This window comes from Hakea prostrata, chromosome 7 (genome assembly GCF_041222555.1).
Source record: "Hakea prostrata isolate BN-2017 chromosome 7, UWA_Hpros_2, whole genome shotgun sequence".
In the NCBI taxonomy this organism is placed as follows: domain Eukaryota; kingdom Viridiplantae; phylum Streptophyta; class Magnoliopsida; order Proteales; family Proteaceae; genus Hakea; species Hakea prostrata.
Genome location: NC_142606.1, coordinates 34,002,509 through 34,064,500, shown reverse-complemented (window position 1 = coordinate 34,064,500; position 61,992 = coordinate 34,002,509). Strand labels below are relative to the sequence as shown.

The 61,992-nt window shown below is 37.7% G+C and overlaps 2 protein-coding genes across 2 annotated transcripts; both read right to left on the bottom strand.

Moving 5' to 3' along the window:
- Nucleotides 1-2,486: 2,486 nt before the first annotated feature.
- On the bottom strand, nucleotides 2,487-29,852 carry LOC149010940 (cytochrome b5 domain-containing protein RLF-like). The gene is made up of 7 exons (XM_089161589.1): nucleotides 29,547-29,852; nucleotides 29,419-29,455; nucleotides 27,410-27,484; nucleotides 26,922-27,315; nucleotides 7,235-7,369; nucleotides 3,615-3,665; nucleotides 2,487-3,051 (listed from the first exon to the last, which is right to left on the bottom strand). Exons 3-7 carry the CDS (start codon nucleotides 27,440-27,442, stop codon nucleotides 2,975-2,977), a joined length of 690 nt encoding a protein of 229 aa, XP_089017715.1. The 5' UTR covers nucleotides 27,443-27,484; nucleotides 29,419-29,455; nucleotides 29,547-29,852; the 3' UTR covers nucleotides 2,487-2,974.
- Nucleotides 21,724-26,914, bottom strand: LOC149010941 (uncharacterized). Its single transcript, XM_089161588.1, has 2 exons — nucleotides 23,393-26,914; nucleotides 21,724-23,313 (listed from the first exon to the last, which is right to left on the bottom strand). Exons 1-2 carry the CDS (start codon nucleotides 23,860-23,862, stop codon nucleotides 22,548-22,550), a joined length of 1,236 nt encoding a protein of 411 aa, XP_089017714.1. The 5' UTR covers nucleotides 23,863-26,914; the 3' UTR covers nucleotides 21,724-22,547.
- Nucleotides 29,853-61,992: the final 32,140 nt, after the last annotated feature.

Sequence of the window (61,992 nt, the reverse complement as noted above, 5' to 3'; positions counted from 1 at the left end):
CTTTACGAACCAAGGTCGACAAGTTTGTCATGCTGCATGGTAATGGTTGTAGTTGTCTTAGAAGTGATTTTACACACAAGATCGAGTAGGTGTATCATCACTTCAGAATTTTTTATTTCTTTTTGGGTAACTGGTCACTTTAGAATGTTAAATTATTGTTTTTGTATTGAGAACAATATTACGAAAACAAGTCTTGTCCCAATTAAATACAATCGGTTACATGGACTCTTCCCTTCCAATCAGTTTTGTTTGAGGTCATCTTAGCTGCAAGACATAAACTAATAATAATATTTTTCAAATAATATACTGCAAGTCCAACGACATAAGAGATTATTATTACTGTGTTCAAAATATTACAGGTTTTATTCTATAGGAGGGGAAAAAAAAAACATTATGACCAATGCAGGGTTGGTGGACTGGTAAGATTCATATCTCTTAGTGAAGAGGTCATGAATTTGATCCCTACAAATAGCATAAGTAATATCCCCAGTTATATATGAAAATCTCCTTTTTCAAAAAAAAAAAAAAAAAAAAAAAAACGTTATGGGTTTCGGTGTGATGTCTCCCTTGTTGTCTATCAATGCATTTTACAGATACATTAGACTCTTGGAATTTTTTATTTACATATAAGGAGAACATAAAAACAATTGTCAATGCAGGATTAGTAGAGTGGTAGAGATCCACACTTCTCGGTGGAGAGTCATGTGTTTGATCCTTGCAGACAGTGTCTCCCCCCTGAGGATGTAATCAAGGTGTCGGGCGCAAGCTGGCTCGGATGAACCAGCTTCCCCAAAAAAGAAAAGGAATAGAACATAGAAGTAAAATCAATTAGCAATTATGCTTTTGTTTACAGTGTTAAAAAAATGTTGGATAGGCAAAAACAATTAATTTCATACCCATAAGTTTTGTATGTTTTGGACAAAAAAGGTTGTGTGTCCAAAACAAGGTTTTCTATGTTATTTTAGGGTGAATACCAAAAAAAAAAGAGTATGTTATTTTAGGGTGGAGATATTAAATGATAATAAATATATTATATTTGAAGGGATTAGTTGTTATAACCACTTTTAATTGTTTTTGTTTTTTTTTTGGTTTTTTTTTTTTGTTTTTTTTTGTCTTGAAAACACCAAGTTCGATCCAAACCTAGGAATGGAAATTGACCAAATGTCATACATGCAATAGACAAGGTCATCCAGGCTAAGAACTGGGTCGAGCCCAAGCATTTAGAATAATGGTTGTAACAACCACAACAACAATTAAGCACAAGGAATACGACATACGTATCCTCCATTACAATTGCCCAAAGAGGCGACACGTCACAAAAGTGGACATAAACACACCACAAGGACAGAAATACACGCCACAAGGGCTGAAACAACAGCCATGACGAAGACTCACCGACGGCAACCAACAACACAAGACTCTTGCAACAGCAAAGCTTCCAGATCAACGGGAGACGCTTCCAGCTCCAGCGTAAAACCTTCAGACCTACGGAATGCACTACTGGATCTTGCATCTATTGGATTTTTTTTCTCCTTTCTCTAATAACCTGAACCTTCCACTGATTGGGGACAAAAAGAAAACAAAGACATAAACGGAGAGAATGAAAAACTGAGACTTCTTTTTTTTTTTTTTTTTATAACCAGAAACTCATGGGAGAGAGGGAGGCGAGGGAGCAAAAAGGGGTGAAGCAAGCAGAGGGGCAGAGATAGGGAATAGGAGGTGAGGGAGCAGAACAAGGGTGGAAAAATAAAACCAGAGAAAGCTTACAAAGAGGCAGAGAGAGGGAGAGAGGAGGTGAGGGAGTAGAACAGGGGGAGATGGAGGTGGAGAGCCAGACTTGCGCCGTTCGGTTTCATAAGACCACCTATGATATATGATGCAAAGGGTACATCATAGTATGATGATCATACAGATAAATTTCATATAACATAAGTGAAGATACTGAAATAAAAAAAATGAAATACTAAGATAATTGAATAATAACACTAGAAAGGATAAGATAAAGAATGATTATATTAGAGATGCTTTAGACTCTGACAGATTAGAAGTTACAAGAAAATTGGTTTTTTTTTTTTTTTTTTTTTTTTGTAGAACAAGAAAGTCGATTGAGGCCTTTAAACGCCCACATACAAAAACACAACTTAATCCTAATCGAAGGAATTAGAAGAACTAGGAATAGATCTAAGACAACCTTCAGAGTTGTAAGGAATGTTATACTTAGCTTAGACCTTGCAACTAGCATAACCTCAAGTTAAGTTGATTGGTTTGATCATCCGTTCAAGCCGATTTTTGATTTAGTTGACCTATAAACATGATTACCTCTCCACGCTCCCAGCACAAGAGATTGGCAGGTTATAAAACTCCCTAACTTGTATAACAGAGTGGAAACACTTACATGCTATTATATTTTTTTGGATTTTGATGATGCAGAGTCAAACCTTGACCTTTTCAATAAGAGGTGTTGAGCATTGCCAATTGAGCCAACCCTTTGGTAGCATGAAACATGCCATTATATTTAATATCATGTACAAAAGGATTCAAAAGGCATGGGAAAAATGAGACAATCTGACCCAAAAAAAGGGCAAGGATTCAGAACACATATAGAAGAATCGAATTTGATCAATCAGCATACATCCAGAGTTACATAAACTACAGTGAACCAACCAACAGATACTGCTCATGTTTAGAGCTCTATGTGATCTCGCAGGATCCAATACAACTATACCATTGAAATACATATATAACTCTGTTCTCAATAAAGAGTTCATCTGCATCCGTGTATGTTTGAAGCATTTGAGAAGCAGATGATACTTCATCGGGCAAATAAGAGATAATGTAATGTTAGACAATAAGTTCTACTGAAAGAATGTAAATGTAATATCACTTATAGTTAGCTATTTGCTCAAGCTAATTTTCAGCTTTGCTTGTCATGTAGCAAAGAACCACTTCTAAACGATTTAACATCCATGGCACATCATCTGCTATCATCTAAAGTTCCCACCAGGCACTTCTCCAATAAGAAATCGGCATTCACCCAAGCATGGTATTTATCTGGAATCAAGTGTTAAGGACAGCAATTTGGGTGTGCATAAATCTTGGTGCTGTTAAAGGCTACGTTTGGTTGCAGGGGAGAAAAAGTAAAATGTTTTAAACTTATCAAAAAAAAAAAAAAAAAAAAACATTTGTAACCATTACCCCTACATAAATTTCCCATATTTAGCAATTATACATTTTTACATGTATTTTCTATCTTACTTTACAAACAGAAGGGACAGGATGCATAAAAGCAAAGTTCAATAACCATATATGTGATCATTTTTTAGTTAGTGATATAACCACATTGAGGTAATAATTACAGAAGTTCCCCTTTTGAGTATGAAAGTTTCACTTCCCTTCCCCCTCAATTTTTTTACAACCAAATAAAACCAAAGGAGAAAGGAGATATGATAAAACTCTGCTTCTTTTCATGAATTTTAGGGAACAAAGTGTCCACAAAAAGAATGAAGAAAGAGAAACATAAACACAAATTGTGTCCAAGAAAATAAAAGCAACAGATGGCTCAAGAAGCTGCAGATAATCACCAATATTAAGTTATAAAAGCCATAAAAGGATACTGAACAGAGATGTGCAATCTTTCCCAGCCGCCTTCATTAGCATATCAGCTCCTATAAGACACCCAAATGAAACATTAAAATTTTAGACAAAATGAAAAACAATAAGCTAGAGAGTTTCTCTAGTCCAGCACCAAGTTTTGCCTTGTGGAAGGGTGATGTAGCAATTCTGACCGTAAGGATATCTAGCAAAAGTTTAGACTCAACACACGCCAAATTAAATATTTATTCATAAAAGCTCCCTATATTGGTGAACCGTGTATTCCTTAGTAATGTACTAATGTGCTTTTGGGTAGCAAGCCTAGGGGTTTAACTTGAGCTTCTAACTGCTGGCCACCAAATTTGAAAGCACCCTAATTGGGGGGCTGGGCCTGCATCAATTGTCCTATAAAGTTTTTCTTTAAGCTTTTAAGGAAACACACATCACCACAGATTATAGTATGAGAACTAGCTATTTTTCATTCCAAGAAAGAAAAGATATGCTGCAAGTTAATATCTCGACGAGAACTCAATCTCAAAATTTTACCATAATCTTATCTTCCCAACCAAATCTAGCTTTGTTTTGAAAACAAAGTGCACCAACTTAGAGAGATCTGAGTTCAACTCAGTTTTTCAGCCCACGAGTTATCGAACCCTGCCCTGTTGCAACTCTCCGCTTCAGCTATCCTCCTTATATTCTTTGAAAAATCACCTTCTTCACTTGTGGTTGACCTAGGCACCTAAAATAATCACTCAGTGGAATCTCACTCATCAATTTTCAACAACTTATTTTCCATCCCACAGTTACCAAAGTCATAAACCATGTACTCCATCTTCTTTCTACTTATATCAGAACATCTAGAACTCAAGGTTGACCTCTGTAACTCTAGTTTGTGTTAATTCCTACTTTGGTCTCATCCATTGGAAAAATATCACTATGGAAAGAAGAAAAAAAAAAAACACCAAAGAAACTCATCTTGAATGTCCTTAGTCAAATCATCCATAATTACAAAGAAATAGAGGCTTAAATTTGATCCTAGATGTAACACACTCGTAATTTGGAATTCAATCTCTTAAATCCCATGGTTCTTACACTAGTAACAACACCATCATATATAATCTTTAATTATGTCTGCATAATATACTTTAAAGACTTCTCTTCCAAAACCATATTATCTTATTGTTCTCTCTAAATCTTTGAATGAGTCTGTTGTGGATCTTCTTGCACAAAACCAAACTAGTTCTCTGAGAAATTAGCGCCCCCCGCTCCCCCAACCAAAAAAAGAAAAAAAGGTGTGTTTCAATAACCCTCCTATAATTTCATAGTATACTGCATTGCCTGTTAGTATTATGCTTCTGAAGTGATTGCAATTCTGGGTATCACCTTTATTTCCTAGCACAAAAATCAGAAACATTATTGCAATTTATAACAAATCAGAACCTCTGCTGAGGTGCAGCCGCAGGGTCAGAAACTGAAGGTAAAGAGCTGAAGAAGAAGAAAAGAGGAAAGAATGAGGAGAAGAAGAAAAGGATTAGAGAGGATCTGCAGTTACCTGCATCTCTAACCTATAATGCTTTATTTCTATCAGAACAGTCCAGTGCCAGTACATTCCAAAAATAAACACTTAACTTTCTAGGACTCTAAGAACAGTCCCCAAAAAGGAAGACAATATCAAAGTAAATCTACTAGGAAATTAGTAACTTTCTAATTTTGTAGAGCACCCAAAACTTTTCAATTCTGTAACAACTTTTTCTTCAAGCCAGAACTCTATTTTGAGACAGCTTGCACTCCAAGACTCCACAATTTGGTTTCTAGGATTCAAAGTCACCACGACTTGCTCCCCAAGTTTCTACTTGGCTATCGCAACACAATTCTTTAGTATGCTTGTTTAAGAATGATAGAACAACCATGTGGGTTTTGTTTGGCAAGGTAAAAAATTTACTCAAAAGCACATATTTGTATTGAGTTTTTAAAAGCATTTTTTTTTTAAGTTGATAACCTGTTGGGTAAATTGCACAAAAATATACATATATCTTTCTTCTTCTACTCTTCTCCTACCAATCCACTGTCCTGGCTGATGGTCAAATTTGGTACGGCAGGGCTCCAGTTCCTTTTTGGAAGGATTATTAGGTTCCTGAAGACGGGAAGATAGTAAAGAGGCTCCCACACTGATACTCCAACCTACTAGGTTTCCTTTCAAGAGTACTCAGCGGCCAAAGTTTGGGAGCTTGTAGGAAATGCTCCATGTGATAATAGGAAGACCTGTAACATCCCTGACCATATTCTTTAGGCTAGACCTGTAGCATCCCTGGCCATATTCTTTTGGCTATGGAAAATGATAAACTTGGAAATTTGTTGTCTGGTGTGACCACTACTGTTGGTGGTGTCTTGCCTAATATCTCCTAAGTCCACTGATGATTGACCAGAGCCAGCTTCTCTAGTGCTCTTGCTCTGCACGTCGCTGAGCATAACCTAAACCCGGCCCCCAAAAAACGATGGAATCCTTGAACCCAGTGCACATCTGATCATTAATCAACCAAAACACTGCTGCCCCTGCACCTCCATCCCCAACCAACAGTCCTCCAGAACCTCCTCACACTCCCCCTGCAAAACTTCGATCCACTAAACACTTCCAATCCCTAGGTTGACCCACCCCACACTCCCTACAGAACACACAGCCTCCATGTTACCATTTGTGCTTGGCTTCTTGACCTTAGGCTTCTTCTCGCCTTCTCTTTTACTTCCCCTTTACGTCTAAGGTCAGGAAAAGGATGAGAATAACTGGCAAGTGAAGCGGTCAGTCAGGTTTAGGCAGGTTGGTACTGAATCAACTAATGAGCAGGGAGGGGCCCAATAGTAGCAATCAAATCTTTCAGAATATTAATTATAGCGTGGTAGTGTAGGTTTGTTTCAATTCCGAAGAGAATAGTTCAGGAATTTGCAAAAGCAAATAAGATGTGAGCTGCAAAATCTTCGTAGTTTATTTTAACTCTGACCAAGTTCACCGAGTTCTCCATGTTTCCCGTGGCATGAGATCACACCCACTACTCACTACCCCAGTCCCTGCCTCCAATCGCTAGGTTTTTACTTTCTGGTTGTAATATTGTAATTCACAGAATTTGGGATGGAGCTGGAGAGAAGGAGATGGTGCGAGGGATGAAGAGAAAGATGAGAGAGTTGAATCCTGGGGCTTAAAGACAAACCTCCTTTTCTTTTTTAGTTTTCAAACAAAATAGACTTAAATCTGTTTCGCATTTTTTTTCAACATAACTACTTTTTTTTACCTGGTTCATTTAGAAAAGAAAATGAACCAGCTTACAAGAAACAAATCTGTCCAAAAAAACACAAAGACAACATAAACACTGTTTGAAAAAAGCATTGCCAAGTAGACCTGTAATGCTTATAATACAACAACAAAAACTCACCCTTATTCCAACTTAACAGGGTCAGCTACATGGATCCAATTAAAGAAAGTAGATCACTAAAAAGTTGCTGGAGAATGGAAATTGAGATGACAAATGAAAAATAAAATATTTCAAACGAACAATAGAAAAAAATAAGGCACCATCAAGCAAGTTGGGACTATCTCAACCAAATAAAGCCTGCTACAAAAAACATGTAATGCTTAAAAAAAAGCACATACCTCCTGGGTGAAACTTCAAATAGGGTGATATATTGTACACACGACCTTTTAAGACTGTCCAAATGGAACCTTCTTGTCGGTGTTGTTTAACTTCATCCATGGAAATAAGCCTTTTATTTGACTGTCCTTTTATTCCTGCAAAAAACGTTCAATAAATTATGTGGCAAGTTTCTTGTAACTAAAAAGGAAGAAAAGATTCAGCAGTCACCTCAACAAGTCAAAAAAGAATGTAAAAGTTGTAGTAGCAGAAAATGGGCAAATGCAAACAGAATCAACTGTTACAACAGCTACTCCAAAAGCCTTTGCTGTTAAGGGCTATGACAATGTACATCAACACAAACCAACACCCAAAGTCTTTGCAGCATTTCACAAACACATGGCTCTGCACATAACACCATCATGTGGCACCAAGTGGGCACAACAAATTACAAGACCTGGATAAACTAGCCAATTTCCTTGCTCCAACACCACGCTATAACCACATCTTAGAAGCTCAAGTTGTTTGATTGCTATATTAGCAAAGCTCCACATGGACACTTGTTTTCCATCCTCATCTCTACATAGCAGTCACCTAATTCTCTCCTCACTTCTCAATTACTCTCCCTATCTTCAAACTCGCCAATTTTTTGAAAAAAATAATCCAATTTGGATTTCCTATATATATGCAGTTTCCATTATCACACAAAAGCACATTATTTCCATTGAAGTCCACATTTTATCCCTTAAACCACTTTTTTATTTTCGTTAATTGCCTCCACAACTCTCTACCTCTTCATGGTAACTCACTCCCCACCCTTTTAAGAAAGGTGCCTTAAAATCTTACCTGTTATACCGTCTCAATCGATCTCCCAACTCTGAAGTCTAAACCAATCCCTCCTATCTATCATACCTGAATTCTCTCCCACCAACACCCTTCTATTGTTATCTTTTCTGTCTCTTTCATATGCTAATTCTCTTGAATCAGTTATTTAATAACATGCTCTTACATGAAAGATCCTTCTTTGTTTTAGAAATTTCTTATTGTTGAAATATACGTAAATTTGGGAGTTTTACTGTTCACGTGAACAGTGTTTTGATATTGTTTTGATTATATTTCTATTTCTAATGTGGGAATCTTGCTACATAAGTTTTAGGAGTTTTTAGAAAGCATAGTTTCTATTTTGGTGGTAGTTTCTATTTTCAGAACCTTCTATTTTAGGAGTTAGGAAGTTACTAAAGCTGTAATATTTTGTTTCCTTTTTCTAGAGGACAATTACTTGTCTCTCAAGTTGTATTAGATTCATTAGAAGCTATAAATAAAAGTGCTTTGTGATTCTAGACTTTCAAGCAAGAATCATGAGCCTCTTCTACTAGTTCTTCATCTCTCTTTTCTTTGTTCAAGTTCAGCTGTTGTTTTGATTATTTAATGCTTGTTTTCTAACATGGCATCAAAGCAAGTTTAATCATAGGGACTGTTTTCTCTCTCTTGGCTGCCTAGTTTTTTTCCTTTTTCTTATCTAGGGTAGCCCCAACCTTCGCTGCAGTAATTGTGCATGGCTGTCCTTCTTCTTTAACTTTTGAAGCACCAAGTATCTATGTATTAATACTATAAAAAAAAAAGCCCTACGCTTTCTAAGGATATGTCTATCTATTTGATTCAACTGAGGCTGCTACTACCTTTTTTTGTGTGCAAATCTGAAGTTCAATCTGCACTATACTGATGTCTTGGGATTCCTCTTGATTCTTGCAAAAATATGCTCATAATTCGGATTGCAAGACCTAAGTATTGTCTTCCATTGTTTGTGCTATAAGTTTAGTTGCAAGTCGTATACTACTACCCCTGTTTCATTGAATTTCTCTCTTCTGAAAAATTCTGCTCCTACCTTCTTGCTTTACTACTTCTTCCGTTGTTTATTTCAGAATCAAGTTTAGCCTTCTTTTTATCTAATACTTCTACAAAGACCTAGAGGACTATTTTTCCTTCATATCGAGATCTGTTAGAGTTTCAAATCTAGCAAAAGTTTACTGCTATGGTCTGAGATCTGATATTATCTGCTACTGTAGCAACTGTTATTGCACTTCTTCCGAGTGGATTGCTGCAACGACTACTGCAATTTTGAGATTCCAAGCTGGTTCAATATATTTTTTTTTTCTGATCTAATTTGCTCCTGCCTTAAGGGTTAGCGATGGTCCAGAATTTTTTTTCCCCCTTGGTGCACAAGAAGATCTTTGTCCTGTGAGAAGATTTTCTGCTGCTTAATCAACTTTATTGGTGAATAATACACTGTTCATCATTAATTGTCCACGTGTAATGCTACACGTGAGGGGGAGAATGGTACCTTATTATATATCTACTCAAGATGTGCTGATGGATATTATTTGTGAAGATCTTTGTCCTCAACTTATGGCATTCTACAACAATATCATTACCTATATTTACCTATATTGTCTTTTGCCTTGCCTACTTGGTCCATGATAACCCATATTGTCTTTTACCTTACCTACTTGATCCGCAGTAACCATACAATATTTTACCTACCTACTTGGTCCGTAGTAACCCATACTACCTTACCTACTAGGTCCCATGATAACCCATCTTGTCTTTTACCTTACCTACTTGGTCCATGATAACCCATCTTGTCTTTTACCTTACCTACTTGGTTCGCGATAACCTATCTTGTCTTTTACTTTACCTTACTTGGTTCCATGATAACTCATACTGTCCTTTACCTACCTACTTGGTCAATAGTATCCCATACTACCTTACCAACTTGGTCCATAATAATCAATATTGTCTTTTACCTACCCATACTTTACATGTTACTTGCCTTCTTGTGAAGCATTTATATGGACATTGGAGTTGCAATTTTGAAGATTTAGCGTGGATATTTCTCCCTACTACCAGCATTATGTGGATAATGCTTTTTGCCTACCTACTACTTGCATTCTTGTGAAGCATTTATATGGACTTTGGAGTTACAATTTTGAAGATCTAGTGTGGATATTTCTCCGTACTACCGGCATTATATGGATAGTGTCTTTGATCCTGCTATACTTATGGACTTTGTTCATCTTCAACATCGTCAATTGTTCTCAATATTGACATAAAGAATTAAAGTTTTTTTTTTTTTAAATTGGTGTTAATTATCTCCTGGGTGAAGTTTTCTCAGTGTTTATCAACATCTACCATTGCTACACGATTCAAGATTGGTGCTACTTTTCAAGTTTATTCTTATTGTGCAAGCTGAAGTTTTCTTTGTGTACACTCTAGCTTGAGGGGGAGTGTTGAAGTATACGTAAATTTGAGAGTTTTACTGTTCACGTGAACAGTATTTTGCTATTGTTTTGATTATATTTCTATTTCTAATGTGGGAATCTTGCTACATAAGTTTTAGGAGTTTTTAGAAAGCATAGTTTCTATTTTGGTGGTAGTTTCTATTTTCAGAACCTTCTATTTTAGGAGTTAGGAAGTTACTAAAGCTGTAATATTTTGTTTCCTTTTTCTAGAGGACAATTACTTGTCTCTCAAGTTGTATTAGATTCATTAGAAGCTATAAATAAAAGTGCTCTGTGATTCTAGACTTTCAAGCAAGAATCATGAACCTCTTCTATTAGTTCTTCATCTCTCTTTTCTTTGTTCAAGTTCAGCTGTTGTTTTGATTATTTAATGCTTGTTTTCTAACACTTATATTTAGTTATAGTTATTTTTCTTTAAACCTTATCATCTTAAAAGATCCATAGTATGAGGGACCTCATCTTAGGTGGATTTTTTAACATAAAAGTGTATAAGTGCATAAGGAAACTATAAGCTCCAATGCAATCTCTCTCCACTCAACCTTTGACCAATCCTTTTCTACACACCTTGATGTAGGACAAAACATGAAGAGAACGAGGATTGTTCACGTGAACATTGTAACAGGCTCACAGCCCTTTATTTTTCCAAATATCCTAAGGTGGGGATCACATGAGAATCCAAGCTTTGACATGAAAGAAGATCAGCTGCTAGAAGACTTGAAGATCTGATTTTATTTTGTTACTGTTTCTTAGTAGTGCTTAGTTACTAAGTCCATCGTGTTTAAGTTATTCTTGCAAATGGATAGATTGTAGAGCCTAGTAGTATATTCTAGTTAGTTCCTATTCTTCACTAATTTTGATTGTCACTCATAGCACTTAGAGGCATCCTTGCATTCATTTATGAAAATAAATCCTTGTTTTATCATCCGAGATAGCTTGGGGGGGGGGGGGGTTCTCTTTATCTTTTCTTCTACACCCAACCTTACCTGACACGATTTGTAACTACAGCTCCACAAACAACTGCTGCTGAAGTCTCCAAGACATTATCCATTCAAACACTTAACTTCTATCACTGATCATCACCAGAAGAAGAATCAAACCAGCCTGTTCCTGTCATGCTTGCAATAATTAAACCAGCCTTGCTTTGAAGACTGAGCTTTGTTCCAACCAGGCTTTTGAAGATTGAATCACACCATTAGAAACCCAGCATAGAACCAAGATGGATTGGAACCAGCCAAGGAATGAACCAGCTAGGACTATTTTGAACCAGCAATGGGGGCCACCTCAAACCAGATGGCTAGTCCAACTAGAAGGCCCCTTTACTCCACAATTTTGACCAGTCAACTTGGACGGCTGCAATAGGACAAAACATGAAGAAAGGAAGCCAAAGCACTATTCATATTGTCATTCACATGAACAGTGTCTCAGCCCATTATTTCATAGTGTTGAAATATTCATAGAGGATTTGTTGGGCCTAAGATCAGACTTCAGACTACATGAAGAGTTATTCTTGGGAGATTTAGAAGTTTAGTTTAGATTTTATTTTGGTTATAAAGCCTAGTAGCTTCTAATTGCAATCAGTTTCAATTTTCAGTCTACTAAGTTTCCATCCATATTCACCCAAAAAAGGAAGCTTTTATTCATTGTAAAGTTTTAGGCCCTTTCATTACAATATCAGACTTCAGAGAAATCAAATTTGGAAGCCACATTTCCATTACTTATGGAGGAATCCATGTTCAACAGCTGAGATAGCTTGGGGTGAGAGATCCATGGCTGAGACAGCCCATCCCCCTATTTCTATCATTTTATTCCCTTTTCCCTATCTTTTCCTTGCTGCTGTTATCGTTTGTCTCTAACAATTCATTAAGGTCTCAAACTGAATACCAGCATCCCTCTTCAGTTGATTCTGGCAGTTGCTACTGCTGTTACCTGTCAATTGAATGTTGTTGTTCCTGTGATTGTCTTGTTGCTGCAGCTGGTGAAAATCATAACTCAGCAACCCTTGGATCAGAATCGATTGAGATTTGGAGTGTATCTACTGCTGTTTGCACCTACACCCAATCCCAGTCCAGGCCCATTCCATTGCCTGGATTGCTTCACACCCATTATCTTCCATGTCTGGACTTTAGTAGACCTGAACCTGAGTTTCCCCACTGGTGTTATTTGGAGCTTGAAAAACTTATTGGAACTGTTACCATCGGGTTTAAAGTCTTAAACTCGAACCCACTTTATCCCAGTTGGGCCCTTGCAGCTGGCTGGCTAGTCATGCAGCCCTAACCTTTTGATTTATCACCAAAGTAGATCCCCTCTATGTGTGTGTGTGTGGTGGGAACTCAGATCTTCTCTGCTGTTCATCGAAGTTGAACCAAACTTGCAGCAACGATCCATCATATCAAAGCCTATACTCTCCTTGAAGCCCAAACACAGGCTAGTTTGCAATTTATCCAAAATTTTACTATTTTGGTGCCACCTTCATATCTCAACTTCTAACCATCGAGAGTGGTTGAAATTTGGAGAGGTTCTCCTTGCTTTCACTAAAACTCAAGCTGAATTTCAAACAATTCTACAGGCTGATTTAATTTAAATTCTAATTCCAGGATTTATTGTTACTCTGATTTGTAGTAAATTTAGGAGTAGGTTAACCCAAATCTAGTTTATATTTCATTTACATTGATGTGCCAAAAAACCTTAATTGATTTCGGTTGATTTACCTAATTTCATAATCATTTATATATTGTGGACACTGGACACAGTATGCAAGGACTGAATTTAATTTAGAGACCCCATGTGCACTAATCATATTCCAATTGTTTCTACAATCTTCCAATAATTTCCCAAATTTTATTGATTTAGAATATCGCAAGGAGCTGATAATGCTATTGGGCCACTAGCATTCTCTAAGTTGGAATGAATGTACTATTTGGTACAACTAGTCTCTAAAACAAAATTGTGAGACAATTTTGCATTTTCAGCCATTAAAAATTAAGCATTTGTTATTATCTCATGTTTTGGGCAAAACCTTATCAGCATGTATTATAGTCAGAAAACAATAAGACAGAATTTTGCGATGTATATTCCATAGCTAATGTAACCAGGGTGGGGGCCCCCTATAATTGGCCCAGAAATCCAGACCCAAAAGGCGCACTCCAAAACTGGCCAAATACCGCAGGGGGTGTTTTGGTCATTTTTCCAGCCCTTTTGGGACTCAAAGGGGTCTGGTTGGAATCCCATCAATCCAAGGGTCAGGGAACTATCTTTATTTTTTTTATTTGGATTGATACTTTGTGAGTTATGACAGATTCCCAGTCTATGTAAGACTCTGAGTTAAGAGTCCAATTTTCAAGTAGGACTCTTCTCAAAGTTTGTAATTTGATTCCTTCAATATGTCCCATGTTAGAGTCCAATTAGGGTTTCCTTTAAGAGTCCTTTTATTGTTAATTAGTTAAGTCCTTTGTCAAGGGAATCCTTTATGGAGTCTTAGTCAAGTCACTTTGGTTGTAAGCCCATAAATAGTCCATTGAGAAAGTAATGAAATCAGCTCAGAGTTTAAGAAAATCAGAGGGTTGGATTGTGTGGAAGAAACCCTGCGGCCTGGGCTGAAGAGTGTTTAAGTCCTGGAATCTTAACTCCATCATCATATTCTTCATCTTCATCCCTGAGGCAGCCACCTTCCGAATTTCCACAACTTCTTCAAGGAATACCCTCTACAAGTAAGTTCAGACATTCCCGAACCCCTACTGCCCTACCCATCCTTCCCTTCCCTAGCTCATCCACGGGCTTCCACTCTCATTCTGCGATAGCAGACCACCCCCTCCCCTTGAAACTTTCACCAAATCTAACCCTTAGCCCCTCCACTCGCACTAATAGGATTACACCCATCCCTAGACCCTAGTCCTCTTAGAATCCCCATTAGACTCTTCCCCATTAGGTTGCAGAATTTTCTGCAATTAATCTTATTCCCTAAGAAAACCTAAACCCTAATTGACTTAGAATTCCCATACCTCTCCAACCCCAACTCCAATCCAAAACCCTAGCCCAATCCAAGAAACCCAAACCCCTTAGGACTCTTTAAACCTATCCTTGACCAACTAGAAGTGACCTCAACCTATCCTACCTGACCTGAAATTACAAAACACTAACATCAGCCCCTTCCCAAGCCCAACTGAACCCTAAAACAGCATCCCTTAAGCCCTAACCTGGAATTTCAATTCTGGAATTACATTAGAGCAACCAATGAAACCCTAAGACCCTTCTATTCAGCCTTGAAATGCAGAAATCTAATCCTTTATTAATTCCCAGGTCTGAAACCCAATTACAGCATAGTATTAACCCCTAAAACCCAAATTCCTTCTGTTGTGGAGAACATATAGCCCGAGGGTCCCCCCACGGGAAAGTCAGAAAGCCCCTCGGGAGGGACACACACCGGCCCATTCTTGTTTTCTTTGTGAGTGCAAGCATCTTAGCATTCTGATATTCGGTTGGAGAAGCCTCCAAGAGGTTATCCAAGTATCCGGCTCTCGAAGAGGTTCTAGACGCAACAAGTTGGCGCCGTCTGGGGGAAACTCTACAAAAAGTCATGGTGAGACACACCAACCAAGTGTCGAATTCCAATCAAGTTATTACTCGTGGAAGAGAAAGAGAGATGGAGAATGGGCGAGAAGAACGTGTTGAAGAGCAGGTTCTCCCTTCTCCTAATCAACAAGTTCCCATTTTAAGAGGAGGGTCGGGAAGGAATTCCAGAGATTCCTCTGAGAATCATACCAACTCCATTTGGAGAAGGAGGTTCAAATCAACCCCCAATTCCAGCAACAGTAGCCGATCTACAAAATATGCAAAGAGAAGTGCAACAACAAATGTTGGAACTCCAAGGAGTCGTCCAAGGTTTAGTTCATCAAGTCGGGGTACCGCCAGGACCCTCTCGAAATATGCAAGAAGGAAGGAGGCGCAAAGTTATTCGACGTACTCGGGTTAGGCAACGCCCAACGTGCGAAGTTCGAGAGGGGCAAAACCCTAGGGGACCTAGGCAAACACTTGAACGTGTTGGAGAAAGATCTCAAGGAATCCATATTGAAGAACCACCTCCCCAAGGAAATCAAACTCGAGGAAGTGTGTTCAACCGTTTGGCCGGGCTCAAGCAGACTCAGGATTTACCAAGAAGAGGACGTCGAGATGAAAGAGTTCATGAACAAGAGGGCGAAAGCCAAGAAAGAAGGGATACAAGGTCTAATAACCCGAGAGGGTCAGTCAGCCAATCTAGATCTTCTCGTGGACCTACTTCCCAATATTCAAATCTTGGAAGTGTTCGGTCACCATGAGTGCGTCAAGAGGCGCATGGTCTCGGGAGACGATTAGAAGACTTGGAAAGAAGGCTTGATGATCGGGACCTAGATGACGACTATGATGTGGTCAATAGAGAGCCCTTCTCTGAGGAAGTCATGAGAGCACCTCTTCCACCCAATTTCATCATGCCGACGTTCACTCCTTATGAAGGTAAGTATAATCCCCGTGAACATATTAGTTATTTCAAATCTGTCATGGCTGTGATTGGCCGAGAGGATGAGTTATTATGCCGAACCTGCCGGGCTTCTCTCAAGGGCCCAGCAATAAAGTGGTTCTCTAGCCTAAGGCCAAGATCTATCCGAAAATTTTCGAGAACTAGGGAGAAAATTCATTGCCCGATTCCAAAGTTGTATTGGGAGTAAGAAGACGGCAGATAACCTTTTCGCCATTAGACAAAAGCCGAATGAGTCTGTTCGAGACTATCTCTTAAGATTTGATAAAGTGGCTATTGAAGTGGAAGAGTTGGATGACACGGTGGCATACAATGCATTATGGAGTGGAATAACCCATTGACGCTTGCTAGAGGTGTTGCTTCAAGATAAGCCAAAGACTTATGGAGCCCTTCTCAAGAAATGCCAAAAGCAAGCGACGGTAGCAAAAGTTATTGAAGCCCGTGAAGAATCCACAAAGGGAGTTAAGGAGAAGAAAAATTATGGAGAGCGAGGTCAGAACTCAAGCGCTCGGGAGAAGGATGACAAAAAAGGAAGTTGGAAAAATAGACTTGCCAACGAGGACTTTACACCTCTCAATACAAAGAGATCAGAAATCCTATTGCAAATTCGAGATAAAGATCTCTTGAAGTGGCCGGGCAAGCTTCATGCTCGACCCGAAGATAGGAATATGACTAAGTATTGTCGTTTTCACAAGGACTATGGCTATCACACGGATGAATGTAGAAATCTCAAGATTGAGATTGAGAAACTCATCCAAGCCGGGTCATCTTGAAAAATATCTTCAAAAGGAAGTGACAAGATCGAGAGAAGACTCCACCAAGAGCAGCCAAAAGACCCCGATCCAAGAGTCCCGAGCGTGCAGATAAGCATCCCAAGAAGAAGCCAAACCACCGAGAAGACTCTCCTATTTATATTATATTGGGAAATCCGACCGAGGAATCCATTAAGAAGGCTAAACAAAAAGCGCGATTCGAGGGATCGATGCAGTTGCCGAGAAAACGAAGAAATGACTTATGCCCAGATCCAATAACCTTCACGGATGAAGATCTTAAGGGCATAACTACTCCTCACAATGATGCTATAGTCATCAAAGTGAAGTTAGCGAATCGTGAAGTTCACCGAGTCCTTGTGGACACGGGATCTTCAGTCGACTTATTATCCTACGAAGCATTCAAGAAGTTAAAACTTGAAGACGACATGATGACTCCATGTGGGACTCATCTATATGGATTCGCCGGATCCTCGGCCATATCCGAAGGTACAATCCAGTTGGATTTAAGAATTGGGGAATCCCCTCGGGATGCCGTTATCCAGTCAACCTTCATGGTGGTTCGGGATCTCTCGGTGTACAACGTCTTGCTCGGAAGGCCAACTCTTAAAGCCTTGGGGGCTGTGGTCTCTCCAAGGCATATGAAGTTGAAGTTTCCAACAACAGCAAGGGTCGGCGAATGCACTTCTGATCAGCGACTCTCAAGACAATATTATGTGAGTTATCTCAAGAAAGTAAGAAGATCCGAAAGGTCAGGCAATACGATGAGTATAGAAGTTCGAGATGCTCAGGATGAAGAAGCTATGCAGAGAGCTGAACCATTTGAGAAGCTTGAGCGAATTCAACTTCATCCGGATTTTCCCGAGAGAGGAACCATGATCGGTTCAAAACGGCTTACAGACTTCAAGAAGGAGCTGACCGAGTTTCTCCAGAACAATCTTGATGTATTCGCGTGGTTGGCCGAGGACATGCCCGGAATTGATCGAAGAGTTGCAGAGCATAATCTATGGATTAGAGAAGATGCAATTCTAATGATCCAAAGAAGGCGAAATTTTTCGCTCGAGAAACATGTGGCCATCAGGATGGAAGTGGAGAAGTTAGAGCAATCGGGTTTCATCAAGCCAATAGAATGCCTAACTTGGTTGGCAAATGTAGTAATGGTGAAAAAGGCCAATGGGAAATGGAGAATGTGTACGGATTACACAGACTTGAATAAAGTATGCCCAAAGGATTGCTATCCACTTCCCCGGATCGACTTGTTGATCGACGCTACAGCGGGACATGAAGTATTGAGCTTTATGGACGCTTACTTGAGATATAATCAGATTATGATGACTCCCGAGGACGAGAGACACACGGCCTTCATGACGGATCAAGAAAGCTACTTCTACAAAGTAATGCCCTTCAGGTTGAAGAACGCCGGGGCAACATATCAAAGAATGGTAAATAAGGTCTTCAAAGACCAGATTGGAAGAAATATGGAAGTATACGTTGATGATATGCTCATCAAGAGTATAGTCCAAAGAAATCATTTGGAAGATCTTAAAGAAGTCTTTGACACGTTGAGAACATATCAAATGAGATTGAATCCGGAGAAATGCGCGTTTGGTGTTTCTTCTGGGAAATTCCTTGGATTCATGGTATCTCAAAGGGGAATTGAGGCAAACCCGGAAAAAATCAAAGCCCTTATTAAGATGGAATCACCAAAGACGGTTCGTGATATTCAATGTCTAACAGGAAGAGTAGCAGCATTAAATAGATTCATTTCAAGATCGGGTGAAAAATGTTTGCTCTTCTTCAAGGCTCTTAAGGACCTTGGGAAGGCAAAGGACACGTTATGGACCGACGAGTGTCAGCAAGCATTCGAGAAGTTGAAGGAGAAGCTCGGGTCACCGCCCCTCTTAGCCCGACCTTCACCTGGAGAACAACTATTCACGTACTTAGCCATTTCTTCGGCAGCAATAAGCGTTGTATTAGTAAGGGAAGAAGGTACTTCACACAACCCCATCTATTTTATAAGTCATGTTCTTGTGGATGCCGAGACGCGATATCCGGATGTGGACAAACAAGCCTTAGCTTTTGTAATTGCATCTCGTAAACTCAGGCCATATTTCCAAGCACATCCGATCGTAGTCTTGACAAACTTCCCGTTGAAGAAGATCCTACAAAAACCAGACTTAGCGGGAAGGATGGTAACATGGGCTATCGAGTTAAGTGAGTACCAAATTGAGTTCAGGACTCGTCCAGCTAACAAAGGGCAAGTATTAGCTGATTTTGTTCTCGAAAGTAACATATCCACGTCGGGAGAAGAAGACCAACTCGGTCAGGAAATTTGGATTTTGTATGTGGACGGCTCGAGCAACTCTTCGAGGAGTGGAGCGGGGCTAATGTTAATTAGCCCGGATGGGTTCTCAATCCATTACGCTCTAAGATTTAACTTCAGAGCTTCCAACAATGAGGCTGAGTACGAAGCCCTTCTAGCAGGTCTAAGACTTGGCCTTAAGAGTCCGGGAATTGGAAGTCCGAAGTGACTCTCAATTGATCGTGAACCAAGTTCATGGTGTGTACGAGGCAAAAGAGACAAGAATGGCTAAGTACTTAGCCAAAATTGATGAATGTCGCCATTATTTCGATCAACTCGAGATGAAGCAAATCCCAAGAAGGGAAAGTGGCAGATGAGTTATCCAAACTAGCCTTATCCAAATATTCAACCTTAGGCTCGGCAGTTTATATTGAGCAATTGGAGATTCCTAGTATTCAGGAGGTCGAGGCAATGGATATTGAGGAAGAGCCTAGTTGGATGGATCCAATTATAGCATATTTGAATAATGATATTCTTCCAGAAGACATCAAGGAAGCTAAGGCAATTAAGAATCAAGCAATGAAGTTCACCATACAAGATGAGCAACTCTGTAAAAGGTCAGTCACACAACCTCTTCTAAAATGTGTTGGCCCTTCCAGAGCTCAATACGCATTAGCTGAAGTGCATGAAGGAATATGCGGAGCGCATATGGGGGGTGGAGCATTAGCCCATAAAATAATACATCAAGGGCTTTATTGGCCGACTATTCAGAAAGACGCCGTGGATTATGTCAAAAAATGTAAGCAATGCCAACTTCATGCATCTGTTCCAAGAACTCCGGTTGTCCCACTTACACCAGTCTCCAATCCCATCCCTTTCGCCATGTGGGGGATGGATCTAGTTGGAAAGCTTCCAAGGGCCACCAATAGTAGGGAATATTTGGTTGTCACGATCGATTATTTCACTAAGTGGATGGAAGCCGAACCTCTCTCAACCATCACTGAGAAGCAAATGCAAAAATTCTTTGAAGAGAGGATCATCTACAGATTTGGAATTCCAAAGATCCTTGTGACCGATAACGGAAAACAATTTGTCGAAGCGGGTTTCAAGCGTTTTTGTGAAAGATACCATATTGAGCATAGAACCTCATCTGTGGCATATCCGCAAAGCAATGGGCAGGTTGAAATAACCAACCGAACGTTGTTGGATGGGATAAAAAAGCGTCTGGAATCAAGCCGAGCAAGATGGGTAGAAGAGCTACCCAGCGTCCTTTGGTCATATCGTACCACAGCCCGAACTCCTATGGGAGAAACTCCATTTCGACTGACTTCGACACCAAGGCACTTGTCCTAGTCGAAGTATTAGCAAGATCGAAGAGGTACAAAGACTCCAATAAAGAAGCAAACGAAGAAGGCAAAGAGTAACTTAGATCTTATTGATGAAGTACGGAGCATGTCTGAATATCGAAATCAAAGATATCAGAATCGAGTAGCAGGATACTTCAATACTCGAGTGAAGAATAGAAGACATCGTCCGGGTGACTTAGTGCTTCGCAAGGTTGCGGCATCCGACCCAAAAAACCAAGGGAAGCTCTCACCTACGTGGGAAGGGTCGTATGTCGTCGAAAAGGAGACAAAGCCGGGGACCTATAAGCTAAAGAATTTAGCCACAGGCGAGATGATAGACCGAACTTGGAATTCCATGAATCTTCGAAAATTCTATTAGTAGAATTAGTCAAGATATGTAACACTTGCCAGCAAGTCGAACAACCATTTGATTTTTAATAAAATCTACGTCTCCATTTTTTATATCCTTTTTCCCATGAAGAAAGTTATAGCGAAGAATACACAAGTGCTTCCCCAAAGAAAGAAGAACCCAGGAGAGTTCTTAAGTTAAGAAAAGCTCAAGAACCCGAGAGCGTTCTTCAAATTAAGAAGAGCCCAAAAGAGTTATTGACTTAAGAAAAGTTCAAGAACCCGAGAGTGCCCTTCAAAGTCAGAAGAGCCCAAGAGAGTTCTTAACTTAAGATAAGTTCAAGAACCCAAGAGCGCTCATCAAAGTAAGAAGAGCCCAAGAGAGTTTTTAACTTAAGAAAAGTTCAAGAACCCGAGAGCTTTCTTCAAATTGAGAAGAGCCCAAGAGAGTTCTTGACTTAAGAAAAGTTCAAGAACCCGAGAGTGCCCTTCAAAGTAAGAAGAGCCCAAGAGAGTTCTTGACTTATGACAAGTTCAAGAACCCGAGAGTGCTCATCAAAGTCAGAAGAGCCCAAAACAGTTCTTGACTTATAACAAGTTCAAAATCCTGAGAGCGCTCATCAAAGTAAGAAGAGCCCAAGAGAGTTATTAACTTAAGATAAGTTCAAGAACCCGAGAGTGCCCTTCAAAGTAAGAAGAGCCCAAGAGAGTTCTTGACTTATGACAAGTTTAAGAACCCGAGAGCGCTCATCAAAGTCAGAAGAGCCCAAGAGAGTTCTTAACTTATAACAAGTTCAAAAACCCGAGAGCGCTCATCAAAGTAAGAAGAGCCCAAGAGAGTTCTTAACTTAAGATAAGTTCAAGAACCCAAGAGCGCTCATCAAAGTAAGAAGAGCCCAAGAGAGTTCTTGACTTATGATAAGTTCAAGAACCCGAGACGCTCATCAATGTCAGAAGAGCCCAAGAGAGTTCTTGACTTATAACAAGTTCAAAAACTCGAGAGCGCTCTTCACATCAAGAAGATTTTTCTAAGGCACCACGCTCGGGTAGCCACTCGGGAGAAATCTCAAAGTTTTCTTCAGAAAAGAAAACCCAAGAAGATTTTTCTAAGGCACCACGCTCGGGGAATCACTCGGGTAGACACTCGGGAAAAATCTCAGAGTTTTCTTCAAAAAAGAAAACCCAAGAAGATTTTTCTAAGGCATAACGCTCGAGGACACACTCGGGAAGCCACTCGGGAGAAATCTCAGAGTTATCTTCAGAAAAGAAAACCCAAGAAGATTTTTCTAAGGCACCACGCTCGGGGAGTCACTCGGGAGAAATCTCAGAGTTTTCTTCGGAAAAGAAAACCCAAGAAGATTTTTCTAAGGCACCACGCTCGGGGAGTCACTCGGGTAGCCACTCGGGAGAAATCTCAGAACATTCTTCAGAAAAGAAAACCCAAGATTTTTCTAAGGCATCACGCTCGGGTAGCCACTTGGGAGAAATCTCAGAGCTTTCTTCAGAAAATAAGACCCAAGAATATAAAACTAAGGCATTATGCTAGGGGCGTCACTCGGGGTAAAATTCAAAAGACACTCGGGGTCAAGCTCGGGAGACATTCGGGAGAAAGAAAAGCATAACGCCTTAGTAGTTATCAAGCAATCACAAAGTTGAAAGGTAACGCCATCAATTCAAACTTCAAAATATTTGGCCATGATGACCAATATTACAAAAACAAGTTGCAGAAAAATAAAAACAAGTTTTCTTGCATATAAGAAAGCTAATTCTCGGGAGGGTCTTGCTCTTCAGGAAGGCGGAAGGTTGGTTCAACAATATCATTCTGAAGGTCATCTTCAGGAGTCTCCCTAACCACAGAAGTCTCCCTTTCAAAGTTATCTCCAGTTCCCTCTTCTTCAATTTCATCAACGTAGAGGAGGGGATCGGGAGGACTAAATGGTTCCTTGTACTGAACCCCCTTGGGCAAAGCTTTCTTGAGCTTTTCATATATCCTCCCATCCAACATCTCAGATAGCTTCTCGGGGTGAGGAAGATCAACCTGTTGAAGAACCCCAGTAAAGGCATCTTCAAGACCCAGACGATAGGAAGCAACGGAGAGAGCAGTCTGAAGCTTCCCAAACTGAGGAGTACCAAAGTAGGAAGAAATAATCTCCTTAATAACAGTATCGGGAACCTCTTCAGCTTGAACGGGAAGTTTCTCGGCATCCACCTTGCGACGAAGCTGATGAACGAGGGACTCCATTTCTTCTTTCCTTCTCGCAAATTCCTCCTTATCCTCAAGGGCCTTCTCAAGGTCTTTCTTGGTTCGGGAAAGCCCTTCTTCAAGAATTGAGTTTCTTTCTGATATCTCTCTCAGTCTCAGGCTCTTCTCTTCATCCTGCTTCTTCAAAGAATCAACATTCTTCCTCGTGTTGGAGAGCTCTACATTGGCTCTTCCATGGGCTTTCTCAGCTTCTCGAAGTTGATCAGTCAGATGCTCAAAGCGAATCATACACTCTCCCATGTAATGCGCTCCCCCCGAGAAGTACCTGAAGGAAGTTTGGAATATCAAGTTACAAAATTTACCGCAAGAGCTACACAACCGGATAATTGAAGAAGGGAAATTACCTATAGGCGTTGGCATAAAATTTGTCGTCAGAAAGAGTTCTCAGATGTTGACGATCTGACGGGACCATCCCTTCAAGAAGCCAAGATCGGGCAGCATTGGAGTCCCCGAGAACAGTGTCGTCAGAAGTTAAGCTCCATCCGGGAATGAAGACTGGAGAAGCCCGGGTAGACTCCTCAGCAGGGTCCTCGGGAGCCCGAGGCCTCTTTGAAGGCTTGCCCGAACAGCTGGAAGGGGATACTTGAGGAACGCCAATGACAGGAGGACCCCCTACAGGACCTGCAGGAGCGCTTCTCTTGGAGCCTTTCCTCAAATATCCAGAGGATTTTGTTGAGCTGAGAGAGCTTAATGCCTGAATAACGGGACTAGCTTCTTCGGTGGTGGTCTTTTTAGCTGGCTTGCGGGCGAAGGCTTCTTTTATGGAACCACTAGCAGTGGCCCGAAGAGCGTTGATATCTAGTTTGCTGGCCATTACAAGAACAAACAAAGAAGATTAGAAGAAACAAAGCAAAAGAATCAAAGAACTTAAGAACAACGAAAGAATAAGGGGCTCACCCAGAGAGAGACCCCACAACTATAAGATAGGCGGATACTCAGAAGAGTACCCATGAACTGCGGCCGAATCCCCTTTAACCCGAGTTATCCTCTCTACGGCCGCTCCTTCAGCAGCGGACAACTCAACAGGCTTATTAGGTTCTTCAAGTTCCAGATTTGTTTTCTTCACAAAGGTAGTCGAGAAGGACGGCGAGAATGGGGGCTTGTAGAAAAAGAAGTGATGTCTCCACCCCTTGGTGGATGTCGGCATAGTGCCCGGGAGGATTATGTTGCCCGACTAGTCAACCACGTCAGTTGCCCAACGATTAAGAGAAAGCCAACCCCACTGGGATTGACTCTTAACTTCAAAGAATTGGTGAAGAAGAAGAAAAGTTGGCTTAACTCCAACATTGTAGCAAAAACCAACGAAGCCAATTACGTTTCTCTAACTATTCGGGATTAAGTTAAAAGGAGATATCTCATAATGCTTGAGTAAGTCTTCAATAATCCGCTGTACCGGAAGACGAAGACCTCCCAAGAAGGCATCAAAGTAAAGAGAGAATGACCCCTCAAGGGGCTCTCCAACCCGACTAGACTTGGACGGGAGAAGGAAGGAATAATCACTAGGAATTTCACAAAAGTCCTTCAAGCATTTAAGATGAATCTGTTTGAGGTCACAAGGGTAAAACTCCAGACCCGAAAGCTTCCGATCATAATCAATGTGAGAAGGGGTTTTCGGCTTATTCTTTTCTTCGAGAACTCCCTCCTCCGAAAGAAATTCAGCATGAAGTAGGGGAGGCCAACGGTTCCTAGAGTCCGAAGGATGAGAGAGAGGAGGACGAGGTGAAGAATGCTTTCGGCAAATAACTCGAGAATGAGCAGGAAAAGGTTGACCAGTCTCTTCAACTTCTTGACGACCAGAAGAAGGCACAAAAGAAGGCTCAAGGTTAATCAAGTCAAGTCCTAAGTCAGAACACAAGCGTTCTTGACTAATCGGGTCATCCATAACTAAGTCAGCCGCTGCTCTCACAACTTCTTGAGAACCAGCATAGTCGGGAAGGTCTTCTTCACTAGAATAATTCACAGGATAGGTGCGAGAAGAGGCTTCGGGACCTGAAGCCTCACTAACTGGAACCTCCCGAGGGGAGGACGGTCGGGCTAATTCTTTGCCTTTTCTCAACTTATCCATAATTGCAGAAATGGTAAAGAAAAAGAAATCAAGAAGGGATAGAAGAGACTTACTGATTGGAGAGTTGAAGAGCAAGACGAAGAAAGCAAAGGCTAGCGACGCAGTGGAGGAGACTTGAGAGACAAAACTTTGTCAAACAAAAAAATGAGAATGAGGTTACTCCTCTATTTATAGTGAGAGTGAGGAAATGAAAGGGCACGATTCAACGGTCAAAAATCAATCGAGGCAACGATTGAGATCAAGAATGCCAAAGGTCGCGATCCAACGGTTGGCGATGAAATGACGCAACGGTTGAGGTTGAGAATACTAAAGGTCATGATCTGATGGCCGAGAATCAATGATTTCAACGGTTGGGATTCTATCACAGTGGGCATATCAAGAGTTGCAATGAAGAAACGGATACGACAAATCAATGCGATAGTTGGAAGTTAACAATTAAGAAGACTCATGAAAAAACCTTCCAAAAACCCTCAAAGCCTGGCAGAAACCTCCAAACCTAACCTAACCTTTGCCAACCTCAATTCCTCCAAGAGATCTTCAATTACAAGCTTCCACAGTCCTAGAAGACTGCTGGTTCACTGAGAGAGGATCCTGGAGTAACTCTAATTCTAGGGAAAATTAATCAAGTGCCTTAACCCTAGAATTCGGGTTACATCAATAGTACTAGAACTCACAGAGATATTGGTAATATGTCATTTTTCTGTTGACTGAAATGACAATTTATACCTCAGTCATATCTGTCATATCTCAGTGATGTCTTTAGATCTTACCGCACCTTCAAGCTTCCCACCCAACTTGGCTTTGATTTGAACCCAAAAAGAATGTGAACTTTACCCCAATTTGGCAAGATCTTGGTTTTCTTTTCTGTTTGATGTATTTATTTTGGCTAATGATTTTATTTCTATCCAATTTTGAAAGAAGAAATTGGGTGGGATCAAAGGTTTCCTCTTATATCATCAAATAGTAGAAGTAATTCTAGGAAGATGCAAATTTGCAACTTTGATAATACAATTACCAAATCAGTTTTTTAGACCACCAAATTGGCCTGCAAGATCCAAATCTCAAGCTTCGGTATGTTCGAAAAATAATTCAGTTTTGCTTAGTTACTTGAACCAATGTAAAAAAAAAATTACTTTCTTAAGAAAAAGATGCTTAAATTTTATTAAATGTTTTTTGTACCTATCATCAATAAATTAAACCCTGCACTAGTCACAGGCTCATTAGCTGGTATTACTCAACATTCATGAGCTAACCAATAATTTTAAGGAGCCAGTTTTTGTAAACTAATTGGCTGCTGCCCCAACATCTCCATTGCATGGTTAAGAGAAAAGAGATAAAGATGTTTGATCGCTACTATCAAACTGTACTTCCAAAAGGAGTTGTGAAGGGTTCTTTCTAGGTTAAAAGAAACACTAAAACATCTACAGTAATTAAATATTGCATAAAGAAACACAATAGAGAGATGAGTGCATCAAACGCAAGAAATGGGATCAGATATTTAAAGAGAGTCAAGTGTGAAGAAGAGGATTTTTTCTCACAGTATCAACAATTGGGATACTAAATAGATAAAGGAATGTGGGATTCCTAGAGAGGAGGCATTAATGATTGAACTTTTTTGCCTTTATGGTAAAGCTATTCCCAACTAGGTAGGCCAATGGGACCATTTGAACTCTCTCCGCTACCATTATTAACAAACTAAATGAAGAAAGACATGAAGAAACCACTCATTTGGGGGCATATAGAAAGCAACTCCCTAACAATAACACTATTGGCAGACATCGTTGGGCAAAGTGAAATTTCATAAAAACCTGCAAGATCAGGATGTGTCCGTGTGAGCTTTAACCAGTCCATTTGGCTATACCCTTTCTCAAAAGGAACCTTGGCACGAGCTGAAGGCTTTTTGATAGCGCTTTTCTGCCCCTGTGAACCTTTACTCAAGTCTCCAGCATGCTCTGATGCCTTCTCTTTTGATGATTCACTCATCTGGTTTGGAGGAGACATATCAACTACATTAAAAGACAAAGAGCCAACTGTTTTCTGCTTGTCAGAGGTGACAATATCTAATGGCTTATCTTCCCTCGGAAACCCATCTTTGGGATCAATAGTTGCTTCATTCAGAAAATCCTCCTTGATAGTGATACCAGCAATGTTTGGCACAGTTTCCTGAGGTCCCGAACTGTCTGTGATGACATTTGAACCAACCTAAAGGAAAATCAGAAATAGAAAACTGTAATCATATCAAATTTGTTCATTTATATATGACACTAAAGACATTGTGAAAAATTAATACACTTACCTGACAAAAGGTAAAGTCATCATCATTGCTCATCTCACTTTAATTGCAGCCTCTTGCTATGAAAAAAAAATATATCTGCAACAGGTTTGGTTATTCATCAACTGCCCTAGCTTTCAATCTTAAACCAAGAAAATTCTATTTTGTTTTTAAGGCCATGAGAGAGGGGGTGAATGGATGAGCTAAAATAGCATTAATGTACTACTTTAACAAACAAACAAACAAATAAAGTTATCAGTGATGCGTACAAAACAAACAAACAAAAGACACAAGTCAATCAACTCATGCACAATTTCAGTATAAAATTGCACAATAGTCATTAAATTATTGAACTGCTTTCTAACTCATTAATCATTTCTCATATGTGATATCATCTGAAACATGGGGAAAATTTCAGTCGAAACCTAAGTTTCGACCAGCAAAAAACCGAAATTTTCAGGTTTCAACCGAAATTTCAGTGAAACTTGGTTTGTTTTTTTTTTTTTTTCTTTCTTTTTTTTTAAATTCCAACCTAGGTTTTGGGCCTTATATGACCTCCCTTTCATCTGATTTCTTGCTTTCTACCTATTTGAAGCATAATAAACACAATAGAACTAGTATTTTGCCAAAAAAAAAAAAACCACTCAAAAGTTATCATTCAAGTATATTATCAAATGATTGGTTTCGACAAATACAAATTGTATTGCATACATGCATAGAATTATCAGCATATATGAATTGTTTGATAGAATGACCAACTAGATCAAGTGATGGTGTCTCACATGTATTAAGTTCAAGCCCATATATCATGTATCCTTATGTATTTTGATTTTAAAAAATAGTTTTAAAAATCAGAAAATATTAAAAATAGTTGCAATAATCAAAATATAAGTTTAACAATACACAATCATAGAACAATAGTCCTAGACTAAACATAAATTAATTTCAAAGCAATACAAGATCATTTAAGACTTGAAGAAAGCAAAAGGTGAAAAATTGGGAAGTTTGGAGTTGTTAGGTGTGGCTCATACTTCACATTCTGTTGTCAACGAGTTTCCTTTGTAGTTTGGGCTTAAGCCTATGAATAGTTGTGTGGCTTAAAAAGTGTTTGAAGGCAAAAGAGGTGTTTGAAGGCAAAGTAGTTGTGGAAATTAGGTAAAAATGGGATAGAAATCAACAAAAATCAAGGAAAAACAAGTTTTAGCGTCGAAACCTACGAAATTTTGGTCAAAACTTGAGAAATGGTCAAAAAATTTGAAATTTTGGTCGAAACTTGGGACTTTAGGGAAATTCTTGGAGTTTCATTTCATTTTCATTTTTTGCGGATATTTCGGTTGAAATTTCGGTAATTTCGACCGAAATTTATACCATGATCTGAAACATGATTGAGCCAAATTTCAATTTGTACGCTCAAATTTCTGTTTCCTGTTATCTGCTCCAACTTAACTAGTATGCAGATCACATACCCAGAGTAATTATAAGCACACCGTCTTTCTTTGGGACACCACCAATACCTCTTGTGGCAGAAACCCAAGATAGAAAATTGAGGATGCGACTAATTTTTGTTTGAATGCTTTTAAGTCCAAAAGATTCAAGAGTCCACAACTTGGATACAACAAATTGGATTCTTACAAGTCAGATTATTTATTTAGCTAAACAATTGGAATCTCTAAAAGATGACCATCAAGAAAGAAGTAGTTTTCTTCTTTTTGGTTCCCAAATCTTAGAAAATGTAAACACTTTGTAACTGAAATAATTTGTTCCCATACTTCTTACCAAAGTGGTGCAATTTCGAATGAAATTTGGCTGCATTTTTCATATTAGCAAACCAAAGTTTTTATATTTCTATCCATTCCTGATTCTATATTTATAAAGAACACATGGTAACCAGCTCACGGGTTTATACTCATTAAACAGTAAACAATAAAATTAGTATCCAACAGATTGCCTTACAGCCCTCTGCTGAACATGGTCTATCTAAACCTAAAGAGGGTTGAAGGGGATTACTCAAAGTGAAAGAGAAGAAGACTTACTTGACTGTAGATGTCCTCCTCCAACAAAATACGAATCCTGCAAATACAAAGTACCAAAATATTATACCGAAGGAGAAAAAAATACCCAGCAGAACAAGCATATCGACACAAGGAAGTCAAAATCTTACTTTGAAGAGAACTCGTACGCTTTAGAATGCCAAAAAAAATCGGTAGAGGCGGAAGGGCAAGGGGGAAAAATTGTTGAATCGAAAATTAACAAATGAATTTGATGGATAGAAATAGAGAAAACACTGAAACCAACTAGAATGAAGAACAAACCCAAAGGTTGTTAATTGCAGAATTCTCCAAGTAAGAGGAAACGGAAATTCTAAACGACATTCACAATCTGTCGTCGTCAACTAAATGGACCTGGACCGTGCTGACAGAAACAAAGAAATGTGGAAGAATACGCATCAAAAGTTGTAAATCACTGCGACAACTTAGGCGGTGTTTGGAAGCAAGAAAACAAAACAAAATATAAATAAATTCTCATTATTATTATTATTATTATTAATTTTTATTTTTTTTTTGTATACAAAGGAGCTTTTGGTTTGTTAAATTAGGGGTATGAATCCCAATCCGTTAATATCTGAGTCTGAATTTTAATTTATCCGCTTTTTTTTTTATCGAATCGATAAATTAATTGATCCAATTAGTCTAAATAATTCCTCATCCAAATAATTTGCGAATTTAAAATAAAAAGCATAATTGGACTACGTAGAGGTTGGTGATTGAAGGGTCAATCGGTCTTCAGTTGCTTTGGTCCAATCCATTCAAAATAACCTAACCTGTTATAATTCTTCTTTTTTTAATGTTTTTAATTTATTTATATTAATACGTTATTGTCCAATTTAAAGTGGTTGAAAAAGTAGACCCAAGTATAATCATTAATTTGAAATAACTTAAAACATTTTGATAATGGGTTGGTGAGGCTTTTAGGTGGCAGCATCTGGTTAGAGGCATAAAGTCTAAGAAGATCAGTGTTTAATCATCGATTATCTTCACAACTTTTCCCAACTTTTCCTTCCCCTATGCCCTATCCCTTCTTCCTTGGGCCTGGGAGCCCCAAGTCACTATGATTAGTAGAAAAAATCGCAAACCATTAGGTCAAACTAAATCAATCTGAACCTAAAATATGCCAACTCAAAATTAATGGTTCATGGTAAGGTTTGGTGCTTTCAATCTAAAATTAACAAGCCCAAGCCCAAGCCAGAGTCGACCTCGACCAAATTGTTTGTCAGCCCCGGTAAAAATGTCTTGTTATTTGTTTACAATTTTAACATGAATGAAATGGATAAATATGCTATGATTATTTTTTTCCCCTCCTAAATAATGAGTATATATAGTGGGAAGGTGGGGGGGGGGGGGGCAAGGCTATATATTCTAACAAGGTATAGAAAGAAGATGGGTGAGGAAAAATCCCTTCATCCACTTAAAGGTTGGGTATAGGATTGGATACAAAGTTGATTTGGTGATTTAAAATTTTAAAAATATTGATCATTGTTATAAATAATATTTATTATGGATGTCCATTACCCCAAAGAGATTGTACTTCCAATTGAAGATCTCAATTACCTCAGGATGCAATATTGGTGAAGATCACAACCATCTCATTACACAATATTGGCAGTCAATATTTCCATTCTATGCACCTTCTATCTTGGGCGACAATCTATGTTTCCATATCAAGAATATCTTATTGTGTGCAAGAATCATATATTGTATTTCCATATCAGAGTAGATGCTCATTCTACTATAAATATGTAATGCACTCAACTGAATGCAGTTCTGATTGAACTCATCTTGTCTTTCTTCTTTGTATCTAATATATTTTCTCTTTATTTTATAACACGTTATCAGCACGATTCCGCTCGAAGAACGAATCCGCTCGAAGTATTGCGTTTTGAGAAGAAAGACAGCAGACTATGTATCATTATGTTTTCTATTCCAAAGTAAAAGAATGATCGACCTTCTCGTACGTTTTTGTAAACAATGGAGTTTACCTTGTCCATCTTGAAATGTAAGTGCATCATGATAAAAAGGTATGTGTTTTATTGAATATAAGAATCAATCAAATAATAAGATATTATGTTGCTTTAACGATTGTGGTTTTATTTATTGTATATAATGGTTGCTAGTTTTGCACCACAAATATTGTTAAATGCACGAAGTTGCAAGATTTGAAATTGTAAATGAATACGATTTCTGAGATGCACATGAAGTTGCAAGATTTGAAACCGTAAATGAATACGATTCTGAGATGCATATGAAGTTGCAAGAATTGAAAGCGTAAATGAATACGATTGCAGATGCACATGAAGTTGCAAGATTTGAAGCGTAAATAAATACGATTCTGAGATGCACATGAAGTTGCAAGATTTGAAAGCGTAAATAAATACGTCACATGTAGTTTTTTAAATTAATTCTCTTTTTGAAATTATAAGGAGAAAATATTATTCATGAAAATATCCGACAAATTTTCAAGTTTCAGATTTGTTGTTACAATAGTAATATTGTAAAAGGAGTTTTAAGAAATACTCGAATGATATCATGCCTATTTGTGGTTGAGTAAAATAATGGATTATTAATGAAAAGTCATGAAGCTCGTTTTATTGGTCTGTTCCATTCCCTGAAGTGAATGCAACAATTCATGGTATGCCTGAAAGAAGGCAAAATTAAAATTATGGTCATGACTGTAAAAGAGGATGAGACAAAAGACGGAATAATTACCGTCATTATTATGGAAATAAATAAGAGAATAATAATGATTCTCAATATAACAATTCAATGAGTGAAGATAATATTTGTTACCAATGTGGTATGAAAGCCATTAGACATGTATCTGTCATACTCCACAATATTTAATTAAGCTTTGTCAAGCCTTAATTAAAGAAATAAAAATAATGTGGAGATAAATTAGATTTTCCAAAATCATGATACTTGCAATTTTTGCCTATAAAAGGAATGATTTTGATGGCCTCACAGATACCACATATCTAGATGCTGTAAACTTCTTTGAAGATAATAGTTGAAGATTTGATTATGTAATTATTTTCTCTTCAAATCTCATCTCATATGTTAGTTTATCTTAAATTTAATCTTTTTCTTCTATAATTTTTTTATTGACTTTCTATATATCTTTTAATATATTTTGTTTCATTTTGATGAAGAATGTGAATATTCTCTTATATCTTTGACGCATATTACCTGAGAGAAAAATATACATATTTCTCTTATTTGATGATGCGGAAGCCAATGTTCATATAAAATCGGTAGTACAACATTGATTGGAAGCTCCGAAAGAGCTAATCTATTATTATCTGGGAGATAAAATTGGTTATAAATAATTCATTATTTTGTAGTAAGTCTCAAAGAAACTTACTAAGTTTCAAAGCTATTTGCCAAAATTATTATTAGATTGAGACTACAAATAATGGTATAAGTAATATCTATACAAAGTTATTAGATATTTCTCCCAATTTGTACTACACGAATATCGCATGGTTGAAACACATGCTTGGGTAAATCAAATGAACATTGATTCCAATAATTTTATTATTTGGCATGACCGGTTGGACCATACCGGATCAAGTATGATGCGAAAAATTATTGAAAATTCAATTGTCATCCATTGAAGAACCAGAAGATTCTTCAATTAAGTGAATTTTCTTGTATTGTTTGTTCTCAAGAAATATTTATTATTAATATTCACCAGCTAAAGTTGAGATTGAACATTTTACGTTTTTGAAACGTATAGAGGGTGAAATGTATGGGCCCATTCACCCATCATGTGGACCATTCAGATAATATATGATTTTAATAGATGCATCTATAAAGTGGTCACATGTATGTTCATTATGAACTCGCAATTTGGTGTTTGCGAGATTGTTTGCTCAAATAATGAGATTGAGAGCATAATTTATGAATTATAAGATAAAGACAATTTGTCTTGATAATGCTGGTGAATTTACATCTCAGGCTTTATGATTATTGTATAACAACTGAGATTACAGTTGAATAGCCTGTTACTAATGTTTATATCCAAAATGGTTTGGTAAAATTATATATTAATTGTCTCCAATTAATTGCTAAACCATTGTTTATGAGAACAAAGCATCATTTGTACGCATCAGGCCAAAAGGTTGTCATAAATTCTCCCTATTACAATTGGCTTATGGTCAGAAGCCAAATATTTCTCATCTTAAAATTTTTGGATGTGCGGCTTATGTTCTAATTACTCCACCATAGCGCACAAAGATGAGTTCCCAAATAAAGTTGGGAATATATGTTGGATATAAATCTCCTTATATAATGCAATATATTGCCAATGATAGGAGATTTATTTAATGAATTAGTTTTTCCAACATGAGGGGGAGAGAATAAACAGTTGGAAAAAGAGATTGATTGTATGCATTATCATTATCTCATTAGATCCTCGCTGAGCATTGTGAACTTGAAGTTCAAAGGATAATGCAATAAATATTATAAATCAACTGCGATTTTTGACACTTCGCTAAGAGTTACTAAATCTCATATTCCAGCTGTAAATGCTCCAATTAGAATTGATGTCCCAGCAGGACAATCTATCAGTGCAAATGAAATTAAACCACGTTTAAAATGTGGAAGATCAATCGGTTCCAAGGATAAAATCCTAGAAAAGGAAAGGATCAAATGATCAAGATGGTCATAATATGGAGACAATTGATTATGAAGATCCTGAAGATATAACTTTCTATAAAACCCCAGAAGAGGTTCAGGTACCTGAAAATAATGAAGAGATCTCGATTAGTTATGTCATTGCAGGAAAAAGATGGAACCGAAAAGATAAAGTTGTCGACAACATTTTTGCATATTATGTTATTGTTGAAATAATACAACAAGACGAGGATCTTGAACATAAATTTGTTGATAAATAAAAATCAAGAAATGATTGGCCAAAATGTAGAGACGCAATTCAAGCAGAATTGAATTCGCATGAAAATTAAAGTTTTTGGACCTGTAGTCCAACATCTGAAGGTATAAAGCCAGTGGGGTACAATTGAGTTTTCTGCGAAAAATAAAATGAGAAAAAGAATGAAATCGTGATATATAAATCATGAATTATGACACAAGAATTTTCGCAGATGCCTGGCATTGATTACATGGAAACATGTTCTCTTGTGGTGGATGCAATCACCTTCAGATATCTTATTAATCTGGCAGTATATGAAAATTTTGACATGCGTCTAATGGATATTATTAAAGCCTATTTATATGGCTCACTCGAGTGTAAAATATATATATGAAAATCCTTGAAGGATTCAAAATGACTGAAGCATATAAAAATTCCTAGGAAGTTTGCTCAATAAGGCTTCAAAGATTATCAAGGCATATATGGTAATCTCCTTAGTGTATATTTACTAAATGAAAAGCATAAAAATGATCCAATTTATTATTGTGCCTTTATTAAAGGATATGGATCTAATTTTAGTAAGTATATATGATGATGATTTAAATATCATCGAAACTCCTGAAGAGTTTTCAAAAGCAATAGATTATTTTAAGAAAGTTGAAATGAAAATCTTGGAAAGACAATGATTTGTCTTGATTTGTAAATTGAGCATTTGACGAATGAAATATTTGTTCATCAATCAACTTATATAGAGAATATTTTGAAGAGATTTTATCTAGATAAAATACATCCATTGAGTACCCCAATGGTTGTGAGATCGCTCAATATATAGAAAGATTCATTTCGACCCCAAGAAAACAGTAAAGAATTTCTTGGTCCTGAAGTACCATATCTTAGTGCTATTGGGGCATTAATGTATCTTGCTGATAATACATAATCGGATGTAGCATTTTCTATAAGTGTATTAACAAGATTTATTTATTCTCCAATACGAAGACACTGAAATGTTATAAAACATATATTTCAGTATATTCGAGAAATTATTGACATGATATTAATTTTATGAATGTGGATATCAACTTACTAATTTTGCAAATGCAGGATATTTATCTGATCTACATAAAACTAGATCTCAAACATGCTATTTATTTTCAAGTGAATGTTAGCTATTTTATATTTGGTTAAGATCAATGATACAACACATTCATGAAGCATGCAATCTTCTACTAGAAGAAGGGAATTTCAACAATATTATATGAAGATTATGCTGCATGCAAAGCTCAATTGAAGGGATGATACATCAAAGAAGATAGAACGAAGCATATTTTACCGAAATTCTTCTTCACTCTTGATCTTCAATGAAATGGTGAAATATATGTTCATTGAATTCGTTCAAGTGATAACTTGACAGGTTTATTTATTGAGGCGTTGCCTACTTCAAATGTTGAGAAGTTGGTATATGATAATGGAATGTACGTATTCAAAGATACTCAATGATGTTATCATCAGGGGGAGTAAAATACGTGCTGCACTCTTTTTCCCTTAACCAAGGTTTTGTCCCACTGGGTTTTCCTGGTAAGGTTTTTAATGAGGCAGCTACCAATACGTATTATTTAGATATTTATACTCTTTTTCCTTCACTAAGATTTTTTTCCCATAGGGTTTTTCTTAGTAAGGTTTTAACGAGGTACATTATCTATTGATGGACATCCAAGGGGGAGTGTTATAAATAATATTTATTATGGATGTCCATTACCCCAAAGAGATTGTACTTCCAATTGAAGATCTCAATTACCTCAGGATGCAATATTGGTGAAGATCACAACCATCTCATTACACAATATTGGCAGTCAATATTTCCATTCTATGCACCTTCTATCTTGGGCGACAATCTATGTTTCCATATCAAGAATATCTTATTGTGTGCAAGAATCATATATTGTATTTCCATATCAGAGTAGATGCTCATTCTACTATAAATATGTAATGCACTCAACTGAATGCAGGTCTGATTGAACTCATCTTGTCTTTCTTCTTTGTATCTAATATATTTTCTCTTTATTTTATAACAATCATTTCATATTAGAATTAATTCGCATTAACTAAGACTATTAAGTTTTAGGATAGACGTAATTTAGTTGTGGAAAAAAAAAAAAATAAAAGGGGGGGGGGGGGGGATAAGAGGGGGGAGAAAAAAAAAAAAAAAAAAAAAAAAAAAAAAAAAAAAAAAAAAAAAGAAAAAAAAAAAAAAAAAAAAGGGGTGGGGTGGGGGGGGAAAGGGGAGAAAAAAAAAAAAAAAAAAAATTGGATCGACGTAATTTTTGTAAATGTGTAAATGTAAAGCTTTTTTGAAATCTCTGGATTTCACCCCTTACCCATAAATCTACAGATTCACGTTTTTAGTGTTAAAAGGTGAATCTCTAGATTTCATGAATCTAGAGATTTTTACAACCAAACGGGTATAATTATCAGATTCATGAATCCAGAGATTTGAAATCTCTGGATTCATGTAACCAAACAGGCCCTTAAGGAATCCAACTCAAGTTTGGCCCAACTTAAGTGGATAGATGTACAAATACTCTTTTACTTTCATCAAAAAATGAAAAGAAAAAGAAAGCAAACATTAAAAGTTATTGAGAAGTATGTAGTATACATATTGGATTTACCGTAACCACATGTAATATTCTAAACTAAAGATGACAATGTTGAAACTTGTTGAGGAATCTACACAAACACTTAAAAGATTGTTCTAACAATACTTCTTCTGAGCTGAAACGTACCAGAGGTACTTTCTTTAAGTTATTTAGACAACTCGAATTGTGCCATACGGGTTTTAAAAGTGTCTTCAACCCAAGATCAGTCAGCCCAAACCTTTAAGGTTGCACCCTAGAAAGGTTACTTAAGGTGTAATCAGGCTATGTTCACTGCTTGACAAAATAACAACAGGGAGAGAGAGAGAGAGAAAGAGGAGGAGTAAATCCGTACTTAGAATGAACTCGAAAATGAGTTTATATAGATCCCCAAAGGCTGTGGGTGAAAGGGTAAGGTCACATACCTTTGTGAGGGTACCTTTCAGCTCAACTCCCTTCAGGAAGGTACCTATCTAGCTGACCTCCCTACAGGAGAGTGCCTCTCTAATGGCATCTCCACGTTTTCACCCAGCAGTGGACTTTCTAGAATAGGGGCCCATGACAAAATGGGCCTTTCGGATCAAGGCCTATGACCCAAGTCCCAAGTCATATAGATTTATTAATATTAATATATATCTATATATCTATATAATCATGGCAGGGTCACAACAGGGTTGAGACTCGTTTCGTGTCACACAAATTAATATTACATGGGCCCTTATTATATATAAAAAATATAATCAACTCCTCCCAACCCGATGTGGGACTAAATAAAACTATAGGATAAAAAACACGATTAAAACATATATTTATATAAAATAATATTAAGTTTTAAACATATTTACAACATACAATCATTGAATTTACCCTAGCCCTTGAAATAAAATATTATATACCGACTATTCCTATAACTCATTGGAATCATTAGGAGAGAGCCTTCATAGGAGAGGAACTCAATAGGTGAGGCTTTCATAGTTTGTGGGTATCAGTAGAGATAATTAACCTTCTAAATATTTGAGGTTGCTTCAAAGAACTAGTATTAATAAGAATCGCAAGAACAAAGTTCATTATGGTATAGAGTTTCCAGGCCATGTTATCTTGTCTTCATCTGTGGAAACCTCTCTTGTTGGTAGGATTGGAGTTTGTATGGTCTATTATGCCAATGGCTAATTTATATTGGGTGGAGGTTTTAAGGCTTCCAGTATCTATGGAAAGAATTGAGTCTATTGTAACTTGTAAGCATACACATAAATGTTAAATTGTATTGGGTTGGGTCATAACCCGTACCCAGGTAGAGAGGGTAAGGCGGTGGAAATAAACCTATAAATTGTGGATCATTGTAAAACCCTAGAATGAATGAAAACTAAAGTAGCCTCCTTTCTCCCGTGGATGTAGGCCTCTGGCCGAACCACATTATCTCCTCTTGTTCCTCCTAAATCTCATATCTTTTTCCTTGATTACACAATTAACATGGTATCAGTTAAGGTTCTCGATCTGTCTCTTCCATAGCTGCTGCAATTTTTTTTTTTTTTTTTTTTTTTCTCACCCACTGCCGTCGTCGGACTCTTTGTTCTACTACATAATTTTTTTTTCTTTGGTTTCGTTGGAGACAACGTCGTTGCCGAAGACGTTGGACTATATTGATCGGACTTTCTTGTGCTTGGGAATTGTCATTCCAAATCCTCTCTTGGTGATCCGTTACAAAGCATACAAGACAAAATGGAAGTTTTATTTTACTCGATTTGCAAAGCATACAAGACAAAATAGAGGCTGCTTTATTGCAACGCATATACAGCCAAAGATGATGTGCTTTATCTAATGTGCTTAAATGGATCATAGGCTTCATGTGATAGGCTTCATGCGTAAGCAATTTCACAAATTTTCTTGAAGTTGAAAACCTTCCATGGCTTCATGTGATAGGTTTTGTAGAATCTCAGAACCGCTTGGGGAGACGTGAAGTTCACAAATCCAAATCCCTCATTGCACTTGTTCATGTAATCGATTGGTAGATAGACGAAGTTGTCAGAAGACAAGGGCTACCCATCGCCGTCGGCAATCTGCTCATTGCATAGTTTTTTTTTTTTTTTTTTTTTTTTTGTTTGAAGTTTTTGGTTGCCAAAGATCGCTGCCCCATTGGATGCTTCAACATCTACCGTTGAATCTGGTGGATATCATTCACCTTATTATATTCATCCATTTGACAATCCAGGTATCACTCTGGTCACTCAAGTTCTCACTGGCGATAATTATCATACTTGGCGACGGGCTGTGTGGATGGCTCTCTCAGCCAAGAATAAAGTTGGTTTCATTACTGGCACCTTATCTAAACCTTCATCCCCACCTTCCGCAGTTGATGCTTGGATTAGATGCAATGACATGGTCTTATCTTGGTTACTTAATGTTATTTCTCCAGAGATCTTATCTTTAGTGGCTTTTATTGATACGGCCTATGATATTTGGAATGATTTGGTGGAGCGTTTTACTGAAGGGAATGCCACTCGCATATATCACTTGAAACAGACCATTAGTAACCACACTCAAGGTCAGTCTTCCTTTTCTGTTTACTTCAATAAATTGAAAGCTCTTTGGGACGAGTTGGCTTCACTTTTCATCATTCCACAATGCTCTTGTGGGGCCTTAAGGGAATTTACAACATTACAGCACACAGAGAAGGTATTTCAATTCTTGATGGGCCTTAATGATAGCTACTCTATTATTAGCAGCCAGATTTTGGCCATTGAACCTCTTCCAAATATCAATAAAGTATTTTCTATGGTCATTCAAAAAGAGTGTCAACGAGAATTGTGGATTACTCATTCTGTACCTACTCATCTTGATGTTGTTGCCCTTACAGCTACTCGCACATGCGAGTCGTTCTTCTATCACTCATCGATCAAGACCTAAATGTGATCATTGTGGACGTGAAGGGCACTTGAAGGCTCATTGTTATAAACTTCACGATTTTCCTCCCAAAGTTCCAGATTCAAATTCCTCCTCATCCAGCGTTGCAACTTCTATAATGGCTCCTAGCTCTAGCCCATCTCTCACAGCCGAACATTATAGCAGTTTATGCAATTTGTCAATACTGGAAGCCCTCAACCTTCTGCCAATTTATCTGGTGAGTCTATTTGTTGTTCCTCCATTTCTTCATCTCATTGGATCATTGATACAGGTGCTACCAATCATATAACACACTTTTTGCATCTTTTAAATAATTTTTTACCTTATGCTCATTCTAGAACTATTCATCTACCTAATGGTACATCTGTCCCAGTGACTTACAAAGAGACTGCTCCCTTATTTTTCTTTTATTCACCTTCATGATGTGCTTTATGTTCCTGATTTTCATTATAATTTATTGTTTATCAGTCAACTCACTAAATCTCTACATTGTGTTGTTATTTTCTTTCCTAATTTTTGTGTTTTTCAGGACCTCACCACGAAATGGGTGATTGGGATTGGTGAAAAGCATGCTGGTCTCTACTTTTATCATGCTCATGATCATTTTGCTTCCTTTGTTTCACAACCTTCACAAAATTTTGACATGTGGCATTGTCGATTAGGGCATCCTTCTCATTTTCCTCACAATATTTTATCTCAAATTGTTTTTGATGTTACCATTTCACCTCGACATTGTGATATTTGTTCTCTTGCTAAACAATCCGTTTACCTTTTCCAATGCATGTTGAACGGAGTAATTGTCCTTTTTCTCTTTTACATTGTGACATATGGGGTGATTTTTCTATTGCTTCTTTTTCTGGTGCTCATTACTTTCTTACCATTGTTGATGATTATTCTCGATGTACTTGGGTTTTCTTATGCGTCACAAGTCTGAAACTCAATGTCTTCTTAAAAAATTCATTGCCATGGTAAAAACACAATTTAATTACCTTGTCAAGAAAATTCGTAGTGATAATGGTCTTGAATCTCTCTCTCTCTCTCTCTCTCTTCTTACTTTAATGAGTTGGGCATAATTCATTAACGTAGTTGTGTTGCTACTCCTCAACAAAATGGAGTTGTTGAATGCAAACATCGCCATATCTTTGAGGTTGCTTGAGCTTTACGTTTTCAAGCACATCTACCTTTAGCTTTTTGGGGGGAATGTGTTCAGACTGTAGTTTATCTCATTAATCGTATCCCTACCCCCTTGCTAAAAGGGAAAACCCCAAATGAACTTGTGACTACCTAAGTATTCTCATCTTCAAGTTTTTGGTTGTTTATGTTATGCTAAGAATTTAACTCCTCATCAATCTAAGTTTTCTCCACGTGCTATTCAAGGTATTTTTGTTGGGTATCCATATGGGCAAAAGGCATATCGTATTTATAACCCTGTCACTTGTAAGATAATCATTAGTAGGGATGTCATATTTCATTAGACGATATTTCCATACCAGCATGCAACCTTCCCTCAATCTGTTCCTTCTGCCCACTCCTCTTCTCCACCTGTCATTCCTTGTCCTGCAATTGATGATCCAATATCCCCTCCTCCTACTACCCCACCCTCCTCTTTACTAGAATCACACTCTGATGATCCTAGCGTCCCTCTTCGTCGTAGTACTCCTCCTACTCGCCCTCCTCCTCACCTCCACGACTATTAGTGCAATGTTGCTTTCTCTTCCTTCTTGCCCTTATCCTCTTAATAATTACCTCTCGTATTCGACTTTTTCCCTTACTCACCGTGCTTTCCTTTTTAGTATTTCTACTGATTCTGAACCTCGTTCCTTTGTTGAGGCTTCCCACAATCCCAAATGGTGTGCTGCAATGGCTGATGAGATTAAGGCTCTTGAGCTAAACCATACTTGGAGCTTGCAACCTCTTCCCCTTGGCAAGGTCGCTATCCAGTGTAAATGGATATACAAAATTAAATATCGAGATGATGGTTCTATTGAATGCTACAAAGCTCGCTTGGTTGCCAAAGGCTTTACTCAAATTGAAGGTGTTGACTACCAAGAAACATTTTCCCCTGTTGCGAAATTAGTCACTGTGCGATGCTTCCTTGCTATTGCTTCAATTAAAGGTTGGCCTCTTTTTCAAATGGATGTTAACAATGCTTTTCTTCAGGGTGATCTAGATGAGGAAGTTTACATGTCTTTGCCACCTGGTTTTTCCCGAAAATGGGAGAATAATTTGGTTTGTTGTCTTCACAAGTCCATATATGGTTTAAAACAAGCTTTCCACAATTGGTTCTCCAAGTTCACTTCTGCTCTACAACTTGGTGGATTCAAACAATCATTAGCTGATTATTCTTTGTTTGTATCTTCCAGTGGGTCTGGCATCACTATTGCTTTGGTTTATGTGGATGATATAATTATTACTGGCAACGATCAAGTTGCCATCAATGCTTTGAAATTGTTTCTTCATAGTCGCTTTCATATCAAAGACTTGGGCACCCTCAAATTCATTCTTGGCATTGAGGTTGCTTGGTCAACTAAAGGTATCTTCCTTTCTCAAAGGAAATATACCTTGGAGATGTTTAATAATGCAGGTCTACTTGGATCCAAACCCATCAATTGTCCTATGGAGCCAAACTTAAAATTGAACAGTGAAGATGGCGAACTTCTTGCTACTCCAACAGAATATAGAAGACTTGTTGGAAGATTGATTTATCTCACAATCACTAGACCTGATATTGTCTATGCTGTGCAAGTTCTCAGTCAATTTATGGAGAAACCTAGAAAACCTCACTTGGATGCTACATTTCGAATTTTACACTATTTAAAATCTTGTCCAGGGAAAGGCATTTTGTTATCTTCTGCTGGCGGCAACCTACACATCAATGCCTATTGTGACTCAGATTGAGCAAGTTGTGCCACTTCTCGTCGTTCTACTACTGGCTATTGTATTTTCATTGGATCAAGTCCTATATCTTGGAAGAGTAAAAAGCAGTCAACTGTTTCCCGATCTTCTACTGAAGCGGAATATAGATCCATGGCCATAACAACTTGTGAATTGACTTGGCTGCGCTATTTACTTCAGGATTTAGGAGTTTTGCATCCAAAACCTATGGACCTATTTTGTGACAATAAAGCGGCTATACATATTGCTGCAAATCCAGTCTTCCATGAGCTAACAAAGTATATTGAGATCGATTGTCATGATTCATGAAAAACTTCAGGTTCGGCAAATTCAAACAATTTATGTTTCTTCTAAGCATCAAGTGGCAGATATTTTTACTAAAACTTTAAGTCAAGAACAATATCATTTTCTTCTTAAGCAAGTTGGGCATTCATGATGTCCATGCTCCAACTTGAGGGGGAGTGTTAAATTGTATTGGGTTGGGTCATAACCCATACCCAGGTAGAGAGGGTAAGGCGGTGGAAATAAACCTATAAATTGTGGATCATTGTAAAACCCTAGAATGAATGAAAATTAAAATAGCCTCCTTTCTCCCGTGGACGTAGGCCTTTGGCCGAACCACGTTATCTCCTCTTGTTCCTCCTAAATCTCACATCTTTTTCCTTGATTACACAATTAACACATAAAGCTAATGTATGGCAGTCGATTTTCCAAGAAAGGAGGGGCTTTTGGAATTAAACAGTTTGTACATTTACGGATGTGCATCAAGAAGCAGAAGATGAATCCAAGGAAGGAAGCAACAGACCATTGCAGATGGGAAACACAGTCAATAGAAAAGATGGATGAATTCACATGTCTGGAATGAGTAGAAAATATCCATGGCCATGGAAGATTTTCTCTATTTTATTTGTCATTCACAATTTTTTATAACTTCTCAAATCTGTAAATACATTAAAGCAGGATAGACACTTGGTACCCTACAAAGCCAGATTAAAGAAGATTAGAGATACCTGGATAGATTACAAGTGCTTTATTAGATTAAACTTTGTAATATATTTAAGGATCTATGTTCCCCTGACAAACAAGGAATTCAGAGGAATCCCTCTCAACCATTTTCTTACCATACATCACTAAAAGGGAGGTGGAGAATTAAAAGCAGCATTGCAGGGATGTCACAATTCTCCTTCACCCAGACCACAAACTTGTCATTGATTTTGATTTGAACAGGCTCTCTATTCCACTCATCATTCGGTTTTAAAATTCACCGATTGTCTTTTTCAATACTTTTCCATTCAAGAAAATTTGTTTTGGGCATCCCTGTCTAAAATAGAAGAGAAACACAATCAGAGAGGAAAAAAAATGCAGGTGACAAAAAGAAATGCAAAATAACAATTGAACGACTTCTTCGGTTACTACAGACCCAAATGGATCATGAGTGGATTTCTGAGAATATGGTTCCGTTCAGTACACTTCAACTAGCAAAAGTGAACACCAGCAACATTTAAACGATGTGAAAGATCCAAAATCTTTATGTGAAACATTTCTTCCCTTTGCTAAGAATTCTGAAATAATGGCAGCATCAACTTCAATAAGCACATTCGATATTTTCAAAGGCCTATGTCAATCTTTGCGTTAGCTTCATATCAGTTGCTGAGAATCCTATTCGTTACTGAACAGATCATAGAAAACCTTCGGCTTCCTATGGTCTGAGATGCAAAGGCCCTCACAGCAGAAAACCATTGGAGTCATCACTCAACCGAAAAAAAAAAAATGATGAATTTGAGTGAGTCATTGCAGTGGCCTAGACACGTGAAGTGGAGGCTCTAAATCCACGGACAAGGAATACCCATGCAATTTAGAAGGGAAACCTATACGATTAAAAGGGCAAGCATAAAACAGACTTCTGGAGCAGCTTGACTGTGCAGCGAACGGTTGAGATCTCGACCCAGATTTCGGTTTCAGCCATCTATTTCGTAAAAAGTGTGAAAATACTTTGAAAATGGACGGCTGAGATCGAAATCTCGAGATCGAGTGTTTGCTGCAGAGATGTTTGTTTCTTCTAGAAAAGAAAGACATGTTTGCTTTAAAATTAATAAAAATATAGGATACCAAATAGAGTGGAATGATTAATTGAGAGGTCATGTACTATAGGAATTTTAACATTCTTTAAAAATATAGGATACCTAGACATGTTTGAAGTTGAATAGAGTTGAGTTTTGGGTTGGGAATTTTAGTCATTTTTTAAATTTAACATTCTTTATTTAAGTTTCTAAGTCAAGTTTGAATCTCCAAGTAATACTATTAAAATTTTAATATCAGTACGTTTGATTTTTGCATCCTTTTTCTTTCAAGAAAAGAAAAAATTAAACTCTTTTTTTGAATAAGAAAAATTCTCACAAATAAATCTATCAGTATTTGCTATTGATCCCAAGGGTTAAGTAGGAGGATTAGTGTGTCAAGTTGACAAGGGGAAAAAAACACCAGCCAAACATTAGCTGACCACATTTAGTTGGGACGAGGCTTCTTGTTGTTATTATTATTGCAAAATTCTCACAAATCCAAGTTGACTTTAAAGAATTAAATTTGAATCCAAGCTTGAGTTTACCTGGGAAACCAAAAAACAGGAATTATTACTCATTTATTTACAAGGTGGATTTCGAGAGTAAAAAGGTAACCCTTATTTTCATTCCTGGTTAACTTCCAAAAGCTGACTTGAGATACTATGGAAACATATGCTTTGATTCTTGTCTTATATCTTCAAGAATGCTACCGTTATGTGATTTATGAGGTTCACGAGGTAAGTTGTTGTTGGAAATTTTAATTATGCCCAAGGGCAATTTAGATTACTTTAATTAGGTGGTTACAAAATATGATGATATATTTTGGTAACTGTTGTCCCACTCTCTCACAAGTGAGATACTAAACTCGTTGGACTCTCTCTATCTCTCTATCTCTCTCTCCAAGAAATGCAAGAAACGAAAGGAAGAAAAATGCAGTTTTTCTTTTTCCTTGGTTGATCTTGCTTGATTTCATACTCTTGATCATCCATCCACAACGTACTTGGGTTGTGGATTGCATTCTCTATCCTGAGATTGAGGATTTATCGGTGACGGATTGCGTGGAGGAACGAGTACGTGAATCCTTTCTATTCTTCCGTTGTATGTTCTTATTTTGGGATTAGTGAATCCAGGTAAGATTCTATCCTTCTCATTTATAGAATAATTTATCATGAATATCATGCTATCTCCCATATTAGATTGAGAACCAACATTGGCATTAAAGCCTAGTTCCCACATTTCTTTGTTCCTCTGGAATTTTGTTGTTTAGTTATTATTAATATCTTGGATTGGATCCAAGTGGGGGGGATTTTTTGGGATCCAAATGGGACTGTCGTCATAGTAGGTTTTGCTTGCTGAATCTTGCTCGCCGAATCGACCAAGTGTACCTGCAAGAATGTGCTCCACTGGGTTGGTCAAGTAGCACCTTCGAAGCAAGTTAGATGAGTCCTACTTAATGAGAATTTGCAGGAATGCAACAAGTATAAAAACAGTAAGAGTAATTGCTCTTCTGAACATACCTCCTCCTATCCCTTGCTCATCCTTTTATAAACTCTTTTTAGATCTGTAAGTGTTTGAGTTTATCTTGAACTCAAACCCTACACAGTTAGATTCTTTTCATGGACTCCTTTGGTCGAGTTCATCTTAAACTCGGTAAGGTCAATTTGAGTCCCTACTTGATCGAGGTCCCATCTTATGAGATAAGCATTATCCCATAGATACATCATCTTCGATCTTACTTACGGGTCAACCATGGTTTTGTTGACCATTCTCAACCTGGTTGAACTGAATTGGTTTGATTTATAATTTCCTTATCACAAGCCCCCTAGTCTTTAAGTCCGAGCTTCTTGACGTTCGGTTTGATAGACTTTTGCCATTCAATGATCATGACGGAATCTCTAGATTGAGCAACTTAACTTGTAATATCTACCAGGTCCTCTGCTGACATCTGACGTCAAGTCAAAAGACGTCTGCAGAAAATGGGCTGCGAAGTCTGTCCACATTTTTCCAAATTCCTGCTTTTTTGACACGTGGCTAAGTTTTCATGCAATTTTGCTACTGTCAAGAGCAATTAATGCGCTTGACGGTCAAGCGAGCCGTCTGATCTAATTGGACGGCTCGCAGCATCCTTCCATTAAAATAATCAAAACCCACCTCATAAAGCACTGTTTTTCTGTTTGGTTTGGTCTAGCGAAAACCAGCGGTTCGATTGAATCGGTACTAAATACATATTCTGTTTGTATATATGATTTTAAAATCTAAAATATGAATTTTAAAATCAAACAAAAGAAAAATCGTGGGTTGCAAAAGGTCATTTCAAAATCGTAAGATCGAACTCTGTGACCAAAGCTCTGACGAACGAAGAAGCTTGAATCTACAGGAGACATCCGTTCCTTTCTTCTTACAATCGAAGCTTGAAGCTTTACAAATGAAGAGTTGCAGCTTTACGGACCTAAAGCTTGACACAGCAGAAGCATTTCGTGTTACACCAGGCGATCGGAGTCATCGGACCTCTGACGAAGTAGCTTGAAGCAGCAAGCAGTAGGTTGAGTCGCAGGTTCTAGCGAACCATTCTTTTGCTATCTTGAGTCGCAATGGCTTTCTATCTTACATTCTTAAGGTTTTGAAGAAGAAGAACCATTCTTAAGGACTTGAGTCGCAGTGGCCTTCGTCTTCTTCCATTTGATTTAAACAGTGCTCTACGATCAAAAGGTAATAACCAACTCTTAAATAGTTGATTATATATAAGTTGAAGAGGCTTACTTATAGCTATTATGCAATGTTGTTTTGGGTTTTATTTCCTGATGATGTGGTCAAAACCCTGATTTTTTTGTTGATTAAAGCTGAAAAATGCTCTGCAATAACTTGCTCGGTTTCTTTTAGTATTTGTTGTTTTTCCTTTTTGTGGGGTTGTGGAGGAGTTTAATTATGTTGATTCTGTATACTGCATAAAATTTATGCATTTGGGTATGTGTGGCTTAATGGTTCTCCTTTCAGTTGGTAACTCCTGTAGAGAGAATGGTTAGTTTGAATTTTTGGAGCTGCTATTTTGAACGGTGACCTTGTATAATGAAGTGTAACTTTGTGTATCTGGGTTTTCATTTGTCTCTTTGTTCAAGTGGGTTTAATGGGTGCAATTTCTTTATCTATTTATTGTAAGTCTTGAACAAGTTTACCCTTGGGTTAGTTGTTTGATAGGTCTGGTTAGTGGCACATTTCCTTTCTAAAACTATGTGAAGAACACTTGTGCATGAGTAGCATAATAGTCTGTTCCTTGGAGACCCAGTCTATTTCAGATTGTTACAACCTTATTGTAAATGTCCAAGAAGTTTTATCGAGGTTCCTTGTTTTATTCATGAGTATCGTGTTAATTGTAATTTCATCGAAATGTTGTATCACAAAGAATGTACCCAATGAATGGAATCCTATTGATTACTAGATGTTGAGGAGAGTACTAGCTTGCAATTTCTGAAGTCAAAGTAGAATTGAAGTGTCTTTGCCATGGTTTCAACCCCTACATGCAAGTAATGCCAAAAATTAACCTCATATCCATCGGAGAGCTGTATCTACATCCATTTTATGAACTTTGAACTTGATGAAGTGAAGAGTTATTGGTTTTTATATAACTTAATTTGAACCTCATAATCTTTTTTAAGGCTATAAATAACCTACTCATGCAATGTAAATTTCAGATTTGTTGACTGAAATTTTGATTTGAAAAGAGACTTGAGAGGAGTCATGGGATCCCAAGGTAGGTGACCTGTGGCTGGATTTGTGCCTGTGTTTCTGTAATTTGAATGATCATCTTCTTCAAGCTTTAGCAACAACTCAACTCAAAGCCTTCCAAATAAGTACAGCCCATACCCCCTTCGCCTAAGTCAACCATAGCCACTCCCTTCCCTACTCCTCTTCCTGCGATAGTAGCACCACCTCTCCCTCTGTTAAGGCCACCTCCCCAGCCCCTTTTGAACCTTTTCCCCCTCCCCTAGGATCGCACAAGGCCTTCGGACATATTCCTAAACATATTTTCCCCCAATCAATCCTATTTCCCTAACCAAGAAAATTTCTGCACTTCATCTTCTACCTTGGAAGAGTTCTGCAGAATGTGTTAAAACCTCTGAAACACTAAATTAGTTGAGTTAGACCTCCTTAAACTCTCTAAACAGTGGAAATCCCAGTTCTAAATTTACAGAACCAGCAATTCAGACCCCAAACCTACCCTGGCCGAAATCTACCCTTAACCCTAATTCACTTTAAATTTGAAATTCGAATTTGGAAATCAACTACAGTAAATTTCAGATCTGATCCTCAGTTACAGCAAACCCTAGAAGACCCTACAACCTCTGAAACATGCTTTCCTTTTTGCAGGAATTCCTCGACAACCCTAAGAAGCCAGGGAAATTACCAAACTACCCCTATCCGTAGATTCGCGGTTTACATCAATGGGAGCTTCTCATGATGACTGCAGGATTATTTTACACCTTACAGAGGCGATTCCATAAAATCTTAAGCTTTCTATGGCCCATTTTCATTCCCACTGGGTCTCCATAGATGCATGTGCACCATTGTTGTGAGAGGTTGGACAAATATTTCTGATCAAACCATTACAAATTCTTGGTGTATAACCTGTAAGGAATTATTTTCATGGAATAAATTGGTGCAAATGACATTGTCAAGACAGAAAAAAGTTCCTTCAAAATACGTCTCAAATTGTTGACTAGGTTGGAGCATGAGCTTTAATTATTGACAGACAATGCATCCAATTATGCAATTTGTGGATATGACAGACAATGAGCTTTCCCTCTCTTTGTGATGTGTTGAGAGTGGGTGGATGCTTGGCACATGTTTTTGGTTATTAAGTTGAAATATAGACAAGTAGTTACAAACGGATTCTCGGTTTCTTGCAAAATATGGGCGTGGAAATGTTTGTCTTCAATATGACTTGTTGGGTGAAGCTTTCAATTTAGGCCAATGGTTGGATGGTTGTTTATTTTGAATAACTAATGTGTGGACTGAATTTTTTCATGGTTAGAATGCTTGTCTTCTCTCTTTAATGTTGTCTCATCCTTAGAACTATTATTTGTTTTGTTATACTTTAGTTTCATTGTCATAATATGTTGTTTAGCTAATATGTTTTGTGATCTATGCAGCAAAAACCACTATAACAAGAAATGGCTCCTAAGGCAAACACAAAAGGAAAGGCAAAAGCAAAAAAAGGCAAGGGAAAGCAACAACAAGACGACGTATCAGGTTTAGTGGATGACAACGCAAGACCCTCATTTGCTGTCATAAAAGAGCAATGTATAGAAGAAGGAAGGAATGTAGACATCCCTTCCTTTGAGAGTGGAGGTGTAGCACAATAGTTTAGAGACATTGGGTGCGAAAGCATACTTAAATTACCTCCCAAATGTTATTACCAACTGGTGAAAGTATTTTATTCTAATTTGAGATTCAAGGAGGAGGAGTGAATTTTATATGCCATGTCCAGTGTTAAAGGGGTGGAGATTGCGTTGAATATTGGTGAGCTAGGTCGTAGGCTTGGACTCTCAACTGAAGGACATTTATTTTCTTGGGAGCCTAGGAAGAAGTTTGATGACCAGATTGATGTGGGTGGCACCTATAGGGATATAATGGTTAACTACACGGGTGACACCCACGTGAAGTTAAAGCACTTGAAACCAATTCCTCATGCCATTGCCTACATTGTGCAACACAATATTATCCCGCGTAGAGGTCATCGTGAAGGGCTGAGTTCTTTTGAAGCCTATGTAATCCATTGTGTTCATTCAAGGAGGCCTCTCAACCTGCCATACATAATTCTTCGCATGATGAAGTATGCGGGACAGGCCCACAATCGTGCTCTCCCATATGGTAGACTCCTTACCCGCATCTTTACTAGCTATGGGATTGATCTTGAGGGGGAGGATTGTGAAAGTGGGAAGAATAAGAAGAAGAACAACGATGTTAAAATCCATGGAAGAAATTTTCCTTGTGAGGTGGCAGATGTAGGAGTGCAGCCTACAGATGTAGGAGCACATGCTGCTGTTGATGCATACATCACTCGAGCTGAATTTGTGGCTTTTCAGAAAGAAGTAGCACGAAACATGGGTGATATGCAGTACATGCGTTGGCGCATGGACCTAATCGCCAATAGCCTCAACCTCCCACAAATTTTGGAGTCCTCAGCACCTTCGTCAGATGCTGAAAGATCTGCATCAGGTTCTGAATAGGTTGATTATGTTTGTTAAATTTAATTTGGATGTTATGTGAAGGGGATTATTTGTTTGAATCCTTTGAACAATGTTTATTTAAGAGACAGTGAACAACTTGGATCACAACTTCTATGTGATATATTTCTTATATTTTGTTATTTGACTATACTATGTGTGAAATACATTTAGAATACATTTTTGTTTCAGTTCTGCAAGAATAATGACTTAGATTACTGTCTAAAGTGGCAGCAAAAGTTTTATTCTCACAAGAGCCATTGCTTAAAAGAGCTGATGATCCAGGGGCTTTGGTGAGGGAAGATGTTGAAGGGATAGCAAAAAAGTAAGTTAATTACTTTGTCTTCTGAATTTGCTGATCGTTTCTAATTGTTGTACTTGGTGGGAACTCATGGGTTATAATAACCAACGTAATAACCAACATTTGCCAATTCTTTTGTGAATCTCAACCATCAAGTTTGTTAGAGATTAGGGTATTTAAGCCTCTCTTTTTTTCTTTTCTGCTGGGCCGAGATTATGGAAATTTTTATTTTTGGTTCTTTTGTGTATTTTGGAAATGAAGATAAACACTCTGTCAGGGTCGTTAGATTGTGAATTGATTATGATGGTTTCGTTCTTTTCTTTCATTATGTGCCTTTTAAGTGTTTTTTTTTTGGGACCTTTCAGATATGGGGTTAGCTAAGAAGACGACGCCTTCAATGCGGAGCTTTATGAATTGTATAGCCGGTAAGTCTGACGATCATTATTTCCTCAGCTGCAGATGCATGGTTTTTGTTGATATATTGTTATAAACAAGTATTTTGCATTCCTATTTCAACATGTAAAGAATGAAGTATATATTTCTGAGTTGGAGGACCAATGGTGCTTAAGTTATCAGGCAGTTTCCATGACCTAATGTTTTTGGAACGCTGATCCGCTTTCATGATGACCACACGTTTAGTTTATCTTATAAGAGGTTATATAATGGGTTCCTTTACAATGTCTAGTTAAGAGAAGTATCTATTAATTGTCTAAATACTTAGATTTATAGACATGCCCATGCCTCCATCTATCTATCTGTTAATTTGACCCAGCCTACTTTTTCTACGTATGGATGTGTGGCGGTTGAAAAAATTCTACTTCTCTCTTAGGGTCATACCAGTCTTGTGGTTGAGAACTTAAGATGGGTTTCTGGTTGGACACATGGCTGATCCGTAGGTGTTTACTTTCCTTTGTGGCGCTTTCTTGGAAGAACTCAATTTCCTTGTGGCTCATACAGCTGGGCCATGTAAGCATGCTATCTTAAAGGCTATTAAGGAAAGATTCCGGGGGAGTTTGTTGTAGTCTTCATGTATTAGTAATTTAGTACCAATATTCACTTCTAATTATGTAATAATTATATAGTATCTAGAAGAGAAGTTCCAATGTCCTATTGTTCTGTTGCTTTTATCATATATATATTTTTTATTTTCTTATATAAGAAAGAAAACAACCTTTTATGTTTAGTATTTACAAGTATCAGGTATATTGTTTTGAATGACATGTGGACTTCCTTAATATGATCTTAGTGTTTTGTCTGTTTAGATTTGTGTCTTCTGTTATTCCACGTGGAAGTGAGAATCTTAAAGGCAATGAAGTAGAGACCATCGTGAAATTTAAGAATGCTCTTGGCATTTATGATCCATATGCAGCTTCTATGCACATGGAGGTAGGTAGCGTATATATATATTTGGGTATTATTATCATTTTCTATAGTAATCCTTCTTTTATTCCTTCATTGATTGAGTTTTGTGTGCTTGATGCTTAGATTGGGAGGTATTACATTTTTCATCATCACGTGATGTTATTCGTAAGTCTCTTATAGTATTTCAAACTCTTTATTATCTTTGAGACCTGCACTTGGTATTCAATGGTCATATTTCTCTCACATTGAAATTGCTTCTGGAGTTCACGAACTAGGCATTACAGAAGTAATTTTTGATTGACGTGAAGCTTCGTCAGCAAACCAACAGTTAGTCTTCGATTTCTCTTTCATATGCTCAACCAATTGCATTGCTTTTGTTTTACTATATATATTGTTTCTGATATCTGTGAGATTGTAGTTTCTAGGTTTTATTTTAGATCCATATTTTCACTCTTAATGATTCAAGTATGAACTCAATGAATAGAACTATAATGCGCATTTAAAAATTTTAAGATGCAAATTATTCAAATGTTACAAAGTGAAAGATAACTAATTTTCTCTCCAACGCAGCTTAAGTTTTTTCATGTTAATGCACGTTATTTCTTTTCCTTTTATTTTATAATTTTTCCCTCTTCCTCTGTAGACTTCACCATTGTTGTGGCTTGTTACTTGATAGCAATTTTGGATCTCTTATTGGACTTCACCGCTGCTTGTTCATCCCTTGCATTGGCCATTGGTTGGTCATTATTGAAATTATCATAATTAGTTCATAATACCTAGATGATCACTATAATACACATTTGTCTATCAAACGCAACTTAAGTTTTTTCATTATTGGATTTCTGCATACTTTGCTGCTTATTTTAGCCAGAATTTATTGTGTGTATGAAAAAATTATGTATTTGGTTGCATCTCTGAACTAGTGCTGCGTTCTCCATGTGCTGACATTTTCACCGATTTGAAGGCAAAAATTTCAGCCACACAAGTAAGTTTTTCATGCTTGATCATCGTATTTTTTTTCCCTTAAGGCAAAAGTTAGATCTCCTTTGTAGTAATCTAAATTCAAGTTTTTTGTCTATCCAAGTCTGAAATCTTCAAAATTGGAGTTCTGGCCTTCTGGGGCTTGGACCTGTTTCTTTAATAGGTAGACATGACACTTCAAACTGGCTGGAGCTTTCTATTCCTTACGTGTACTAACAATCCAGTAATGGTTTCCTTGTTTCTATGGGATAGGTGGTGCATTCGATGGTGACAGAAAGATGGATGAGTGGAAGCTCCTTTGCAGAGCTTATGTGGTTGAATCTTTGTCAAGTGGACAGAAACATTTGGTGGTGCATTCAAAATTATTGTTACTATCTAAAGTGGCAGCAAAAGTTTTGGATTACAAGAGTCATTGCTTAAAAGAGCTACTTGATAGCACAAGTTTTTGCCAATATGGGAAAAGAATCATCACCTCCAATGTGGCCTCTGTGCCCAAATACGAAGAGTCGTTGAATCACACCCCATGAAAGGCACCACTGTTGATGCTTCTATGCATTTTGTTGTTAACCCCTGAGTTGATGTAGGAGCCACACTATGTTCAGGAAACCTTCTCATTGAATGATTATATTCTTTTGTATCCCGGAAGTTAGTATAAATAAATTCTCTTATTGAATATACTCCCTCTCCATCCAACTTATTCCATCCAAAAAGAAAAGAAAAGAAAGGCTTAAAACATAATAATTTCATTTTCCACTTTGAATGTGCACCCCCAAGAACCTCATTTAATGCATCAAATTCTTTTTTCAATTCATTTGCATGTTTTGCCTCCACAACATCCTTGAAATGTCTCATAAACCTTACAAGATGAAGTTTGTCAATACCTTTCATGAAATGAATGAGGTTGGTTTGTGTTGCAAGTCACTTATTCATCTCTTAATATATGAACTAATCATAAATGTTAAATGTGAAACTCTTGTTTCTTTGTTAATGACTTAATTGATCTTGTCGTCTTATTCCTTAAAATTCTTTTCTACTGGATGGGATCTCTTAATTTGATGGTTGTCCTATTATTAATGGGACCTTCACTTTGACTTTGTTCATTGCCTTTGGTCTTTTAATATCGGTATTCTCACAATCTTTGGTAGTTTGGATGTATATCACAAAGAAGAGCTGAAGAAAAATTACAGCATACCATAAAAATTAGATGTTTTCTAAATTTAGTTACATTGTTCCATTTAATAAGACAAGGCTAAATTGGCTCCATATTAAATGCAGAAAACATGTCATACGAAACCAACAACTTAGAACATGACTGGGACTGCTAGCTCTACCATCCCTGATAGTTCGGTTTCTTAGGTTAACCATCCTATCAAATTCACAATACTCCATCACTTCTATATCACATGGACATAACCTTAATCATCGAATCTCATGCATTAAATCCAAGCAACCAATCCAGTTATATACTCCAAACATATGCATAGGAAACATTTGGAAAGCCAAAATTGAAGGTATTGAAGACAACTTCTATTTCATAGAAGAAAGCTAATTCCTGGGAGGGTCTTGCTATTCAGGAAGGCGGAGGGTTGCTTCAACAAACTCAGTCTCACTGTCGTCTTCGGGAGTTTCCTTAACCACGGAAGTCTCCCTTTCAGATATCTGCAGTGAAACTGGGTTCAACTTCATCAACATAGAGGAGGGGATCGAGAGGGCTCAACGGTTCCTTTCAATTAACCCCCTCGGGAAAAGCTTTGTCAAGCTTCTCATATATCCTCCCGTCCAACATCCCAGATGACTTCTTAGGGTTAGGAATATCAACTTGTTTCAGAACTGCAGTAAAAGCATCGTCAAGACCCAGACGATAGGAAGTGACAGAGAATTGAGTCTGAAGGCTCTTGAATTGGGGAGTGCCTAAGTAGGAAATGATAATCTCCTTTTGGACTAGGTCGGGAACATCGTCAGCAATGTCGGGAAGGTTCCGGGCCGCCAGTTCGGAACGAAGCTGGTGAAGGAGGGACTCCGTATTCTCTTTCATGCTCTCAAACTTCTCGTTCTCGTTCAGAGCCTCGTCCGTGTCTTTTTTGGCTCGGGAAAGCTCTTCTGCAAGGGCTGAGTTTCTTGTTGACATCTCTCAAAGTCTCATGCTCTTGTCCTCATCTTGCTTCTTCAAGGACTAAACATACTTCTTCATGTCACAAAGCTCAGCATGGGCTCGTGCAAAACCTTTCTCAGCTTCTCGAAGTTGATCAATCCTTTCCTCATAGCGAATCATACACTCTCCCATGTAATGTGCTCCCCCCAATAAGTACCTGAACCAAGTATGAAATATCAAGTTACAAAATTTACCTCAATACATACATAGTCAGAAAACGGATGACGGAATTACCTATAAGCTTTGGCTACAAATTTGTCGTCAGGAATGGTCCTCAAACGTTGACGATCTAAAGGGACCATTCCTTGAAGAACCCAAGATTGGGCAGCTTTGGAGTCCTTGATAACAGTATCAGTAGAAGTTAAGCTCCATCGGAAACAAAGACTAGAGAGGCCAAGTAAGACTCCTCAGAAGTGCCCTCTGCAACCTGAGGCCTCTTTGAAGGGTTGCCCGAACGGCTGGAAGGGGACACTCCATTTACGCCACCGACGGTAGGACCCCCAACGGAACCTGCCGCAACGCCTTTCTTGGACCTTAATTCCTGAAAAGCAGAATTAGCTTCTTCGGTGGTGGCATTCTTAGTTGCCTTGGGGGCGAAGGCCTCTTTTGTAGAAGCAGTACTAGCAGCCCGAAGAGCGTTGATATCTAGTTTGTTGGCCACTACAAGAACAAACAAAGAAGATTAGAAGAAACATAGAAAAAGAATCTAAGAACTTAAGAACGACGAAAGTCAGAATGGAAACAAAAGATAGGCGGATACTCAGAAGAGTACCCATGAACTGTGGCCGAATCCCCCTCAACCCGAGCTATCCTCTCTAAGGCTGGAAGGCAATTCAGCATGAAGAAGGGGAGGCCAACGGTTCCTATTATCCGAATGCAACCCTAGTAAGCAACAATGAAGTTTGTCTTTCAAGATGCATAGGTTTAGGGAAAAGGGAAACGTCATTAATTTCCAAAAAATATGAAACAGGGTATTCTCTATTAGTAGAATAAAAAGCCAGAGTGAAGCTATTGTGTTCAACAAAACCAAGCTGTACAACAGACTTTGGGAACAAATGACTCAGGAACCATGTGTCTACACAATCTAATAAAAAACCGAATGGAAAGCTATAAATTCAGTAATAGAAGAGAGAATTTGCATGAATTTCATAGCAAAACAGTTAATAAAATAATAAAATAATCATTTCAACAGAAATATTAAATGATACTTTGACAGACTCCAAAAGCAAAAGCTTCCCATTCGAAATTAGGGTAAATGACAAAATGAGCAAGAAGTGATGTGAATAATGTAAACCAGTAGAATTGGACATCAAACTCACAATATGACTCTAATAAATCAAGATAAAAACCAATTATTGAAACCACACGAAGGTTTAGAACAGAAACTAGATATTTAGCACTGAAGCAGATTTGAAATATCAAAGTTAGTTTTAAAGCTTTAGTAAATCCCTTGTCGGAAAACACTTGGCTTTCATGCCAGGAAAGATATCAGAAGTAAGAACTGATATGATGAGAAGGGAACTGCAGAACTAACTTCATAATCAACAGATGAAAGAACTAAAAAGAAGATGTATGGAGACCATTTCTGTATGCCAAGCCATTTATCCCCCCCCCCAAAAAAAAAAAAAAAAAAAAAAAAAAAAAAAAATAGAAAACCCTGTTTGCCAAGCATAACTACTTACAAAATACTTAAAAAGAACTGATAATAGAACAAAACAACACCAAAGGCTATAGAATCTATCCACACGCCAAAATAAAATCTTCCAAATACCAAACTAGGGCTTGATTAGACAACCGTAATGCATCACTTCCATTACACCAAACTTCATCATAGAAGGAGTGGTACAGATTCAAGCGCTACTCGTATTCAATTAGCAGATCCAAACTCATTGGTTTGAAAGAACAACCTTACAGATTGGTACCCTTCAATATGAAACCATAGGAGATAACTCAACAAAACGAAAAGAACGCAACACTCATGAAGAGTAAAAGTAGAATCAAATATACCTTTAGCAGAACTAACATGATAGAGAAACGCGTTTTTGGGCGTTAATAGAGTATGAACGGCAGTGTATTGCAGCTCAATATCACAGAGAGACTCCTGTGATCATTGGTAACTTGAAGCTTCTTCTCTTCTTCTTCTTCATTAGAGCTTCAACCAAACGCTGGGTATAAAACAAAATGAGTTTTCAAATTAAAGAGCTTGTGTTTTGGGACATGAAGATCTGCAACCAATTTCAAAGCTTCTTCTAGTGTTCAAGCTTTTGCTCTTCTTCAATCAGATTTTTGGATTGCTTCGTCTTCTCCTCTCTAACCTTGTTTTTGATTTGGGACTTATGATTTGTAATTTAAACAGCTCGTGTTAACTTATTACCGCAGCTGATATTCATTTTGAAAACGTATTTGTATGTATTTTGTTTTTTAAAACATATTTTAACATTGGAATGGCCCCTTTTGGTTTAAAGCAAATCCACCTTTTGAAACGGAACCACTCCGTTTCAACCCTGTGATCAGTCTGATGAAATGGAATGGTTCCTTTTAAACGGAACCATTCCGTTTCATGAGCCTGATCACATTGATGAAACGGAGTAGTTCCATTTAAAAAGGAACCATTCTGTTTTGTGTTTGTGATCACTTTGATGAAACAGGGTGGATCCGTTTAAAAAGGAACCGTACCGTTTCGTCTCTGGTGATCACTCGATGAAACGGAGTGGTTCCGTTTAAAAAGGAACCATTTCGTCTTGTCTCTGTGATCAGTCTGATTAAACGGATTGGTTCCATTTAAAAAGGAACCATTCCGTTTCGTCTCTATGATCACTCTGATGAAACGGATTGGTTCCGTTTAAAAAGGAACCATTCCGTTTCATCTCTATGATCACTCTGATGAAACGGAGTGGTTCCGTTTAAAAAGGAACCATTTGGTTTGGTCTCTATGATCACTTTGATGAAACGGGTTGGTTCCGTTTAAAAAGGAACCATTCCGTTTCATCTCTGTGATCACTCTAATGAAATGGAGTGGTTTCGTTTAAAAAGGAACCATTCCACTTGGTCTCTGTGATCATGGTGGGAGATCTATCAAGATATGTCGCCTTTTGTGAGAGGTGAGACGAGATCTCGCCAGCCAATATCTCGGCGAGATCTCGCTAACGGGACAAAAATGCATGCTTTAGGGGCTTTTTAAAGCCCCTGTCTCGCTCGAGAGAGGCATATCTCGCCTCTCTCGAGCCTGTCTCTCTCCTCTATCTCCGAAAAACTCGATTTTTTGCAGGAATTTGGTCGAAATTTGTTGGGGATTCAACATAGCAATATCAGCAACTCATCTACAACAACAAATTCAAGCATATTTGTAGTGATTCAAGCCTATTTCAAGGGATCTTCAAGAAATGTAAGATTTTCCCCCAAATTTGATTTTTTTCAAATACAAGGTTCTACAATGATTGTATGAGTGTGATATAAATATATGTTGATGATCAAGCTTTGATCTACACTTTCATGGAAAAAAATTTAATTTGTTATTAATTTTTTTTTGAATTTTTGTATTTGAAAAATATATTATCTAAAAAATTAAAATTAAAGATTTTAAATAAATACTTATGATATGAATGTGATTATTATTTATGTTAAACTACATTTAGAGGGTTACAATCTCATGTATTAATATTTTGATTATCATGCTTGCTGTATTTATTTTTATTTTTTTATTTAAATAATTAAATAAAATAATTATGAAAAATTATCTTATTTTATTTTAAATGATGCTTATATTATGTAGTTTATTTTAAAAATACAAACATGTCTTATTGAGCATTGTATATATGTTATCTTAGAACAAAGTGTGTGTTTTGTTGTTTTATAAATTATTTTTACATAAAATAATTATAAAAAATAATATGTTATTAAAAATTTATCTGTTTTTTTTTTAAATGATGCTCATATTATGTAGTTTATTTTAAAAATACTAACATGTTTGTTTGAGTAGTTTATATATGTTATCTTAGAACAAAGTGTGTGTTTTGTTGTTTTATAAATTGTTTTTACATGTTTTTATGTATCTAAAAATTATTCTAATGATTATTTGGGAATATTCATGATTCATGTATGTATTTCAGACTTTCAGTGCTGTACATTTGAATCTTAAATGGCAACTAGTGGGAGTGGCGACACTGATAGTGGGACTCAGGACATTGCTTGGCAACATGGGGATCCACTGACTGCTGACAAGAAGAAATCCCGATGCAAGTATTGCCTCAAGATTTTGAATTCTGGTGATTCAACCAGATTAAAGCAACATTTGGCTGGTGGTTATAAAGATGTTGCCAAGTGTCCCAGGGTTCCTTATGAAGTGCAAAAAACAATTGCAGCAACTTTAAGGGGAGGGAAACAAAGAAAGGAAGAGATGGCACAAAAGCAAAGGGAATTTGAGGATACAGTGCTATCTAGACCTACTCTTGATGTTGATGAGGAGTCAAGCGATGATGAAGAGAGGAGGAGGGTTATGGGTGTTGAGTCACGAGCTGAATGGAGACAGATGAAGGCTGCAATGGAAGCTAGCAGACAATCCTTACATGCTGAGAGTGTGAGGCAATATGAACAGACAAGGGGAGCAGGTGGTTCGGGGTCAAGGGCATCCATGCCACCTAGACATAGTTTTCAGGGAATTGAGACGGAGAGGACCGAAGGAGGAGGAAGACTAGACATTATGATTCCACATTTGACCAAGACCCCTCCCTCTTCAACCAACAAGACATCTATCAAAGAAGCATTCCCTATATGTTTGCTGGAGGTAGAGAAGGCAGTAGGGAGGAGGAAGCTAGGTTATCAATCAGCAAATTCATGCACTATAACAACATTGCAGCCAATGTAGCCAAAACACCATACTATCAAGGGATGATCAATGTAGTTGCTAGGGAAGGTGTAGGGGTTAAAGGCCCAATAGCTTGGGAAGTAATGAATAAATATTTACCCAAGGTAAAGCAGGAGGTGGATAAATACATTGGTTCATTAAAGGAAAAATGAAGTACATATGGTGTTACTGTGATGGCTGATGGATGGACTGGTCCTACTAGACAGTCCATCATTAATTTAATGTGAGCTGCAATGGAAAGACACCCTTCCTTAATTCAGTGGATGCCTCAGATAAGATCAAAGATGCTGACTACCTTTACAAGCTTCTTAGGGAGGTGGTCCTCAAGGTAGGGCCAAAGAATGTTGTCCAAATTGTCACAGATAATGGTGCTAACTTCAAAAAAGCTGGTGAAATGTTGATGAGGAAGAAGAGCAACATGATCCACCTCTTTTGGACACCATATGCTGCTCATTCGATTGATCTTATGTTGAAGGACTTGGGGAAAAGAAAGTCAATCAATACTATGGTTGAGAGGGCTAGAAGGGTAAGTAATTTTATTTATAACCATGGTTATGTGCTGAAGATGATGAGGAACCACTGAAAGGGTGATCTAGTCAGACCTGGATTGATTAGATTCGCAACCAACTATGTAGCTCTGAAAAGCTTCCAAAAGAAAGTAGTGGGTCTTCGGCACATGTTTGCAAGTGAGGAGTGGTTTGGTTGGCGTGGATCTAGCCATCCTGATGCAGTACTAGCCCAACAAGCCATTGCTAATGATTCCTTTTGGAGGTAGCTGAATAGGACATTGGGCATTATAGAGCCTATTGTGTTTGTTTTAAGGATGGTGGATTCGGAGAAGAAGCCCACAATGCCCCACATATATGCTTCCCTCCAGCAAATGAAAGAGTTGGTTAGAGCTGCTGCCCCTAGCACCTTCAAATCCTACGAGAGGATCATCGATAATAGATGGGAGATGCACTTGATGCATCCTTTGCACTTGGTTGGTGAGTCACTTTTAAGTCTTTAAGTTTTTGTTGTATACTTTAATTTACAGTCTTTATTTGTTATAACTTATAACTTATAATTTATAAACAAGTAAACAACCAAATCACTAAGTCACTAACCAAATTTTTTATTTCCACAATGCAAGCTTACTACCTCAACCCAAAGTACCATTACAAGAATGATCTGGGGCTTGATGTAAAGTTGATGACTGCGGTGCAAGAGGTGGTGGAGAAGCTTGTGTCAAATCCCGTCATGCAAGGGACAATTAATGGAGAGGTGAGAACTTATTCAATTGTTTCTTCAACTCTTGCATTAGTGCATTAAGC

Coding starts and splice junctions, on each gene's coding strand:
- LOC149010941 (XM_089161588.1), bottom strand. CDS start 23,862: ATGGCCAGCAAACTAGATATCAACGCTCTTCGGGCCACTGCTAGTGGT. Junction 23,314..23,392: donor TTTTATGCCAACGCCTATAG/GTAATTTCCCTT, acceptor AACTTCCTTCAG/GTACTTCTCGGGGGGAGCGC.
- LOC149010940 (XM_089161589.1), bottom strand. CDS start 27,442: ATGAGCAATGATGATGACTTTACCTTTTGTCAG. Junction 7,370..26,921: donor GACACATCCTGATCTTGCAG/GTTTTTATGAAA, acceptor CGTTTTTTGCAG/GAATAAAAGGACAGTCAAAT. Junction 3,052..3,614: donor AGATTGCACATCTCTGTTCA/GTATCCTTTTAT, acceptor ACTTGATTCCAG/ATAAATACCATGCTTGGGTG.